The sequence below is a fragment of the Artemia franciscana genome, chromosome 8 (assembly GCF_032884065.1).
Source record: "Artemia franciscana chromosome 8, ASM3288406v1, whole genome shotgun sequence".
Lineage (NCBI taxonomy): Eukaryota > Metazoa > Arthropoda > Branchiopoda > Anostraca > Artemiidae > Artemia > Artemia franciscana.
Genome location: NC_088870.1, coordinates 24,283,582 through 24,355,670, shown reverse-complemented (window position 1 = coordinate 24,355,670; position 72,089 = coordinate 24,283,582). Strand labels below are relative to the sequence as shown.

Sequence of the window (72,089 nt, the reverse complement as noted above, 5' to 3'; positions counted from 1 at the left end):
AATTATTTGCTAACTTCATTTGAATGCGTCTGTTACATTTATCCGAAACTACATTCATATATTCATCGGTAGTATTGTACAGCCTAACATCTAGGGGGGGGGGGGTGTTCAATGTATTTTTTGGTCAGAGGGGGAGGGCAAAAACATTAAAACTACATTTAAGGACCCACATTTGTCCAAAAGTTCTTTACATCCATTTTGAGTAGGGGGAAAATTTACCCCTTAACCTCCCTTTTTTTGGAATACAGGACTTGGATTATATTTTTATATAGGTTTTTGATCATAATTGGTTCTTGAAATGTCAACGAATGTCAAAATATACGAAACTGGAGGGATGAAAAAAAAAATACTTACCAAAAACAGGAATTTAAGATATTTATTTATCAATGTGTACGCATAACCAAGCTAGCGAGATTTATTCAAGCTCTTTCTGGTATTTTCTTTAAATAATTGTTAAGAGTTTAAGGAACACAACTTTTTTTTTAAATTCACGGTATAGATTCCTTAACACATTGTATATTTTCAGTCTCCTTGTGCACTTCAGTTTTTTCTGTTCGTTTGTTTGTTGTTGTTGTTTTTTTTTGGGGGAGGGTCTAAATTTTTTGGCGGCCAAAATTGCAAATAATTTGAAAATAGAAAGGAACCTGTTTTCAGCTATGTAGTAATGCATTAGTTGCACACCAACTTGTAGGGGGGGGGAGGCAATGGATCTTACAAAGGGGGACCTACAGTATCAGATGCATATTCCCAAATACACATTATTGCAAATATGCAGGTTCTTTGTATCAATTAAATAAAAAAAAAAAGTTTTTTAACTGAAAGTAAGGAGCGACATTAAAACTTAAAACGAACAGAAATTACTTCGTATATGAAAGAGGCTGCTTCCTCATCAGCGCCCCTCTCTTTACGCTAAAGTTTGACTCTTTCTTTCAATTCTTCTTTTTAAAACAGTAAAAAACTTTAGCGTAAAGAGCGGGGTGTTGATGAGGAAGCAGCGTCTTTCATATACGAAGTAATTTCTGTTCGTCTTAAGTTTTAATGTCGCTCCTTACTTTCAGTTAAAAAAAACTTGTTTTTTTTTTTTATTTAGTTTCTGAACGTTTTTGAATCAATGCATGTTTTGATTTTGGCTCTCCGCAAAGGAATAATCAACACGAAATTTATATTTTTTTTATTTTTTTTGCTAAATGGCTTTCTCATAATTTTGACTGAATGATTTTGAGAGAAAAAGAGCGGGGGAGGAAGCCTAGTTGCACTCCGATTTTTTGGTTAATTAAAAAGGCAACTAGAACTTTTAATGTTTTACGAATCTTTTTATTAGTAAAAGATTTACGTAACTTATAAATTAGCTAACGTAAAGAACTTCTGTATTCTCATGTTTTTATTACATATATGAGGGGGTTCGCCCCCTCGTCAGTACCTCGCCCTTTACACTAAAGCTTAAATTTTGTCCCAATTTAATAAGAATGACCCCTGAATCACAAAAACCGTAGAATAAATAGTTGAAATTACTAAAAATACTTTAGCGTAAAGAGCGAGGTATTAGCAGTAGGTGAGCCCCTCATATGGGTAATAATTTCTGTTTTAAGTTTTAATGCTGTTCCTTACTTCCAGCTGAAATAACTTTTTCATATTTATTTTTTAATAGTTTTTTTTTAATAATGCTACTAAATCCTGCTCTCCCTTCATGAAAATTTTCTTCTCCCGTGACAAATTCTCGATGGAAAGTTCCCCCAGCATATCCCCCTCTTCTCAGCCCCTCCCCCAACCAAAAAATTCTCCTGAAAACGCCTGTGCACTTCCCAATAACCATTATTATATGTAAGCACTGGTCAAAGTTTGTAACTTGTTGCCCCTCCCACGGGGACTGTGGGGGAGAAAGTCGTCCTCAAAGACATAGTTATAAGGGTTTTCGACTACGCTGAATAAAATGGTTATCTCGGAATTTTGATCCGTTGTCTTTGGGAAAATAATTAGCGTGGGAGGGGGCCTAGGTGCCCTCCAATTTTTTTAGTCACTTAAAAAGGGCACTAGAACTTTTCATATCCGTTAGAATGAGCCCTCTTGCAACATTCTAGGAGAGCTGGGTTTATACGATCACCCCTGGGGAAAAAAAGCAAAAAAAAACAACAAAAAAACAAATAAACACGCATACGTGATCTGCCTTCTGGCACAAAATGCAAAATTCCACATTTTTGTAGATAGGAGCTTGAAACTTTTACAGTAGGGTTCTCTGATACGCTGAATGTAATGGTGTGATTTTCGTTAAGATTCTTGGACTTTTAGGGGGTGTTTTCCCCTATTTTCTAAAATAACGCAATTTTTTTCAGGCTCGTAACTTTCGATAGGTAAAACTAAACTTGATGAAACTTATATATTTAAAATCAGCATTAAAATGCGATTTTTTATGTAGCTATTCGTATCAAAATTCCATTTTTTAGAGTTTTGGTTACTATTGAGCCGGGTCGCTCCTTACTACAGTTCGTTACCACGAACTGTTTGATATGGGGGAGGGGATTTACTCAACAAACTCGCTTTTTTTAAGAATATGGTTGGATTAAGCGGGCAAGAGTGATCCCGAGGGGTGGCAGCTCCTCTTTGATTGTAGAAAATTTGTATAGTAAAATATACAATTGTAATCAAATCTGTGCCAACACAGATGGAGGGGGCAGGAAACCGTCCAAAAAAATATTGTCAGAAACGATCTTAAACAACAATTAGAAATGTAAAAAATTGATTTTTAGAATTTTAGGCTTGTCCCCTAACCCAAATATTTTTTCGCTCAATCTCCTAGATTTAGAAAAACACTTTTTTGGTGTTTTCATTGCAAAAACTGAAAACAACAAAATTATCTCCCGCTTATTCCCACGAAATGACGGCATTCCAAAAAGTTGGTGGGGCAGTAGCCTCCCATTAAATATTAAATAACTTCTGTTCTAGAGTCATTCTATCATTTCTTATATATATTGTTATTACCAACAGAGTATTTGATACGGTGCAATATTGTATCTGCATTATATTCTTTAAGCTATATTCAGTTCCTCCTGTACTTTTTCAAAAGCCATTATTTGATAATAAAAATCCCATAAAATAACTAAGTGAAAAAAATATGTTTATGATCTAATAATTCTTTATATTCACTTTTATACTCCATTTATTACTCAATTAAACTATTTGAATACTTTAATACAATCCTTACTTCATCATTGGATTTCCCAAAAAAATCAACTATAAAATCCTTTTCGTCATTTTCGTCCGTCACCGATAGTTCCTTCGTCAGTTTTTGTCTTGCTTTACACCCTCTTGGAGTAAGATCTCCATAATTTGACAGACCAATACAGCTCGGCTCTCCTATCTGGTCTGCTAGATCCACTAATAGTTCGTTATCTTCAAAACTTTTTACACTTAAACTCCTCAAGACTTTTTTTGTGGGCTCAAGTGTAGTTGAGCTATGATGGGCAACATTACTTTGCCCAATCACGTCTAAACCTTCCAAATCTTGACTGAACCGGTCGTCGCCCCGTGTGCTTAGCAAACATTTTGAATCCGGGGCATTATTAGAGCCTGGATTTACTTCTAAAAATTGCTCACTTTCCTCTTCAATAATCGACTCTTTGTTTTCTTGCACAATACTTTCTGTACTTCTAGCAGAATTAGGAATTAAATCATATTCACATTCCATTTTGTCAAATCCCCTTCAACTTTATTATTTGCTTCTGAACACAATTTTTAAGGATGAAAAATTTCAATTCATACACTTTACTCATAAACAAAATTTGTAGAACAAGAAAAACAAAAATCCACAATTTTCAAGTCAACTCCTACGTAAACTAATAAAAGACGGGAAATTTCTAAAGCGGTTTACAGTGTAATCTGGCCAGAAAAACAATTTAGATATACTGAGCATAATTATGAGCATGTCTGCATAGATAACTGAAAAATGCCCATAATCACGTATCAGTTACAGGAAGTTAGAAAAGACCAGGCCCAGTTTAAATTTTGATTTTGTCGGAGTAGTATCTGGTCGAGAAAAGATCAGATAAATAATGCCTTTAGTGTGAAAGACCAAGTATTTCTGTACAATATTAATGGAAAAAGACAAAATAATTTAGAAATTGAGAAAGGCTGTAGGAAGAACACAAATTAATTATGTGGTATTGGTCGAAAAAGAAGAAAGAGCCGAGATCTGGTATGTATATCCAAAAGATTAGTAGAGAAAAATTAATTTATATTTCTAGAAAGAGTAGTGGAGAAATAAAGATTAATTATATCGTAAAACAAAATTGGCTTATAAATTAATACAGAATTATTCAATTACAAATTAAGAAACTTCAAGGTACGCTCGAATGATTCGACTTGTAAAAGGAGAATTAAATAAAAAAAACAAGTTTTTTCAACTGAAAGTAAGGAGCGAAATTAAAACTTAAAACGAACAGAAATTACTTCGTATATGAAAGGGGCTGCTTCCTCATCGACGCCCCGCTCTTTACGCTAAAGTTTGACTCTTTCTCTCAACTCTTCTTTTTAAAACAGTAAAAAACTTTAGCGCAAAGAGCGGGGCGATGATGAGAAAGCACCCCCTTTCATATACGAAGTAATTTCTGTTCGTTTTAAGTTTTAATGTATAATCCTATCAGAGACGAACAAATTTCGGGCTCATTTAGGGACGTAAAAGACGAATGCAGCCAAAACTAGTTTCAAACCTGTTTCCTCTATAGGGGGTCCAGCTAGCCAAGAAACTCTTTGAGTGTTATTTTCAAGCTGTTTAGAGGGACAAAATAAGAATCCCCATGTTTGTACATCTAAGTCTTTTAGTTTCTTAGTCAAAAATTATCAAAAACATTCGAGGTTAACTAACGGAGCTGAACAACACCATTGAAGTATTAATAGATCAGAAAAAAGTTATGAGCACATTCTCGTGATAAACAGTTGTTGTTGTTTTTCTCAAGTTTTTTTTCTGCGCATAAGGATTGCCTTGACCAGAAAAGCTTACAGATACAAATCTCAAGCTTTCAAGAAGAATTGTCTCTCCTTTTTTGGACTAACCAGAAGGGGACAAAAAGTTTTTGCGTTATTACCTCTTTCAATACGCATAACCTCTTGAGCCCCCTTGTATTCCAGAACACTCCTTAAAATTTTTAACTCGATCTCCAAATTGTTCACAATATATTCAAGATAAAACATGATAGTCTGGGTGAATATGCTGTCTTTTGATTTAACTCGCTATTTCACAATGAATATATTCAAAGTTCCAACTGGGATAATAGTTCGAAACCTTTAAAGGGGATCGGAGGTATACATTATTTACCCCTTCATCTCCTTTCTCTAAACTCACAAGGTGAAGGTTCTTTGCCTCCTCTCTACCCCAAAAATCCAGAAGTTTCAGCTCAATCCCCGCCTGTCGATCCCAAGAAGTTTCAGATACACTGTTGATAACCTGGTTACATATTTCCCTTCCATTCACTCTCCTCCTCACCTAGGTTAAGATTCAAGGTCCACTTGCACCACCAGCACCTCCCAAAAATTTCGACCCAATCCCCAGAGCTGTTTCTGAAATAATGTATATTGACTATCAAACAGTTCGTGGTAACGAACTGTAGTAAGGAGCGACCCGGCTCAATAGTAAACAAAACTCTAAAAAACTAAATTTTGATAATTAAAGGTACATTAAAAGAATTGGATTTTTATGCTGATTTTAACTATATAAGTTTCATCAAATTTAGTCTTACTCATCAAAAGTTACGAGCCTGAGAAAATTTGCCTTATTTTGGAAAATAGGGGGAAACACCCCCTAAAAGTCGTAGAATCTTAACGAAAATCACACCATTGCATTCAGCGTATCAGAGAGCCCGATTATAAAAGTTTCAAGCTCCTATCTACAAAACTGTGGAACTTCATATTTTTTGTCAGAAGACCGATCACGGGTGCGTGTTTTTTTTTTTTTTTTTTTTTTTTCAGGGGTCATTGTATCGACCAAGTGGTTCTAAAATGTTGCGAGAGGGCTCATTCTAACGGGAATGAAAAGCTCTAGTGCCCTTTTTTAGTGACCAAAAAAATTGGAGGGCACCTAGGCCCCCTCCAACACTCATTTTTTCCCAAAGTCACCGGATCAAAATTTTGAGATAGCCATTTGTTCAGCATAGTCGAAAAACATAATAACTATGTCTTTGGGGATGATTTACTCCCCCACAGTCCCCAGGGGAGGGGCTGCGAGTTACAAACTTTGGCCAGTGTTTACATACAGTAATGGTTATTGGGAAGTGTACAGACGTTTTCATGGATATTTTTTTATCTTGGGGGGGGGGTTGAAGAGAGGGGGCTATGTGGGAAGATCTTTCCTTGGAGGAATATGTCATGATGGAAGAGAAATTCGATGAAGGAGGCGCAGGATTTTCTAGCATTATTATAAAAAAAAAACGAAAAAATAAATATGAAAAAGTTCTTTCAACTGAAAGTAAGGAGCAGCATTAAAACTAAAAACGAACAGAGATTATTACGCATATGAGGGGTTCTTCTTCTAAATACCTCGCTCTTTACGCTAAAATATTTTCAGTAATTTCAACTATTTATTCTACGGCCTTTCTGATTCAGGGGTCATTCTTAAAGAACTGGGACAAAAAAACTACGCTCAAACTACGCTCTTTCGCTTTAGCGAAAGAGCGTATTAACAAGTAGTAACGAGGGGAAAAACCCCTCATATACATAATAAAAATATACGAATATAGAAGTTCGTTACGTAAGTTAATTCTTAAGTTACGTATATTTTTTACTAATAAAAACGTTCGTTAAAATTGAAAGTTCTAGTTGCCTTTTTAAGTAACCGAAAAATTGGAGGGCAACTAGGCCTCCTCCTCCACCCCATTTTTATCAAAATCGTCTGATCAAAACTAAGAGAAAGCCATTTAGCCAAAAAAAAAAAAATTAATATGTAAATTTCATTTTAATAATTTATGTGCGGGGAACCAAAATCAAACATGCATTTATTCAAAAACGTTCAGAAATTAAATAAAAATAACTAGTTTTTTAACTGAAAGTAAGGAGCGATGTTAAAACTTAAAACGAATAGAAATTACTCCGTGTATGAAAGGGCCTGTTCCCTTCTCAACGCCCCATTCCTTACGCTACAGATTTACTGTTTAATAAAGTGGAATCGAGAGAAAGAATCAAATTTAGCGTAAAGAGCGGGGCGTTGAGAAGGGAACAGGCACTTTCATACACAGAGGAATTTCTGTTCTTTTTAAGTTTTAATATCGCTCCTTAATTTCTGTCAAAAAACTAGTTTTTATATTTAATTTAGACAACCGGCTATTTATAGTTTCTTTCGTTTTACATCACCGTTTCACAAGAAAGATATCATAGTGCCAAATAGTTCAAACATATTCGAGAACAGAACTTTAGATCAACCTCCACTGCTCCACACTCCCTGAAAGTTCTAGCTTGATCCCAAACCCCCACACTCCATTAGTCCAATGTTTGATGCTCAATTGTCCCCCCACACACCCTGAAAGTCTTAACTTGATCCCAAAAATTATCCCAAGAAACTGCAGCATTTTGACCACCTGGCGACACAAAATGTCTTCGACTTGCCTTGCTACTTAAACGTGAATAAGGTGGACCAGTCATGTTAGTTGACCTCAAGATATTGCCACTGTGTAATTTTGATAACCTGGCAATATAAGCTGTTTTTTATTGTTTTTTTTTTCTTTGTGCCTAATGGCAAAGAAGTTCTAAATCCCATGGTATGTTATTGTGCAAAAACGTTATGGGGAAGCACAGACAAAAATTGTTCAATCCCTTTCCCTCCCCCCGACGCAAAATTTGAAGTCCCCTAGTCCAGCCCTCTCCTCTTATTTCCCAGCAATACATACAAGCTTCAAATTCTTCTTCAAAGTCATTAGTAAATAATTATCCTTCAGATTAAGCCTAAATACAAAAAAAAACATACAAAATATATTATATTATTGTTTTGTGGTCACTTTTTTGGTTTTCTACTTCTTTATTCTTTTGTTTAATTGTAAATAAACCATTTTAATGCCATTAGTTCACCCCATTACTAATTTCACAACCATCATTGTCTTAAGTCAGAGTTCCAAGCATCATTAAAATTAAAAGGTCAAAAAAGCAACTTTCTAGCTCTGGTCAAAGTCAGAGAATGCTTAACAATGTTCACTAAGAAAACTTTCATTTCACCAAAAAGCCCTCTTTTGAAGCAATGTAGGTTCAATAAATTTGAGAACTTGGAAAGAAAGCTGAAAACAAACAATATACCATATAATTTTGACATTCTCAACAGTACAAGTTTCTGGTCAAGCTATCAACCAATATTTTTTGCCAAGTTACTCAGAAAACCTTTGCAAATAATGTGGCTATTGGAATGGTCTCTCGAGTGAGAAAAGAGTTCAACATACCTCTTTGGCAATTTTGTCAAGGGTTTCATCTTCAGCTGTATAAGCACGAGAAGCAGTCCTTCGACGGGTACCAATGGCACCAATGTCACTCATATCTAAAGAAACAAAATTCAATTTTAACAAATAAATCTTCAAGGCAAAAATAAAAGACTAATCAACAAGCCAAAATACATATATACAGGGGACTGGGTGAGGGATATGGACTCAAAATTTTCCAAAGCCCCCCCCCCAACACCACTTAAAAAGGGCTGGACCTGTGGGGCAACTATGACAAATACATGACTTCAGTAGGGCCTACTTACTTAATGCATTCCGAGCATAAAGTAATTCGGATAGGCGTAACTTAAATGTTTTGATAACTCAAAAATTTTCCGAAAAAAAAAGTTACCAGCAGTGAAAAGATTAGTAACAATGAAATTTACATTATGTTTTTAAATGAAGTTTTTAGTTCTTTACATTAATCAACAATCTACATCAGCATTTATGATGAATTCAATAGCCTACCAAAAACAAGGTGGTATCAAATGGTCTGTTTCAATATGTCAACACAAAACAGATAAAATCTGACTTAATATCAGTCACAAAAATAATATTATAGGTTATCCCCTCCCCCTAGTCTAGGGATTCTTACAATAGGTCCTATATTTACTTATATTTTACAGAGAACTTACCTGTTTTTTTTATTTTTCCTTTACTAACTCCCCCCCCCATTGAAAAAAACAGATATATGTACCTTTCACCTACTCAATATAATGAACATGGTGGCCATGGTTTGTTTTATTAATGACTGACTACAAAGCACATACCATAAAGTGTAAACCAAGGTTTTAAAAAAAAAACAAAAAAATCCCAAATGACTCAGACGTAGAAATGGTAACTGATGTTTCGCTTCAACTGAAGAGCAACTTACCCTTTTTTTATTTTTTCTATAATTATTATCTTTTCATCTCTATCCATAATCATGATATGCTGCTAGCAGTAGTAGTTTTCTAATTTCTCTTTATTATCAGCTCTAATATATTCGTTATACCTTTGCTTGAATGATTGAAACAAGACATTTTCAGCGATTAACTCTGCGGAGAGGCTATTACAGGTGGCAACAGATTGTCAGGCAAGGCTCATTTTTGGAATTTCTGACAGGATATACCCTGGTCAAGATAGTCCTGCTGGTGTTTGCTTTGACGAGTCCCCTTTAAGGCTTCGCTCTTTCAAAAAAGAGCTTCGATAACTCCTCTAAAGGAGGAGAATGCACGTATTTGTAAAAAAAAGACATTGCAACCACGTCAAAGCGACCTTGGATCAATTGCAGGGGTTTGGCGTCATGGTTTCCAGAAGTTACTACACAAGCTACTCAATTTTAATCACATTAGAGAGGAGTGATATAGCTTTTTGGAGCACTGGCAATAAGAGGGCTGCCATAATCCATGATTGATCTGATGCAAAACATGAAAAGAGGCAAGATGAAGAGAAAAATATTTTCATCTTAAAATAACTTCTATCTTCCTCGAGAAAGAGGATCTACCCTTCCCCACATGTACAGCTTATGTATGAATTCACTCAAACGTGAAGTAAAATTATTTTTAAAAATATAACACTGAAGTCTTCATTGATGAAAACTTTGTATTGGAGACTTATGGTCCCCCATCTAGAAAAATGAGGGAAATCAGATTATTGCATGGGTAGGACAATGATGTGTATCCTTTTATTTCCTTCATCAACGTATTGCATAGAACGATTAGCTATACAATATCGGAAGAGGGTTCAATTGGCTAGAAGTTAAAAATCCTGGAGCCTTTTTTGAGTCAGTAGAGAAACTATAACCCAGGAAAGTACCATGTACTGCAAAAAAAAAAAAAAAAAAAAAAACTTCTGGTCCAATAGGGGCCAAAATCCCAGCAAGTAAAAATTCTGACGTAATCAATCGATCTATAACTATCACCTTAAATCACACTTGCTAGTGATATAGGCGAATCCAATGTATACCAGTTAGTGATGATGGGTTAATGGGATATCTGCTGCATCCCATTGAGTGAGTCATGGCTTTCTCACCGAATCCTTGTCGGGATTTAATTTGAAACTATTGATTGTTGTAGATCCCATCGTCATCTTGCTTAGGCTGTTCCCCAGACTTATGATTGGATTGTAGAAGAAATTCTTTCTTTTTCTTGACTTGGCATGGTTGTGGAACAGCTTGGTTGAATGAACTCTGGTACTTGACGACCAGGCAGGTTCAAACATATCTTTGTCGTCAGACAGGAGCAACTTACAGGCCATTATCATATTGCCTCTGCATCGACGGTATGTCAGAGTTGCTAGCTTCAGGCTCTGCAGTCGACATCCATACTCTGTATCTTTGAAACCCTTTACACATTTTGCCGCAAATCTTTGAGCAGATTTGAGAGCCATCTGGTCTGTTTTATTAACTGGCATGGCGACGCACATTCCATACTCTAATCTAGGTCTTGTGATTGTGTGCTTGATGATACCAAGAGTCTGGTTAGCCTTGACTACTGCACCAGGGCGTGGCAGTTGAATTTGAGGTCTTCATCCACAACAACCCCCAAACCTCTATCTGAGGTACTCTTGGAAATCGGTTGTCTCTCACCAGATTTGATAACACTGAATATTGCCATCGTGGGTTATTTCTTCCAAAATGGAGAACTTTACACTTTTCAACATTAACCTCGAGTCTCCATATATTGGCCCATTTGCAAAAGCAATCTAGGTGTGACATTATTGAGGCTACACCCTACTGTGTGTCAAAAGGACCAATAAGTATTGAGTTATCAGCATATATACTAAGTTTATTCGTCACGTTTTTGTGAGTATCCTAAATGTAGATATTGAAAAATGTACATCCCAAAACAGTTCCTTGAGGCATCCCACTTAAGACATCTGCTATTTCAGAATAGAAAGCTGTACCACCTTCACCAAAAACTTTGACCTGCTGCTTTCTTTTCTTCAAGAAAGACATAATCCAGTCCACCACACCCTCTTCAATACCAATTGTCATTAGTTTCAACTGGAACCTTTGATAACAGATTTTTATCAAAGGTTCTAGTAAAGTCTAGCGGAACTATATCAATTGGGAAACCGAGGTCAAGGAGCTCAGTTATGTAATTATATGAGTCAATCAGATTTGATTGAACTGCTCGGGGTAATTTCTGCTCGTCAGAATCCATGTTGGTGTTTCGATAGAAGGTTATTTATGGCCAAATGTTTGAGAACGGCAGCATCTAGGATTTTTCCCAGCAGCAGTGGTAATACTGATTGGCTGATAATTGGGAGCTTTGGTCCTCTCACCTCCTTTAACCAGGATTTATTTATTTATTAATATATCAAACAGTAAGAAATGCTTGTAGCTATAAGGGTCTCTCCTAGAACCTGTTTTATTCCTTATACTCATCAATGATCTTTTCACTGCTATTAAATAAAAAAAACTAAGTTTTTTAACTGAAAGTAAGGAGCGACATTAAAACTCAAAATGAGCAGAAATTACCCCGTATATGAAAGGGGCTGTTCCCTCTTCAACGCCCCCCTTTTTACGCTAAAATTTGACTCTTTCTCTCAACTCTACTTTGTAAAACAGTAGAAACTTTAGCGTAAAGAGCAGGGCGTTGAAGAGGGAACAGCCTCTTTCATATATGGGGTAATTTCTGCTCGTTTTAAGTTTTAATGTCGCTCCTTACTTTCAGTTAAAGAACTTGTTTTTTTTATTTAATTTCTGAATGTTTTTTAGTTAATCCATGTTTTGATTTCGGCTCTCCGCAGATGAATAATTAAAGCGAAATTTGCATATTTATTTATTTGGATAAATGGCTTTCCCATAGTTTTGATCGAATGATTTTGACAAAAAAAGAGGGGGGAGGAGGCCCAGTTGCCCTCCAATATTTTGGGTACTTAAAAAGGCAACTAGAAATTTTAATTTTTTACGAACGTTTTCATTAGTAAAAGATATACGTAACTTACGAACTAGCTTACGTAACAAACTTCTATATTCTTATGTTTTTATTACGTATATGAGAGGGTTCGCCCACTCGTCAATACCTCACTCTTTACACCAAAGCTTAAATTTTTTCCCCTGAATCACAAAGGCCGTAGAATAAATAGTTGAAATTACTAAAAATACTTTAGCGTAAAGAGTGAGGTATTAGGAGGAGGTGAACCCCTTATACGCGTAATATTTTCGGTTCGTTTAAAGTTTTGATGCTACTCCTTACTTTCAATTGAAAACTTTTTCGTATTTATTTTTTCAGTATTTTTTTAAATGTTGCTAGAAAATGCTGCGCCCCCTTCATGGAAATCTTCTTCCCCCATGACAAATTCCTCCATAGAAAGTTTCCCCCACATAACCCCCTCTTCCCAACCCCTCCTCCCAACCAAAAAAAAATCCCCCTGAAAACGTCTGTACACTTCCCAATAACCATTACTATATGTAAACACTGGTCAAAGTTTGTAACTTATAGCCCCTCCCATGGGGATTGTGGGGGAGTAAGTCGTCCCCAAAGACATAGTGATAAGGTTTTTCGACTATGGTGAATAAAATGGCTATCTCAGAATTTTGATCCGACGACTTTAGGAAAAAAAGAGCGTGGGAGGGGGCCTAGGTGCGCTCCAATTTTTTTGGTCACTTAAAAAGGGCACTAGAACTTTTCATTTCCGTTCGAATGAGCCCTCTCGAAAAATTCTAGAAGCACTGGGTCGATACGATCACCCCTGGGAAAAAAAACAAACAAACAAATAAACACGCATCCGTGATTTGTCTTCTGGCAAAAAATACGAAGTTCCACACTTTTGTAGATAGGAGCTTGGAACTTGTACAATAGGGTTCTCTGATACGCTGAATCTGATGGTGTGATTTTCGTTAAGATTCTATGACTTTTAGGGGGTGTTTCCCCCTATTTTCTAAAATAGGACAAATTTTCTCAGGCTCGTAACTTTTGATGAGTAGGACTAAACTTGATGAAACTCATATATTTAAAATCAGCATTAAAATGCAATTCTTTTTGTGTAACTATTGGTATCAAAATCCCATTTTTTAGAGTTTTGGTTACTATTGAGGGTCGCTCCTTACTACAGTTTGTTACCACGAACTGTTTGATATCTGAACAAACTAAACAAAGTTACTGTAGTATTTATAATTTCCTCCTCCCCTCCCCCAAATAAAAACCGACTCGGGTTTCTTAGGGTTATAAAAACAATTTAATATAATTATGTTTCAGTAAAAGGTAAAAAGAGACTTTTTTAAAGAGCCAGTTACTTTTTTGTTTAGTTATGTCAATAATAAGTGTATTACTCTCCAAAGTGCATTTTTTCAAAAATGTGAGAGCATTTTCTCCAAAATGGTATACATAGGGATATAAGGAAACAGTTATCATTGGTTTGAAACTGATTTGTCTGAAAGATCTATCAGTATTGACCCTATTCTTCAAGATCAATTCTGTGTAGATTTTGGTGTCCCTCAGGGGTCTCCCCTAGTACCTGTTTTATTCCTTATACTCATCAAGGATCTTTTCATTGCTATATCTAAACAAACTAAACAAAGTTATTGTAGTAATTGTGATCATAATTGTGTCCCACCGAGTGAGGCAGCTCAAGACTTGGTACTATTTGCATTTGCAGATGATAGTACTCTTGGGTGTTCAGATATTAAGGAATCTTCCCTTATCATGAAAATGTATTCCGTCCTAGAAAGAGCCTTTGCTTGGTTTGATACTAATTACCTTGCCCTGAATGTACCGACATCTAGTATATTTATTTTTTTCCAGATCAGTTTCTTCTTGTCCTTTGGTTCAAGCTATTTCTACCAATCATGGTGATATAACTCATTCTCCTGAGACATGTTCAATTCCTGGATATTTTACTGGATGAAAATCTGTCTTTTAAATATCACTGTGCTTTTGTCAGACTTAAGTACTCCAGAGATCTAGGAGTTCTTTGGAAGCTCAATAATAAAGATCTTCTTTCACTCTCTCATATAACCTTATATATACTACTGTCCAACAGCACGGCTATCAACATTACTCCACCTAAGTACTTAAGTACTCCAAAAATCTAGGAGTTCTTTGGAAGCTCAATAATAAAGATCCTCTTTCACTCTCTCGTATAACCTTATATATACTACTGTCCAACAGCACAGCTATCAACATTCTCTTCTTTTACCTCCCTGCTCTCAAGATATATAGCAAAGCAATTAAATTAGTATCTGAGGTGACAGGCCAGGTCAGCATTATTGGATGGTCAATCCACATACATCTTTTTTTCCTCTTGTTTCATTTTAAAGTATTTTCATGGAATCCTCCCAAACTTTTTCAAACAATAAGATCTTTTAAATTCTGAACTATAAAAGAAATCTTGTATTTCTTTTACTCTCGGAAATGACATAGGTATTTTCATTCATAAAACTAAAACCATAAGATCAGATTTTAATTCAGTTTTATGTTGCCTTGATATGGAATTCCCTACCTATTAAAATTTGGATACGTCATTCTTATGGACAATTTGATAAAGAGCTGACCGACCACTTCTTAAGCCCAGAGTTTGTTCTCTCCTCCCTTATCTATTTTGCCTCTATTATTCCTTTTTAATTTGTTTAATCCATTTATTTTGATTTACAAGGTAATTTTTGGGGGGGCTTAGTTTTTTTTTGTCTCTCTGTTTGATTTTAGTTGTATTATTTAATGTAATGTTTAGTCTCCTACTCTCACAGGCCAACGAGCCTTTGTGGGGGTTTAAAGCTTTGTAATTTTTTTCTGTTTTCTTTAAATAAATGTATTGAAAATCTATTTTGGATCAGGTTTCACATGGTTTTGTACCTGTTTTTAAGGCACAGCCTCAGCTTTGACCAAAAAGATGGCATTAAGTCTAAAAATGAGTAGGTCACATAACATAAAAGCTTACTTCTTAATATTTCTCAGCCATTATATTCTTGTTTTGCATTTAGCAATTCCCTGCATTTGTTTATTTTCGGGAAAAGCCACCCAATTCTGAGGCGACTTTGTATCAAAAAAAATGTGGCAATTCATAGTGATTTATGTAGGTCAACAATGCTCTTTGTAATTAGAGATGGCAAAAACTATGCATTTGTAAACATGACTGATGAGCAGCAATTTCAGCACTGACAATGTATTCTGCTCTTAGGTGGCCTAACTCAACAAATGATATGTGAGCTTCTTTTTATTCAGATGTAAGTGAACTTACAATGATTAGTGATTTCAGAAAATAAATTCCTTAAAGATCCCTTTGGATCCCCACAAGCTAACCTTATGATGTGACAAATACAAAATAATGGATATCATTAAATTAGCTACTTTTTAAAGTTTAATACAGCATATGCATTGCAAGGTAGGATGCATCATGGATGTGGCAGCAGCTACACCCTAATGAAGAGCAAACCACACCCCATAGTAACTAACATTGAAAACATGTTTTTCAGGGAAATTGTCTAAAATTTTCCAATTGATCATAACTTGTAAATGATAACTTTTATTCCGATTCAACTGAACATTATTTTATAACAATGAAAATCAATTTTTTGGCATTCCAAAAATGTGCATGAGATCCCTTGAAAATCTGAAAAATTTATATAAAAATAAACCAGTGAAATTGTAAATAAACCAGTGAATTATTTTTATTTAAAAATAAACCAGTGAATTGTCATTTGTAAGCTAAAATAGGGAACATACCAATGACTTCACCTTTACTCTTGCTGACTACTTCAGGCCTTCAAGGGACTCTTGAAGGAACACATTGTACCCAATTTTTGACCTAATAGAATTAAGATAAAAACACACCATTCGATTTAAAATGTAATGCAGGATTTTTCATCATTTCACTGGACAATGTGATATAAGGTAATCTAAAGTAATGCTAAATTCATATTTCACAGTCATCTTTCCACATGCACAAAATTATTACAATCCAATCTAATAAACTTACGGACTTATAATCCTTTTATTTTCACTGTCTTCAACAGTTCACACGTGGTTTCAAAGTGTGATTGAGACAAGTTACAAATTGCTTTCATTTAAAAAAACTGGCCAAAAATGAGTCCAATTGAACGTTGTTAAATAGATCTAAAATCTTCTAAAACCATTTCTTGAATGCTGATAAGCTTTTTGAATGCTGAGCAAAGCACTACCAGTGAGTTGCCCTCTCCTTTCAGATAACAAACTACATAAACAGGAAAGAGAACCAATCAAAGAACCAATATTCATTCCCACATTACTGTTGTTAAATGACTTGATAATTTTTATTTATGAGCGGATCCAGTACGGTTACATCAATCATGTATCTACAACATTTGCTTATTCTACCCACCAAGTTTCTTCTCAAATTCTCCTCTCTAAGCGTTTTCCAAGATTTCCGGTTTCCCTCTCCAACTCCCCCCAATGCCAACAGATCTGGTCAGGATTTGAAATAAGAGCTCTGAGACATGAGTTTCTGCTAAACATCAAATTTCATCAAGATCCAGTCACCGGTTCTCAAGTTAAAAATACCTCAATTTTTTTAATTTTTCCACATTAACACCCCCCAGCTCCCCCAAAGAGAACGAATCTGTTCCAATTATGTCAATCCTGTATCTATAAATTGTGCTTATTCTTCCCATCAAGTTTCATCCTGATCTCTCCACTCTAAACATTTTCCAAGATTTCCAGTTTCCAAGATTTCTGTTTCCCTCCTCCAACCCACCATGTCCCCGGATCCAATTCAAATTGAAAATGGAGCATCTGAGACATAAGATCTTTCTATATATCAAGTTTCATTCAAATCTGATCACCCATTCATAAGATAAAGATACCTCAATTTTCATGCTTTCCAAGAATTCCTGTGTCCCCTTTCAACTCCCCCAAATGTCACCGGATCTGGTCGGGATTTAAAATAAGAGCTCTAAAGCACAAGATCTTTCCAAATATTAAATTTAATTAAGATCTGATTTCCCATTCATAAGATACAAATGCCTCATTTTTTCTCTTTTTTTCTGAATTACCCCCCCCCCCCCCAACTCCACCAAAGACAGTGGATCTGGTCTGGTTATGTCAGTCATGTATTTTGGACTTAGATTTCTAGCCCCCCTCCCCAATGATGCTGGATCCAGTCAGGATTTAAAATGAGAGATCTGAGTTACGAGGTCCTTCTAAATATGAAATTTCATTAAGATCCGAAAACTGCTTTGTAAGTTAAGAATACCTCATTTTTTCTAATTTTTCAGAGTTAAACCCCTCCCCCCCCCCACCAACTCCCCCAAATAGAGCAGATTCGTTCTGGTTATGTCAATCAGGTATCTAGGACTTCTGCTTATTTTTCCCATCAAGTTTCATCCCAATACCTCCACTCTAAGCGCTTTCCAAGATTTTAGGCCCCCCTCACCTCTCCCCAATGTTACCGGATCCGGTCGGGACTTAAAATAAGAGCTATGAGATACGATATCCTTCTAAATACCAAATTTCAATAAGATCCGATCACCTGTTCATAAGTTATAAGTACCTCATTTTTTCTAATTTTTCCGATTTAAGTCTCCTCCCACTCCCTCCCAGATCATCAAATTGGGGAGGCAACAATTTCTAATTAACTTGGTTTGGTTCCTGATACGCCTGCCAAATTTCGTTGTCCTAGCTTACAAGGAAGTGCCTAAACTAGCAAAACCAGGACAGACTGACCAACAGAATTTGTGATCACTATATTTCACTTGGTAGATACGAAGTGCCATAAAAACTATGGTATATAGCTTATAGGCTCTATCTTTATACAGCCTCACTAGGGGGGTGCAGCTGGGATGCACTTGTCATTTTGGCAATAATTATATTTGAAAACAGCAAATTTTTAGTGGTTAGGCCAATTCTGAAGGAAATATACTAAACAAGTAAAAGTAGTACCATTGGATTCCTTATTTTATGCTATGTCCAAATATCATGGTAGCTTTTCTGACAATGCACACCACCCTGGTGATCTCAGATACTACTACTACTTCTACTACTACTAACAACTCACCACAGCACTGAGCCGCCTGATGCCAACACAGCTATACACGCTCCTCCTCCATCCCAATCTATTCATAGCCTCCCTCTTTACAACCTCCCAGGAAGTTTTCATTTCCTTTAAATCTTTCTTTATGACATCAGACAAAGATGAACTGCTTTCCATTTAGTCCTAGACAGTTGGCCAAAAATGACAATCTTTGGCAATCTCTCATCATTCATCTGAACAACATGCTCTTGCCATCTCAACCTTTCTTTCATTATAGCCTTAGAAAGTGGGGTTGAACCACATTTTTGTACAGCCTACTGTTTGAAATATGGTCAGTCAACCAAGTACCCAGAACAATCCATGGGCAATTTTTCTGGAAAACATCTAGTAGATCTTCATCTGCTTTTCAGAGCACCCATGCTTCAGAACCATATCTGACCACTGTCATCACTGTACTTTCCAATATTCTAATCTTGGTTCACAGACTTCTTCCTATTCTTCCAAACTTTTAACTGTGAAAAAACACCCTGAGCTTTGGCTATTCTTCTTTTAACATCTTCATTGCTCCCACTGTCTTTACTAATAATGCTACCAAGGTAAGTGATTCTGTCCACCTGATCAATCTTTTCATTACCCGATGCCACCTTTACATCTTCAATTATTCCTAGCCTTAGTGACTTAATCTTCTTAACATTGATTGTCAAACATATTTAACTCCTGAACTCACAAAACCTCTAAAAGTTCATTCATTTTTCTCACACTTTCATCTAGGAGACTGAAAGCATCAGAATAATCTAATCCCTTCTTCTCTCTATTAAACATAAAGCTTTTTCATTAATATTCCTAGCTGCAGTCTTAACTTTCTTCATAAAGACACCATCAGCAACTTTCCCCAATTGTTTTTCTAAAATTATTCTAACCATCTTCTGCGTTGTCAAATTTTAAACTCTCAAGTTTAGTATTCAATTGTTCCTGGAAAGTTTCTCTCTAATTCTCATCCTGGAGTTTACCAGCATCATAACTTTCCAGGAGGTAGTTCCCATTCCAAAACTTCAGCTTTAAATTAACCCAAGACACTACTACATGGTGATCTTTAGTTTTAGTGTCAATAACAGCACTCCTATATACCCTAGCATCTTGTATTGATCCTACCAGTCTTTGGTTTATTTTAACATAATCAATAAGGTTTGCTGCCATATCATCATGTGAATACCATGTCAACTTATGCAATCTTTTATAAATTTCTTGTTTTTATCTTACTTGTCCTATACCTTTAAATTTACCCTGTATACAACCTATTCATCTATGGAAACATTGGGGGACTAGAATGCAATTTTCATGGTGGTTGGTATTTCCACAAGGAAAAACTATAGAATTCTGAAAATTACTTTTAAGAGTTTCAAAATACTTGGTTAAATCAACACCCCCTGAAGAGGTTGGCCTTTCCAAAAGGATAAAATTCTGAAAACTACTTTAAAAATCCAAAATAGTCATTCCTTCAAATTAATTTAATGGCAAACAAGCAACATCAATGACAAAAAGTAATGGGAAATTCAGAGTATATATAATTTGGGCTATATATTTTAGCTTTGGGGAAAAACAATAAGTAAATTTTCTGATTGACAAACTAATAAGTTTCAAGCTCTTTTAAAAATTCCTACAAAGTTGTTTTCAAAATAGCATTTTACTATCAAGACTAACCTGACTTAAAGCTCTTGCTTGGCAGAATTGATAGCATAGAGGGAACTAGACGTCAATGCCATTAGTCATCTCCAGAGTAACCTGTTTTGGGCATGGGTAAGAGCTTTGCTGGGGTCAATACCCCATGCTGTGAGTCAATCAGGAATGATATCTGCCCATCTCATAGGTGGTCTACCTCTGGGGTGCTTCCAGCAGTTTGCAGTTAGATTGAAGTCAAATCACCTTTGACACCCTTGCTGATATTTCTGCACCTAGATTTGCATTTGAGCAGACAATCAAACCCAGATAGGTGAACTGCTTGACTATCTCCACATCTTGGAAACATACTTCTATAGTTGTCAGGGGGCTGCATGGTGTCTTGTCCACAGGCAAATTTTGGTCTTGGTCCAGTTTACATTTAAACCAAGCTTTATTGCAGCAGATGCTAGCATTTCCAGGCCAGTTTTGATGTCAGCAAGATTTTCATACCAATGCAACCAATTGTAGGCAAAATCAACATCTGACAGAGCTCTTCTAGCAAAATTGATGCACCAGCTGTGTTTTAATGAGAACATGGTCCATGGCATGGTTGAAGAGTTTGGGAGCAACAGCACAGCCTTGCCAAACACCATTTATAATTTGAAAATGTGATGAGAGCTGGCCATTTACCATGGCAGCACTTTTGATCTTATTGTATAGTTCTTAGAATAAATTGACAATCTTCTAAGGTACACCAGCAGATTGAAGGATCAGCCACAGTGGCTGTTGGTTGACAGTGTCAAAAATCAATGAAGGCAATGTATGCCTTCCTTTTATTCTAGAATTTTCTCTATCAGCTGTCTAATTGTATAGATTTGCTCAGTAGTGGACCTACCCAGCTTACTGGTGGTGACAAAGCAGATGGAGGTACTTTGTTGCCTGTTTGAGGAGCAGCATGGCAAAGAGATTGCCAGGTACTGAGAGCACAGTTATACCATATTAGTTGTTACATTCTGCTTTACTTCCTTTCCTCTTATAGACTGGCACATGTAAGCTGGTCTTCCAGTCTAATTGGATCACTTCAGAGCACCACAGAGTATTAAATAGCATTTGTAGCTAGAGAGTTATGGATGGATTGTCATTTTTAAGGAGTTCTGATGTCAGACCACATACTCCTGGCACTTTGTTGGTGTTCAGCTTTAAATAAAGTGCCATCAGGGGCAGGTGTAACATTGTCAGCAGCAGCAGTAATCTGGTTGTTGATGGAAATAATAATTCCTATTTCTGAATCAGCTACAAATGTCAATTTTTTATTGCTAGCCAGTTTTTTTTAGAAACATGTTTTTACACTTTTGGTTACTATGGACGGTTTTATGTTTTGGGGCCTTATTAAGGGCTTGAGATGGCTTTTCCCCAAGAAAAAAATTATTTAACTATGAAAGAGCATAAGAAAAGGCATCATGTGATGTATTCACTTTCATCATAGCTAAATTGAGTTCAAAACATAAATTTACTGCCATTTTTATGCCAAACATTTTTAAACTTTTGGTTAGTATGGGCTGTTTTGAGCCCTTTTAACTCTTTAAGGGCTCAAAATGTTATTTCTCCCCAGAAGTAATTACTGAATCGTAAAAGAGCATAGGCATAAAGAAAGGCATCAAGTGACATATTTTTTTTTTTCATCATAGCTAAATTATGTTAAAAACTGCACTGTTAATAAATATTATATTTGGATTCAAGATGAAATTTTGATTCTAAAGGTATGTCTATTTCTTAGCTATCTTGTTAGTGAATTAATGAAAAAATTTATCAAGTAATGTGGCTTTACCTTCACAGTTGGAAAGATTGGGCATAGGCCTAGAGAAGGGCCTGAAGATAAGGAAACATGAAGCCCTGTTATACTTTACCCCAAGCCTCATAATGTGCAAATATATGGCCCCAATTATATATTTTCAATGTATTCTGCCACCCTTCAGTTGTTTTTTCTGGCCCTTGTTTTGTCACAATTCATTCAACTTACAGATATATGGGTTGAAGCAAAAGGGATGCATTGGGAGAATAGATGGAAAATATATAATCACAGCTAGGCTATATATTTGCACACGGGGGGGGGGGGGGTGTTGGCTATAATTATTCTGCATAGCCTATTAACCTGTGAAGTGTGAATTGTTTTATTCAAATATTGGTAAAATTCTAGTGTACCTACTTTTCAATATCTTTGAAAGGGGTCAGGTTAACAAAACAAAACTTTCAGTAATGAATCCAGGGCCAAAAAAATCCTCTGGGAAGGCATTGCCAAGCTTCTGTACTAACCCTGTTCTGATTTTGGTAATTGTTTAGTTTCATCACAAGCTGTCTAAACTGGAAACTATGCTGCAAAGCTGCATAGTTTCCACACCATGACACAAAGAAATGCTGATTCTAGAAGTGCATCCATTTCTGGTTGACCCTCCTCCTCCATGGGGCAAACTAAAAATGCATAAAGTAGACAGTTTTTTGAAGCTGAGGGAAAAGTTGGGGTTCTAAAATTTTCATGAAATTATATTTTCAATACTAATTCCAGTCATCAATGGTAATTTCTATATAGTTGGAAATTGAAAGACAACTAAAAAACTCATGCTTCCATTAATGTTAATATCCAAAATGGTTCACTTTCACTTTTGAGTTTAAATTAGCCAGCTTTCCATACTATCAATATTAAGTTTCCATACTATAGCATTGAAAAATGCTAATTCTAGAATGCTTATTTAGTTGTGTTCATATAACTGACTTTCCAATAAAGTAAATATACCACTTGATGCTTTTTTTATGCTCTTTACAAATATAAGAATTGCTTCTACTACAAATTCAAATTTAAGCACTTTTTGAGATCTTGAAAATGACAAATTTTCAATTAAAGTATGGGTTATCCATGATTTCTGACAAAATAACACTCTGTCTTCTCTGCACTGTTACCAACAAAATAATACTACATTTTCTCAGTGCTAAAATTATTTATAATAAGGTTAGGTTAAAAAGTGCTTAAATTTGAATTGAAAGTAGAAGCAATTATTATGTTTATAAATAGCATAAAAAAGGCATCAAGTGACATGTTTACTTATTTATTGACAAATGTAAGTTCTTTCATTCATCATGTAATGTATCCAAATGCCTAGTTTGGATGCAGGTGAAATGTCTGCATTATTTTAGTCTTTTCTCTCTACTGGCCATGGTCTTGTTTGAGTTTTTTTTTGTGGAGTTGTATCTCTCTTTGTTGTTTATTGCTTACATGACAGGTCTATACCTATTGAAATTTTGACAAAATAACATTTTACCTTAATTTTCAGTTACCAGTTGCCTTTTCTCTGACTTAAGTTCTAAAAATACAATTCCTGTTATTTGAGTAGAATTCTGAGCCATATCAATGTTTTTTGTTTTTTTTTTTCAAAATTTAGGAAATGTATTAGCATACCTTGAAAACCTCATAATTGGGATTGAGCAAAGTTGTGAAGCTGAAAAAATTTTTGTTGTACTTCATTCAAGCAGAAGATCTATTTTGCAAGGTTTCACTTTTATAACACACATATTTTTAAAGGTCATCAAAGGTCAAGGCCCTCTGGAGGGAGAAGGAGTGGAAGAGGGTACTTCAAAATACCTTCCTAGGACATACTTTAGCCTTTAGACTCATCCCTGAAAGTTTCACTTTCCTAACCTAACTCCTTTCCAAGATAGCCAATAGTCAATCAACTAGAATTTTACCATATGAACTGCTATAATTTTACCTTAAGCTGTACCAATGGTTTTTTTTTTAATTCAGGAAATGCAATTGCAGATCTTTGAAACTTCATCAATCAGGATTGATCAAAATTGTGAGGCTTAAAAGTTTTCTTGTACTTTATTTGGTAAAATTGGTGCAAACAGTATTGCTGGCTTTCATATAAAGTGAATATACCACTTGATGCCTTTTTTTATGCTCTTCACAAATATAATAATCGCTTCTACTGCAAATTCAGATTTAAGCCCTTTTTGACCTCTTGACCTCTTAAAATGACCTATATATGGGGTCATTACAAATCTGTAATAGTTTAGAAACAAATTTGGGCTATATATTTGCACATCAAGGGGGTGGGGGTAAAGCATAGCATATATTAAATATGTAAACTAACCATTGCTGTATTTTTTTTTTCAATGTGTTTGTGCACATCAAATTTTAATGAGAAGAGAAATCACCAGTGCAACAGGACAAACACATAAAAAAAAAGATACAGCAATGGTTAGTTTACATATTTAATATATGCTATGCTTCACCCCCACCCTCCCTGATGTGCAAATATACAACCCAAATTTGTTTCTAAACTATTACAGATTTGTAATGACCCCATATATAAGTCATTTTTGAGAGGTCAAAAAGTGCTTAAATCTGAACTTGCAGTAGAAGTGATTATTATATTTGTAAACAGCATTAAAAAAGGCATCAAGTGGTATATTCACTTTATATGAAAGCCAGTAATACTGTTTGCACAAATTTTACCCTTTATTTAAGCAGAAGATATGTTTTGCAAGGTTTTGCTTTCATAGCTCAAATTTCTTAAATGTCATCCAAGGTCACTGTCCTCTAGAGGGAGGAGTGGACAGAGGTAATTCAAAATACCTTCCCAGGATATGCTTTTGTCTGATGACCCATCCCTCAAAGTTCTGTTTTACTAATCTAAATAGCAAAATGAAGTTAAACTAGAATTTTACCAAAATATTTCCTTCTCTATGCATATATCAAGCATTAAATCGGGAATTAAATGATAAGATTAGGCTAGCCTAGGCCTACTAATTTGTTATTGTAACTAGGCAATATCTAGTAATTTTCCAAGTTCACAAAAGAAAACTTGCAACAAAATTATCAAATATTGCACTATTAGGGTCAAGTTTCCAGTTTATGTAATCTGAATTTATTCAAGTCCTATTTCGGGCTTTAAAATGATTGATGAGGTCTACATAGGCTGAACCAAAAGGGGCAAAACATGTGCTATGACTAGAATTGTCTAAGTTGATTTGTGCAAGTACAAAAATATTATCCTGATCTAGAAGTACCTGCGCTTCTGTTAATAATGAGTATGTTTACTTAAGGAGTGCCTTAAATACTCCAAAAGAATAGTAGGCTACTCCTACAGCATTTTCAGCCGTTTTCTTGAATCAGCTTTAATCCTTGATTCACACACGTCTGTATTATGTTTCTCTCGTGAAAAAGCGACCACACCGGCTCAGTCGCGCGCATCAGTGAAAAGAGGGAAACCGAAAACAGAATTGAACAACATCATTTGCAAGCTTAGCCTTTTCTGTGCTGCTATTCCAACCAAAAGCGTTTTCAATGATCTGGATTTTTACTAGCATATATGATTGGCTTGAATCTTACAATCAAAATTAATTTATCTCTACAATCCACCTTTTATAATGACTATATGCTGCATAGGCTTTAACGGATGAGTTATAACATTTTATTTAATGTGTCGGCCCATCACCACAAAGAATATGGATAACTAATATTAGTTACCCATGCTCTTTGCGTCGTATCACAAGAAAAAATGTCAGATGACAAATGGATCTTGACAGATCACGCCAAAATTGCCGTTTCTTCGTGAAAACACAGTAATATGGACCAATGCTGATTTATTTAAATAGGAATGCCATTATCCCTTATCTTTGTTTAATGCATAGCTCTTTTCTTACGCACAAAAGAGGGCTCATGGATAACGGATGGTGTAAACGCTCAAATTGACCACTCCAAGTCAGTCTCATGTATCTGTTAAAATACAGAAACAAAAATGTTATTGAAAAAAAACATATGCTAGCAGTCTTTTGTAAACTATTAATCAAAATTAAACAAATTTCCACAACAGAAGTTTTTCAAAGAAAAGCTAAGAGCTAAATTAAACCAAAAGTTGCGCAAACAAAAGTCAAAAAATTTTTTAAGCGTAAAACCACCATAAATGGCTAATCAATTTATAAATGAAACCTAAAACAAACAAAATTACAATAAACAAGTGAAACTCAAAACAATCAGAAACTACCACAAAGAGGAGTAAGGCTAACATCCCATGTGCCCTTCTGAAGTAAAAAACAATAGTTGTAGCCGTAGCGGTAGTAGTAATCATATTTATAGGGGTAGTACTTAAATAGTTCCTTTTGGTTAGTTAAACTTCCCCTTAAACACACCTGAATGTTTCAAATTAATAACCTTAGGCAGCCCTGATATATTGGTTATACCCCCTTTTAAAAATCTTCCTGCACGTAGTATGTTTCGATTTAGTTCAACATACTCTTAAATTTTCCCAAAAAACTTCGCCTCAATAGCCTCAGTCTCAGTAGAAGCAATGATCGTAGTAGCAGAAGCAGCATTATAAGAAGTAGTAAGCACATAGCACCTTTTGTTTTTTTTCAACATCCTTCTCAACATACCGTAAAAGTTTCAGCTCAATTCCCTAAGAAGTTCTTGGGACATTATGAAACGTCCTTTTGACAAGCTGCCTGTAAACAGTATGTTTTAATGTCGTTCAATAGTCCCTAAAGTTTTCATTTTAGTGTCCTTGGACTTAGAATAAGCAGAAGTAGTAACAGTAGTAGCAGTAGTGAATTTTTCACCTTAATAACCTTATTTTTCTAAATAGTAGTAGTAGTGGCAGCAATAATACTAAAGGGAATAGCAGTTGCTGCAGTGATAGTAGTTGTAGGATGCAAATATTGTCTTTTGGCTTGTTCAAATCCTCACGACATCCCCTGTAAGTTTCAACTTAGTATTCACAGCTGTCCCTGAGATGTTGCTGATGCGCACTTTTGGAATGCACGTAATTCGTTCTGATTTAGTTCAACAGTCCCTTTCCATGCCCTGAGAGTTTCAATGTAATATTCTAAGCCATTCCTAAGACATTGCTGATGGGCCCTTTTGACTACCTGTATGCACCTGTTTTTGGATCTAGTTCGACTTCCCTCTCAACGTTCCCCAAAATTTTCTCCTTAATACCCTTCACCTTAGTAGTAGATGCAGTTGCAGTGGTATTAGCTGCGTGCACATATTGCCTTTTGGTCAATTGATCATCCCCTGGAAGTTCTAACTTATACTCTAAGTTATTCCTGAATCTATATGTTTTTCACAATCAGCATACACATAGTGTGTTTTGATTCGAGTCAACATTCGTTTCAATATTCCTTGAAAGCTTCACTCTAATACCATTAGCTTTTTTGGACACCAAGGGTCAAACACGCCTCCATTCCCAAAAACAAATACTATATATAAATAACGGGCAAATTTCATGGCTTATATCCCTTGCCACAAAGATTGTGGAGAAGGAGTTTGACATCTCCATAGACATAGTTATTGGACGTTTCAGCTATGCTGAACAAAATGCCTATTTCAAAATTTTCGTCAGATGCCCTGCATTCAGTTTTGACTCTTAAAAGGAACACTAGAACTTTTAGTTTCCAGTCGAATGAGCTCCCTCCAAAATTTCTACGATAACTCCTTTCATACAAAAGGCCTCGGTGAAAACTAAGACAAAAAAAAAAAAAAAAAAAAAAAAAAAAAAAAAAAAAAAAAAAATACACAGAGCCCATTTCGCTCTTTACCTAGACAGCACTATTTTACTGTCCATGATTTTTGTGACCAAACGATGCGTACAATGATCATTTTTTTATCATGCGTGATTGGCTTATGTCTAAGCCGCATCTTAGTAACATATTTAGATAAAATGAAGCTAAATTTTACAAATGACCCAGGGTTTTTCTTAATTTTAGTACTCCCCCCTGTAGGGGGGGAGTACTGAAATTAAGGGGACTCCCCCCTTTCAGACGCAGAAAATTAAATTTACAAGAAACAGGTTTAAAAAGTTTGCAGCCAACACTAATCTGTTACCGATTGTTCTCTACTGCTACTGCGGCTTAATAACGTAGTCATATTTATATTAGAGATAGATATATTGCTGTTCCAAGCTTCTCTTATTTTTAGTTTAAAGAAAATGCAATAATATCCTAGGTATTACATTTTACAGCTAATATTAATTTTAATATTAGCTGTAAAATCATGGGTGAGCTGAAATTCTGTAAAATCCTGGGTGAGGATACACCCAGGTATCCTGGGTGAGTTGAAATTTTCCAACGCCGGCGTCAACCTTTTATAGCACGAATGAAGGTCAGATGATAGATGGTTATTAATGAATCAAGCAAAAACGGCCGTTTTAGCGTAAAAACACAACAATTAAAGCTCAGACAAAAAGCATGTAATACAGACGTCCAACCGAAGAAATTTTATGGTACTACTAAATTTGGTGCTTGTGCTCGTCTATTCTCAGTTTCTTAGGCTTCTAGTGCATGGGAAGACGTCAGGGAGACAGCAAATATGAAGGATGTCTGGTAGATTTTTGTGGATAACCTGAGTGCCTCTGACGGCATAGGAGGAACTTAAGTCTAAAAAGGTTTTTCCCTCTTATCAAACAGTTCGTGGTAGCAAATTGTAAGTAAGAAGCGACGCGGCTCAATACTAACCAAAACTCTAGAAAATGGAATATTATGGTAATAGATATACCAAAAGAATCGCCTTATTATGCTGATTCCAAATATTTAACCTTCATTATCTTTGTGTCACGCATCAAAATCTACCAGCCTGGGAAAAATTGCCTAATTTTCGAAAAATGGGGTGGGGAACACTCACTAAAAGCAAAGAATCTTATGTAAATCACACCATCAGATTCAGCCTATCAGAGCTACTGCTGAGGTTTCAAGTTGCTTTCCGTAGAAATGTGAAATTTTAATTTTTTTTTTGCCAGAAGGAAGATTTCGAAAGCGTGTTTATTTTTTCCCCAGAGGTGACGGTATAGACCCAGCAATCCTAGAATATCGAAAGAGGGCTCATTCGAATGAAAAGTTCTAGTGCTCTTGTTAAGCGACCAAAAAGATAGGAGGACAACTAGGCCCCCTCCCATGCCCCTTTTATTCCCAAAATCTAAATTTTGATATAGCCATTTTGTTCAGTATTGTTGAAAAGCCCATTAACTATACTTATGGAGATAACATAACACCCCACAGCCCCTGAGGAAAAGTCTTTAAATTATAAAATTTGTCCATTTTTCCGTGGAGCTGGAGCCAGATTTCCTGGCATTATTGAAAAAAGATTAGAGATTAAATAAAAAGCAACTTTTTTCAAGTGAAAGTAAGGAGCAGTATCAAAATTAAAAAGAAGATAAATTATTACGTATATGAGCAGGGTCGGCCCCTCCTCAACACCCCACTCTTTGTGCTAAAGTTAAAATTTGTCCAAATTATTTAGGAACGACTCCAGAAACACAAGGGTCGGTTAATTAGAACAGTAAGAAGCATTTTAAAAGTACTAAACAAACTTTAGCATGAATAGCGAGGTGTTGAGGAGAAGGTAACCCTCCTCATACACGTAATAATTTCTGTTCATTTTAAGTTTTAATGTTGCTCCTTACTTTCAGTTGAAAAAACACGTTTTTTTTTCATCTAATACTGAAGAAGGACAGTTGAAGTCCTAAAATACTTCTTGGTGATGTTTTTCATGACATTATTTGTAACCGTATTTTTACTTCATATGACACAGGAATGACGAGCAGTTACAGATAAAAAAATGTTTTAGTTCTTCTAGATTATATACATGGGATTTCAGAATTCAAGTAATCTTTTTTTTAGATGTCTCATTTAAATCCATGCAAAAACGTTCCGAAGAAAGGCTTAAAGCTTTATCAATCTCCAGTAAAATTGCTGAAATATGTAATAAGCCACTGGGTTTTGGGCAGAAGGATATGTAGACACTACTCTTTTCTTTTCTTCCCGGTTGGCGTCAGAAGCAAAGGCCAAATTCATTTAAGTTGAGATTGAATAGAGCTGGCAATCAAGCAAGTCTTCACGTAAATTGAGGAAATCTAGACGATACGGTGGAATTACAGAAGCCACTTATCCGGTTGGATGGCTATTTTTTATAATTACATTGAAAAAAGATAAACCCACATATCACAAGATATGATATTAGAACTTAGTCACAAAATTTTTTTGGAACAAAACAACACGTTGGTATGCCCTATACAGGTGCAAGAATCAATGGACAGGGTTCCATACAGATATAGGTTTGTGCTTGATTTCCTCAGCAACTTCATTCTTTTTAATCCCATTGGCTCCGATCCACGTATATCGATGAATAAAATTTTTTTACACACCAATTTTTTTTTTCATTTCATTCTTTCTAAAGTAATAACAATTCATGAAATTTAATGAAAAACAAAATTGAAAGTAAAGGTTCACTCATGATACAAGACATGAATATGTTACCGTCTATCTGAAATCAGTGAATGTCGACATGCACCGGCGAATGTTTGAAATACTTTTTCTCTCCTTGAATTTATTCAACGTTGCCAATAAACTCTTTAAGTATAATGCAAGGTTTGACGATGACAGGTTAGGTTAGCTTAGGTTTTTAACCCGTTTCTGATATTCATAACCAAATTAAACCTAATTGTGATACCTCGGATGTGAAGGAAGATTTGTTTTGTGACGGAGAATTAGCGACAGTCCTAAAAGGATTAAAAATAATAAGGCTCCAGGTACTAATAGTGTGGTAAATGAGTTTTTTAAATATGGTGGCTCTGACGTTAGAAATAAGTTACTGAAGATTATGAATGAGATTTTTGAAAAAGGGGAAGTACATAACGATTTTCGGAAAACCTTAATTAGACCACTATATAAAAAAAGGTGATAAGAGTGAGTGTGGTAATTATCGAGGCATTAGTCTGGTCTCTGTAGGTAGCAAATTACTTAGTAATATGACAGTTTTTAAACTGAGACACAATGTAGACAAAGTTTTAAAAGAAGAACAGTGCGGTTTCAGAAAATGTAGAGAATGTTTCGACTAAATTTTCAATCTTAGGTTAATAATTGAGAAGTGCCAGAGTTGTAAAACACCTTTGGTCCTCAGTTTTATAGATTACGAGCAAGCGTTATAGCTATTTTTAACTTATTTAAAGGATGCAACAGATTTGTATATCAGACAATGGAACAGATTTTATATCAGACATATATTCGAAAATTATACTAAATTCTCGGCATTAAACAAGCATTAACTACTCCGTCCCATCCTCAGGCAAATAGAGTGAAAGAAAGATTTAGCGGAACCTTAATTAGTATATTTAGACGCTTCGTAAGAGATGATGTGAATCAATAGGACAAAATACTCCCTTATGTCCTTTTGGCACATAGAAAAACTCCACACATAGCAACAGGATTCTCGCCATTTAAATTACTATATGGGACAAACCCTAGGGGGGTATTAGATATTTTAAATGGCGAGAATCATAGGAAAATGGTCAGAAAGACCATGATAACACACTTGCTATCGCTGTGAGAAAAATTGAATAAATACCATGAGCATACCAAGCAGGCACAGGGAAAATACGTCGAAAAAATAAAAATATGGTACGATAAATCGGCCCGCATGCACAAATTCACGAAAAGGGACGAAGCCCTCATATTGCTACCGGACGGCAATAATAGATTGGAAGTAAGATGGAAAGGAAAATTTAAGGTAAAAAAGAAAATAAATGACGTGAATTATATGATAGAATTAGATGGAGCAAGAAAAAAGGAGGAAGTTTACCATGTGAATTTACTGAGGAAACTTAATGAAAAGGGAAGGCACAAAGATCCACAGAAGCACTGCCTCATCATTTCGACGTCAGAAAATGACGAGGAAAGTGTCCTTTTGGATACAATAGACCCAACGGAAACACATACAAATGTCACTGAAAGAATTTCGTCAGAAACACATCTGAGCCAAGCTCAGAAATACCAAACAAATAAGTTATTCGAGGAATTTGCAGACGTATTAACAGATCGAATCGGAAAAACGGAGGATATGGTATATAAAACACAGGTAAAAGAGAACAAACCAATAAAACTATACCCTTATAGAATGCCAGAAGCTAAAAGGCAGGAAATGAAAAAAGAAACAGACCGAATGCTTGATTTAGGGGTTATAAAACCATCAAACTCAGAATATGCAGCGCTAGTCGTATTAGTCACGAAGAAGGATCGCTCCATTCGATATTGCGTAGACTACAGAAAACTGAATAGTATTTCCGAATCAAACACATATCCAATACCAAGAATGGACCAAATTCTTAGTATTTCCGAATCAGACACATGTCCAATACCAAGAATGGACGAAAGGCTCCGCAAAATTTATATCGATTTTAGACTTGAGAAGGGGATATTGGCAAGTAAAAATGCACCCAGAAGATTCAGTAAAAACTGCTTTTATTACCCCTTTTGGGTTATACCAGTTTCGGTATATTCATTTTGGACTAATAGGGGCACCAGCAACGTTCCAAAGACTAGTAGATTGTATCTTAAAATCGTTACCATATACAAGAGCCTACTTGGATGACATTGTAGTTTTCTCAAACTCGTTCAATGAACATATAACCCATATGAAACAAGTGTTGACCAGGCTCAGGAAACCAGGATTAACTCTAAATATGAAAAAATGTAGATTGGTGCAGTAACAAACAGAGTACCATGGACACAAAATAGGGAACGGTATTACAACCTTATTAGGGGAAAAAAAACGAAAAAGTTAGAAGCGTAGTGGTCCCAAATACAAAGAAAAAAGTTCGGTCATTTTCGGGATTGGCGGGATATTATAAAAATTTATACCAAATTTTGCAACAGTCGCTAAAACTTTGAAGAAATTGACAAAAAGGGTGTCTTAGACCCCGTAAAATAGACTGAGATTGAACGAAATGCATTTGATATACTTAAACACGCTCTTTGTAGCGAAAGAATACTGAGAAAGCCATATTTTTCATTGCCATTTGTACTGCAAACTGACAGCTCAGATTATAGATAAGGGGCAGTTTTATCCCAAAAATTTGAGGATGGGGAACATCCAATCATATTTATATCCAGAAAATTGTATCCATTTATATCCAGAAAAAGCAGAAATAAATTATAGTACAATTAAAAATAATGTTTTGCAATAGTATATGCGGTCAAAAACTTAACTATTACGTATACGGACGAAAATCTTAAGTAATGACAGATCACAATCCATTAAGATGGCTAAATATAAAGAAGCTGGATAACTGAGGATTGGCACGATGGGCCCTGTGCTTACAATAAATAATGGGAATGCTGAGGAGATGTCCCGACTGTGAAAAAAAATAATATATATGGAGAATTTAAAAATAGATGGGCCATGCCTAGCTAACATAAATAAATAAATAATAGGGGGGGGGGGAAGGTCTTGGACTCATTGGGGAAAAGTTGGGAGATACTGAATTTCGGGTCAGATTGAAAAAAACTTGGGGAAGAACCTGAGATTAGTCCTATCAACTCTAAGGGAGACCTGGTCTCTTTTTTTTTTTGGGGGGGGGGAGCCCCTTTGGGGAGCCATGAATGATAGACAGTTCACTCAATGGACAACTGATTGGCCAGTTGTAACCATATTACCGGGATTTCGCCACTCTCATCTGGAGTCCTCGGGAGATACTCTTTCCCAGTCACTTCATATTTAATCCAATTCTTTGCCCAGTAACCCAATTCACTATTCTGGATTGAAATCAGCATTTTAACCAAACCTTATTCCTTGAGCTACAGATCCAAGTTTCATGTGCAAATAAAATCGATATGCATTCTTCATTTTACTATCCCGGTCGGAATGGTTCCAATATGTATGGCCTGGGAGGTTGGAACTCACTCTGGTTTGGCCAGAAGATTGCTTGACTAGATTGGCATGATTATTTGCTGCTATTCTTGTGGACTTCAATCTTCAAAACTTCAGGCGGATGGCCTTACGATCAAGACCATGTTGGTTCTGCAGTAGAGAAGTGTAGATGGCGACAAAATCAGAGCCAAGTGGTGGAAGCAGTAGTACAGACGCTGGTGAAGAAATAAGGAAGATGAATTTTGTAAAGTTTAAGTCAGCGTTTAGGTTTGTAAGGCTGGACCAGCGTGGTGCGTGGGTGGCCATTTATCTTACGGGGAGAGGTGTTGGGGTTCAACCCCTGTTTCTTTTCTTTTTCAGATAAATGTCTTGTTTTCGTTTCCGTAATTACATTTGCTTAGATATGCCTATAGTATAATTTTCAACAATAAGTTGAAGTCCCGTTGCTAAACTTAAGTGGTTTTGCAATAAGTAAGTTTTCAAACTAAATTCTATTTTTGTCTTATTTATCTGGGCCATAGAAAGATAATATTATTCAAAAGAAGCCAGGGATTTGAACTTTAATTTAGCGGGTAGGGGGTACGCTCATCCTCCGAAGAGACAACTAGAGATATTAGAGGTGACCCAGGTAGTGGCACCCTTGGCCTAAAATTTGGCCTTTTGATCGTTCTATCACGTTACCATACCCTGGTACAGGGTATACCGCACCGATATTTACGGTACAGTAGTGGTGGCCGCGAGGCTTTCCTCTCCAATAAGTGGTGCAAGCGGCATTCCAGTATATTTTTTGCGAATATGTTATGCAATTGCCGCTCTTGACTCGCAATCAGTCCATCTACAGTAGATATGGCGTTTTCGATATTTCCTCAAAAATGGACCAGATTGTGGATAGGTTCTACAAGCGTCGAGAAAATATTGTCGACTTTCCGCTTAATTGTGTTGCTTAAGTAGCTGAAATGTTGTTTGTTTTTGTGAGTTTTTTCTTGTTTATTGTTTCCATTTTTATTTTATTTTTCTGTATTGTTGTACTCCCCTAAGTGTATTTTATGTATGTAGAGAGGGTTTAAATAAATTATTATTATTATACATGTGTGAGGTGACGTTATAAAATTAGAAAAAATGCAAATATTAGTTAAAAAAAACTAGTAGACACAAAATATTTGTGGTCTCTAACCTTTCTTTTGCGAAATCAAATCTAACTAGCTTCAAAAAGTTAAATATTCACATTTTTAAAGTCAGATTTCGCTTTTACTTTATGATAAGAAAGAAGAAGAGCACAAAAACCTTCGCGATTCAAACTTTATCCCTCATGCCTTAAAAAACTCATCATTTTAATGAAAAGCTTCACTAGCTAATAACATTGCAATCACTTACATATAGATACAAAATATTCACTGTCTTTAGTGTCTCTTTTTGCTTCCTGTTTTATGCCAAAAACTGGAAAAACCAAAACAAAAACAAGAAATCAAATCCTTTCCAATCCTGCGGATATTCTGGTTTCAGCAATATCAATTAATTCTGGGATAATAGTTTCAAACACATTGTAGCTCATCATCTTGACCTGAAATTAAATTCAAGATCCATTTAATGAAAATAGTTATCGTAGTTACGTCTAATGCAACAGCGAATTTGAGCTATTTTTTATAACAAATTTCAGCACTAAAGACAATTAATCCAACTAGCGAAAAAATGAAAAAATAAATTACTGTCCCGACTCGTCCAACAGGGACTACTGTTTATCTGGTGTTATCTTTTAGTGCTTCAGCTTGAGTTTCGAAATCAATGCTAACTTTAAATATGCAAGAAAAAATTAGAAAGGCTGTCCGTTCAATAGTACGGCTGCGTGGTATCTGTCGTCATGATATTTTTGGTTCTCTTTTTAATGCAGTTGCCCTCTCACATCTTCATTATCCTGTCTTTCTTTTTCAAGATTTTAAAATCTGAGGTTTTTCTTCAATTTGGGTTTGTTATTTTAAATATTGAAAATTTTATTTGGTTTTCAAATTTGTTTTTAGCAGGACTTAATTAGTTTTAAAGTGTAAAATCATAGAGCCGTTACGATTATTTAGGATTAAGACATATTTTTTTTCGTAAGTCTGAAATATTTTCTTTATACACAACTTTCTCACCTTTTCCAGAAGTTAAATAATGTTTGATATTTTTTTTTATATGTTTCATTTAAATACGTTATTGTAAATCAATCCTAGCAAATTAGCTACTGTAAATCAGTGTAGAATATTGTAAACTAATAGCTATTGCAATCAACGCTTTGTTTTATTTGTTGAAGCATTGTTTACTTTTATTTGCAATTTCATTTATGTATTTTACAAATACCACGATTTTGTGGAAAATAAATAAATAAATTACTGTAACGATGCGCAGAGCGCACTTCTTCTTGTGCCGTGTGTAATAGTGACTGCAGTGGCGGGGGCAGTAGGAAACGATACTTAGCACTGAAAAGCAGAGGGTGCACAAATTTGCATATAAACTGGTTCCTGCGTTTCAGTCGCTACGGTGGTACTAGGGCAGATACATAAGTGATAAAGTTGTTTCCAAATGCGATTTTTAAGAATCGTTTTTGCAGTGTTTCTAGTTCATCGTCTAGTTCAACGCACATTCAAGCAGAGGGCATGCATAGCTGTATATGCCAGCAGCAATGGCTTTACAAGCATATTTTTCACACCTTTAAAGCATTTTAGAGAAAATTCTTGCAGACATAAATTAGTATTCATTTTTCGCGGGCCACTGGTAACAAAGAAGGGGAAAAAGGTGTTTAGACCCTGATGAACATTGTCGTACAAAGGCTGATTAAGAAGCTTATTTCTATATCCTTCTATGTGACCTTTTCTATATCCTGCTTCCGTATATGTGGAAAGTGCCCAGACTTTGTAATCTCGTTAAAAAGGACAGATAAGGGCTTTGGCAATGAATCACTGAAGGCAATAATAAGAGGAGAAGGGATGCCCAGAGGGCAAATAACTCTTTCTTAATTTGTCAATTCTTTTTTGATTTCCCAAGGGAAAATACATAATAAAGAACGGGGAAGATCATCATTTTGTAACTACTACTACTACTGTTAACAACTTAAAGCAGCACCAAGCCACCTGAGGCCAACACAGCTACGCAAGCTCCTCCTCCATCCCAATCTATTCAAAGCCTCCCTCTTTACACCCTCCCAGGAATTATATCACGATCGAGTAGATTTATGACTTCTTTTTTATATTACATAAAAAAACTAGTTTTTTAACTGAAAGTAAGGAGCGACATTAAAACTTAAAACGAACAGAAATTACTCCGTATATGAAATGGGTTGTCCCCTCTGCAATCCCTCGCTCTTTACGCTAAAGCTTTCAATTGTTTTAAAAATCAGAATTGTGGCAAAGAGTCAAACTTTAGCGTAAAGAGCGAGGGATTGCCGAGGGGACAACCCATTTCATATACGGAGTAATTTCTGTTCGTTTTAAGTTTTAATGTTGCTCCTTACTTTTAGTTAAAAAACTAGTTTTTTTATGTAGTTTCTGAACGTTTTTGAATTAATGCATGTGTGATTTTGGCTCTCCACACATAAATTATTAAAATGAAATTTGCATTTTAATTCATTTTTTGGCTAAATGGCTTTCTCTTAGTTTTGATCAGACGATTTTGAGAAATAAGGGATGGGGAAGGAGGCCTAGTTGCCATGCAATTTTTCGGTTACATAAAAAGGCAACTATAAATTTTAATTTTTCACGAATTTTTTTATTAGTAAAAAATATACGTAACTTAAGAATTAACTTGCGTAACAAACTTTTATATTCTTTAATTTTTATTATGTATATGAGGGGGTTTGTACCCTCGTTAATACCTCGTTCTTTACACTAAATCGTAAGTTTTGTCCCAATTCTTTAAGAATGACCCCTGAATCAGAAAGGCCGTAGAATAAATAGTTGAAATTACTAAAAATACTATAGCATAAAGAGCGAGGTATTTATCTCCTTCTAAATACCTCGCTCTTTATGCTAAAGTATTTTTAGAACCCCTCATATGCGTAATAATCTCTGTTTGTTTTAAGTTTCAATGCTACTCTTTACTTTCAATGGAAAACTTTTCCATGTTTATTTTATAGTAATTTTAGAAAATCCTGCGCCCTTTTCATTGAATTTCTGTTCCCCCATGATATGTTTCTCCAAGGAAAGATCCTCCCGCATAGCCCCCTCCCCTCAACCCCACCCCTAAAACAAAAAAAAAGCCCCTGAAAACGACTGTACACTTCCCAATAACCATTATTATATGTAAACACTTGTCGAAGTTTGTAACTTGCAGCCCCTCCCCCAGGGACTGTGGGGGAGTAAGTCATTCCCAAAGACATAGTTATTATGGTTTTTGAATATGCAGAACAAAATGGCTATCTCAAAATTTTGATCTGTTGATTTTGGAGAAAAAATGAGCGTGGGAGGGGGCCTAGGTGCCCTCCAATTTTTTTGATCACTTAAAAAGGGCACTAGAACTTTTCATTTCCGTTAGAATGAGCCCTCTTGCGACATTCTAGGACCACTTGGTCGATACGATGACCCCTGAAAAAAAACAAAAAAAAACAAAAAAAAAAAACAAATAAACACGCACCCGTGATTTGTCTTCTGGCAAAAAATACGAAATCCCACATTTTTTTAGATTAGACCTTGAAATTTTTTCTATAGGGTTCTCTGATACGCTGAATGTGATTTTCGTTAAGATCCTATGACTTTTAGGGGGTGCTTCCCCCTATTTCCCAAAATAAGGCAAATTCAATAAGGCAAATAAGGCAAGATTCTTTTGATATATCTTTTAGCATCGAAGCTCCGTTTTTTAGAGTTTCGTTTACTATTGAGCCGGGTCGCTCCTTACTACAGTTCGTTACCACGAACTGTTTGATTTTTATAGTTTACTAGCTTTATCCAACCAACCATTTCTGAAAAGCTTTAATTTATTCCTGATTATCGTCTATATGGGTTGATTGATATAGGGCTTTCCGCTGGATCACTTTCTAAATCTGTCTTTCTGGGAAAGAATTAAATATATATCATTTCACTTTTTGTGAAAGGAGCAATTTTTCGTTAAAATTTTGTAAATGATAAATTTCAGGTTTAGTTGGTACCCCTGCTCTTTGAAAGTTTCAATTGGATTTACTACTCAAACATTCTATTTTGTATCCAGGGCAAAAATAGTGCCTTTCGATACCCTACAATTCCAAGTCCCACAGAGGCTCATGGTGCAAAAACTTGCATGTGGACTGAAGCCCCCCCTCCCAAATAAATATTACCTGAAAGTTTCAACAAGACCTCTCGCCAGCCGTTCCCAGTTTGCTGATAATGTATTTCGAAAGCTTGGGCTCATAGTGGAAAATTTTTGTTGTGCTTTAAAATTTCTAACCCCAACTCCTCCCATGTCAATCCACCAATTAAAAATTTGACATTTATTTGAAATCGACCTCCTTAGTCGGTCCTGAGGTATCACACCCACACTAATTTGATAACATTGACACACATAGTGCGTTTCGATTTATTACGGTACTTCACCGTGAAAAGGTGAAAATCTGAAATTTCGTATTATCCCAGAAAGAAGTTTTGGACAGGTTCTCCTTCAACAATAAATGAATCATGTACTAAAAACTTGGACACTTATCTAATGGCTCTTTTTCAAATTTTATTTTGAGGCTCCGTAAGAGTACTAAGAAAATCTTGAAGAGGAGACAAAAAAAGGCCACATTTGTACAAGAGGTTTTATTATTCTAAGGCGGTAATAACCAGGAGTTTAAATAATAAAAGTAATAGATGTTATCACAAGAAATATTAAGTGTTACCTTTCCTTCCTCATCAACACAAAAATCAGAACTTTTGATAGCCTTTACTTGCCAAACTTCAAGGTTTAAATGTAATGTGCACTTAACATGAGCGTAAATTCTTTCATAGAATTCTGATTCCTCGTCAAAATGATCTGTCGACACGGATTTATCAGATATTCTGAAATGAAAAACGACAGAAATTGAAACCTTCTTAATAAGTATAATGAACTGAGACTTACTTTGCGCTGTATTGGAAAATACAGAAGTAGCAACATTTGCTTAGTTCACACACTTGGTTTAGCCTATTTTCAAACAGTCTGAAGCTGACTTGTGGAGAAGATTATAAGAAAATCAGGCTTTTAAAAAGAATTAGCTTAGACTTAGATCTTTCCACGCCAGGTGGTACATAAGGCAAGAAAGATGACTTCCCACAATAGTCTCCAGAGTGCTGCACACCAAAGATTTTTCAAACAAAATCAAAATAGCAAACATCTTCCTCAAGGCATCGTGCGTGTGTTATTTTATGTTCTGCATATCTTTTAATACCGAGAGGAGAACCTATCACTAGGCGTCATGAGATTCATGGGCTTAATTTGTCCAGACATATGAACGAAATAAGGCAATCGACTGCTTGACCGTTTTCGGGCAGGCAGCTTAGTTTTTTCATGAATAGAGGCGTTGGTGAACTCATTAGCCCAGGGGAGACCAAGGATGTACGTAAGGACTTTGTTTTTAAGCCCCTTGATTTATATGCCATTAAGAAGACGTTACAACTGAAGAGTCGAAACTTGAGTTTCTCATAACATTCTGTATTTCCCCATAAGCTCCTTAGTTCATCGAAGTCACTTCCTGCGCATGAAATACGTGTGGCAACTTCACGCCCACATCTACCGTAAGATTTGACAAGAAAATAAACGTACTTGAACCCTTCAAACTCTTCGAGGACATGTACCTCTAATTTTGAATGGCAGTAGAAGCAAGCATGTTAGTATAAATTTTCCCCTCAAAAATCAAGAAACAAAGAACAGAGTAGAAAATAAAAAAAGGAATACAACAACGAAGGACAAATATTGACGTTGTTAAGTTTTTTTTTGTGTGTGTGCGTGATGATTTACACGCTAGCTTTTTTTTCACTGTGTCTGAAACATTACTGATGTTCTGGTGCAGCTCCTCTCTTAAACGTGCATATTGTCATCAAAATAAGAGTCATAAAGACTACAGCTATGTTGGATCTGGATTCCATCCGTAACATTGCACTTTAAAAGACTAGATAGCTTCAGAGGACAGCAAAAAATTGAACCAAATACATCCTTGACGAACCTCAGACACTTACGTGAATTATTTTTAAGACTACAGCCGTCAGACAGCCGCAGAACAATATAGTTCTAGCTCGCCACAATGAAACAGTGAATGTTGTCGAGGAAACAAAATACAACAAATTTGTACTAATATTTCCACCTCTACGCTAAACCAAATGCCCTCAAAAGACATTGAAAACAGTATTAGTCATGTCTGCCACTCACCCTATCTTTCAATGAAAACTACGAAAGTCAATATCAAAGCAGCTCAAGATACACCCTGCCAGAAATCACGCTGCTTTTCTTTTACAACTGAAGAATAAGGTCATTGTTAAGCCTTTAAATTTCTGTCAATCAAAAGATCTAGCAGAAAGAGTTTACCGAATCTCAAAAGACTACAGTCATATTACTAAAGTCACCAGAGACCCAACCACACATGCAACATCTCAGAGCATTCCCTGCTGTCAGGAACAATCTTAGTGGTTTTCCTCAATATTTGAAGTTAGGAGAATATAAAATAAAATTCAACAGCTAAATACACTTTGAATCACCAAAACATAACATTGACCAAAATCCATTCAATGCAATTAAAGATTGGCAGCAAATATAATTCTTTAATACAGGGTTTTCAAACGAGGATGCGTGTATCCATGGAGAAGCGAAGAATAGATCTGTACGAATTATTTTTAAATGAATTTTCAAAGCGTGAATGGTCACTGAATAAAGAAATACTGCTAAAGAACTATATACAGAAGATACAAAATTGAAAGGGATGTGAAATTAGATAAAGATCTGAACTCCTGACTCTGTATCAAATACCATCTGTCAAAACATTTCACACTGGATAGAACGCAAAACGGCTGCAGTATACTATTTCAAATCTGACTTCCAAAGAATACCATTGATATCCTGCTTATGATGATGAAATAGGGGCTTATCATAAAAAAAAACACAGTGCCAGGGCTATTGATGGGGAAAGGGGTCCAACAATTGGGATAGTGGATTGTTTTTTTTTACCACTTCATTGTAAAATAGCACAAAACTTTTAGGTAATTTGTCAAAGTTGGGAGGATTGGGATATCTGCGCTATGACGGTGAAGCACTGTAATTTCCCATTATATTATTTGCACTAGACAAAAATTCTGAAAATTACAAAATGTGGATTTTATGCTTTTCAAATACCGACAAGCTGAAGAGTTAGACACTCAATAAAACTAAGTACTTAAATTTTCACTGAAATATAGTCATTATACATTTTCAAATCCTAAAAAAAAACTTTATTGATACATCTGTTGACTCACTTAACAAAATGGGTTACCCACAAACAAAAAAAAATCTCCATAATGAAGGACTTAACATTACAACTTACTTTCAAGTTGAGTCCAGAGACATATTAGAATGTTTTGAGCGCCCCACTCCCCACCCCCGGAAAAAAAAACAAAAGACATTTCAATATAACACAGAAAAAAAAAATATCTCAGGATCTTGGCTTAGAGACACCCATAAAAACAACTCTACATGCAGTATTTATGCCGTGTTTTTTTTTCTATGGGCACTGTCAGCAACTGACATTGATCGTAATACTCTCAAAATAGCAATTAAAGATCAATCTATCAAAGAGGCAGTTCGTATTCCATAAAGAAGTCACGTATATTGTCCTGGAATAAATTGTTCATGAAAACTTAAAGCTCTGTTTCAGTCGATCAGGACTCCATTTCGAAGTCAATGCTCCTATATCAATATGTAAAACATAAGCTTAAAAAATATATTCGTTTATGAAAACAATCCACCGAAAATCAATTTCTTAAAATTGAACCACTTAAGCAAATGCTCAATTAGGCTACAAAAAGTATGAGCTGTTATTTTTTTCATAGTTTTGAATAAATTGTAAATTTTCCAAGGGCCACAGTTTAGAATATATCAAACCAAAAACAAAACCAATTTAATAGAGGAGGGAATACCCAAAGTAAAAATCCTAATCGTCATGGCCTTAGCCAGCTTCAAGCGGACACACTAGTGAAGATTTCTCCTCCCACCGGGCTGGTCTAAACTGCTGCTCCAGCCATCTCTCTAGAGCCAATGTCTGTTTTATGGAGTTAATCAATCAGTTAGTGGTAACGAACTGGAAGTAAGGAGCGACTCGGCACCAATAGTAACCGAAACTAAAAACAAAGAAAAAAAACAATAACAAAAAACAGAATATTGACATCAATATTGATATTATCAATATCAGATACATCAAAAGAATTTACTTTTTATGTTGATTCCAAATATTTATTATTCACTAAGTTTAGTGTTACCCATCAAAAGCTACGAGCCCCAGAAAAATCACAAGATTTTCAAAAAAGGAGGGAAACACACCCAAAAGTCAAGGCATCTTAACGAAAATTGCATGCTCAAGCTACCATCAGCAAAACTGCAGAATTTTTTTTTTTGCCAGAAGAAATATCCTGGATGCATGTTCATTCTTTTTTCCAGGGTGATCGTGTCGAACCGATGGTCCAAGGACAACGCGAGAGGGCGAATTCGAGCGGAAATTAAAAGTTCCACTGCCCTTTATAAGTGACCAAAAAGATTGGAGGCAAATCTACCTCTCCCACGCCCCTCTTTCCTCAAAGTCGTCCGACCAAAATTCTGAGCCATTTTATTCAGCATAGTTGAAAGATCTGATAACTATGCCTTTGAGGATAACATGACTCCCCCCAGTCCCTAGGCAAAGGTCTGTAAGTTATGAAATTTGCCAATTGTTTACGTACAGTATTTCCAAAGCATAAACATATTTTTCGGAAGGAGGATTTTCCGATGGGCGTGGGTTTTCACAGGGAGAATATTATGTGGAGATGGAAGTTTCTAGGGATAAACTTTCCAGAGAAAATTTTACACTGGGAGGATTTGACAGAATTCCTATACGAAATTGTTTCTATATCTTACTTTCTTTATGCCGACTCAATGTTGCACGTATACATGTTCTGGAGGAATGTACGGGGAAATTTTCAGCATGTTTGGGATTGTCTGAGGAATTTTTCAGTGAAGGGGGATTTTCCACGGGATGGGTTCTCTTTGGGAGAATTTTCTGCAGGCAAAATTCTCCACGGTGGAATTTACCACGGAAGGAAATTCCCACTGAGGGGGGGGTTTCTGGGAAACATTTTTCGCATAAGGGGGCATTTCTGGAGTGATTGGAAAAACGATTAGGAACTGAAGTGTTTTTCAAATGAAAGTATGCCAAGGACAATATTTTAGGAGGAATTGTCCACAAGAAATTTTTCGGGGGAAGGGGGGTGATAACTTCCCACAGAGGATTTTTCCTGAGGGGAGGGACATTTTCATGGAGGGAGAGCCATATTTGCCGGCATTATTTGAAAAACAATCAGAAATCAAATAAATGAAAAACGTTTTTTCAACAGAAAGTACGGAGCAACATAAAAACCCAGAACGGACGGAAATTATTCGATGTATGAGAGGAGGTGCCCTCCTCCTCAATACCTTGCTCTTGACGCCAAAGTTTGACTGTTTGTTCCAATTCTTTAAGAACGGCTCATAAAACACAAAACACAGGCCCTAAAAAATTTCAGCGTAAAGAGCAAGGTTTTTCGACTGAAAAGAGGGGGGGGGGGCAACCCACTTATGCAATAATTTCAATTCGTTTTGAGTTTTAATGTTGCTCCTTAATTTCAGAAAAAAAACTTGTATTTTTATTTAATTTGTAAAAAGAATGACTCACATATGAATACTAGATAAGTGTAAGTATCCAACGAGTACATCAAATGCTAACTACTTAACTATTAGTATAAAATTTTATCTGAGCATCGAAAAATATGATGTAAATACGAACAAATTGCATCCATATAATAATGGCGGTCATAATGCAAAATAGATCTAGGAGAGAAAGATGGCATGAGCTCTAGCAAAATTCTAAGAATCTATAGATTAGTTTAAAAGGAAAATCAGAGGCTTAATGCCAGTCGGGATTTAAATTAAAGCTCTGAGACACGAGGTCCTTCTAAATATCAAAATTCATTAAGATCCGAGCACCCACTCGTAAGTTAAAAACACTTCATTTTTTCTAATTTTTCCTCACCCTTCAGCCCTCCCAGATAGTCGAATCGGGGAAACGACTTTATCAGGTTAATTTGTGCAGTTCCCTGACACGCCTACAAATTTTCATCGTCCTAGAATGTCCAGAAGCACCGAACTCGCCAAATCACTGGACCCCCTAACTCCCCCAAAGGGAGTGGATCCAGTCTGGTTACGTCAATCACGTATCTACGACGTTTGCTTATTCTACCCACCAAGTTTCATCCCGATCTCTCCACTCTAAACGTTTCCAGAGATTTCCGGATTCCCCCTCCAACTCCCCTCCCCCAATGTCACCAGATCTGGTCGAGATTTAAAATAAGAGCTCTGAGACAGGAGTCTCATATCAAAAGTATCTAAATATCGAATTTTAAAATATCTCACGAACGGTCATTCGTTCTTAAGTTAAAAATACCTCAATTTTCCAACTTTTCCGAATCAACACTCCCTCCAACTCCCGCAGAGAGAGTGGATTCAGTCCAGTTATGTCAATCACGTATCTAGGACTTGTGCTTATTCTTCACACCAAGTTTCATCCTGATCTCTCCACTCTAAGCGTTTTCCAAGATCCCCCCCAATTCCCCCCAATGACACTGAATCTGGTAGGGAATTAAAATAAGAGATCTGGGTCAAAAGGGTCCTTCTAAATACGGAATTTCATTAAGATCTGATCACTCCTTCGTAAGTTAAAATACCTCATTTTTTCTAGTTTTTCAGAATATACCCTTCTTTAAACAACTCCAAAGAGAGCGAATCCGTCCCGGTTATGTCAATCACGTATCTAGCACTTGAGCTTATTTTGCCCACCAAGTTTCATCCCGATCCCTCCGCTCTAAGCGTTATCCAAGATTTTAGGTTTCCCACTCATACTACCCCCAATGTCACAGGATCCGGTCGGGATTTAGAATAAGAGCTCTGAGACACGATATCCTTTTAAATATCAAATTTCATTAAGATCCAATGACCCGTTCGTAGCACTAACTGAGACCGCCAGATGGCAGGATGTTTCAATTTGAAAGCTGGTAATGTAGTTCGGATTCCTTATTCATTTTCGTAACCACTTATACCAGGACAGAAAATAATAATAAAAAAAAATGAAATATATCGTTACTAACGCCTCTACAATTCCAGCAAGCGTGTCGCCATTCATGTGAAATACTAGCTGTTGCTTCTCTTTCGCTAGATAGAATACTATGTTTTTGGATGGATTTTTCTTTACGCACATGAAAACCAACGATTTCATATTTGGAGCCATTTGATGAATCGGCGTGGAAAACATACTCTGAAGTAGATTTTTCAAATTTTCCTGAAACAGAGATGAAACTTACTACATACCTATGCTAATTTAAAATTCTACCAAGTATCGTAGAGCTTTGAAAAATTTGTTATCCAAACTGTAATTTGTAATGTTTCTCAATTTTATTTGTCTGGAGCAAACTTAGAGCCAATCAGACCCTTAAGATCAAACATGCACCTATTTTCCCACTATAAAACCAAATGTTAAAATTAGCAAATTTGAATATTTTACTGCCCTTGTCCCAGGGGCTCTAGGGATTATGTCATCCCCAGATAAATGTTTATCAGTCTTTTCACCTATTTTGAAGAAAATGGCAATTTCATTTTTTTCTCCAATATCATGGGATGTTGCAGGGGGACCAGATAACAAAAAAAGGCCACATTCGGGAGGCTTTTTGAACTAGGACTTTCAATTTTCGATTGAATGAGCCCCCCCTGAAGTTTCTAAGATCGACCTCTTCCATACGAGCTGGCCAAGAAAAAAGTAACTCATGGAAGCCATGTAAATGTTTCTGATATTCTGTGTCTACTCCTAACTAAAACTGTTCTTCAGTTGGATTGGTATGTATTGATTCATTCACTTCCAGCAAAACAGCTTCGAGGTAAAGGGCATCTGTCAGGTGGCAGTGTCACATTTTCTTCGCTCAAGTATTTAAGTCTAAGATCTAATATTTCTGAGAAAATTTTAAGTTTTTTAGCAGTTGGAGGGTTGTGTTTATCTTTAAATAAATGTTCATTCTACAACTATCTATCATTATACGTTTCCAGAGTGTACTTTTGCTTTTTCCAGTGATAAGTGGAGGAAGTGTCATTGCCGTAGTAATTCTTGACTTCAGTGTATCCCAGTTGGTGACTTTAATTATAATTTGACTGAATATTCTCTGTCTAGGTCTTTACATTTTCGCTGTTATTTGGTATTTTTTAGAATTAGTTAGGTCTCATAAGAAAATAAGAGGAATGTAAAGAAAGGGGAGAAAGCATTCAAATATGAATTAAGGAGGTGTGAACTGGAGGCCAGACCCGTATCCAGGATTTTTATTCAGGGGAGGGGGAAGGTTACAAAAATAATTAAAAAAAAAACATAAAAAATGTGTTTTCATGCATTTGTATTATATGTTTACAAGTCGGACAAACATTTAGTGGGGGGGAGGAACAAATACCCTAGCCGCTCCCTTGAATACGGTCTAGGTTTAAGACATGGATAAAACTGTTGAAAATCTGGAAGATGCAGCCAGGCGGCATAATAGTTAAATATTGTGCTGACTTGTAATAAATTGAGAGGTAGTAGTAAATCTGGACTTGTCCCAGTAAAAGATAATGGTTTCTGTACGAAGTAAATTACTTAGTATTACTGAAACATTTTGCACTTAGAGATGATATAAATAAAGTTTTAATAGAAGAATAGTGTGGTTTCAGAAAGGGTAGATGATTCGTAGGCCGAATTTTCACTCTTAGATTAATAGCTGGAAGTGCCAGATTCATCAAACGCTTATCTAGTCCGGTCCGTTTTCTTTCAGTTCGCTAAATATTTGCTTCGGTTACCACCTTGCCCTCAGAATTCTTCATTTGATCAGAAAATTTAAACTCGCTGACCCTGATCTTGCAATTTCTAAATTAATTTCCAAGCATAAACCAAAAACTCAAATCTTCACAGAATTATTGGTATCATGCTCCAATTCAATAGTGTTTAGTTTTTTTTTTATGTCTGTGTCATGACCATATTTAGTGCAATAATACGTCAATTTGTTTCGAATTCATGTTTGTTCTTATAATTAGTTGTCATTGTTATGACAAGAATTAAAGCAGTAATTGGTTCCTTGTTCTGCTTTTTTTTTTCGTTTTTTTCTTCTTCTCCGTCTTATCAAGTTATGTGAATGATGAGTGTTCAATAAATAAATAAATAAATATAATCCTCAGTTTTATGCAATACGAGCAAGCATCTGATTCAGCTGACAGAAGAGCTTCAACAAAGGTCCTATTCCTGTATAGTATGCAAAATAAACACATTGCAGTGATTAGTGCCATGTACGAGAATAACGTTGCTGCGGTTAAGATAAGAAATGATGTTAGTAGCTGGTTTCGTATTGCATCAGGAGTTAAGCAGGGTTGCGTTCTATTCCAATTTACACGGATATATTGATGGACTTTGTCTAAGGAACACAACAAAGGCAATGGGAGAGTACGAAAACAAATGGGGAGGAAAAATCTCCTGTACTAAGATTTACTAACAATTTAAGGATCCACGATGAAAGTGTTAGCCAAATCAATGAGCGTTTAGGGATTTTTCGAATTCAGGATACAAGAATGTCACAAAAATAGGAAAAAATTTAAGGTGAAAAGATGATGTTGGGTAACGAGAAGATCGATTAAGCGGACAACATTACGTACCTGGGTAATATTATTAGTTAAGACGGTGGATGCAGTGAAGATCTTAGAAGTATAATAGCCAAGATCCAGGGTGTATTTCCACAGTTGCACAAAAAGTATGGAAATCTTAAGTCTGCGAACCAAGATTAGAATATTGGAAGTTTCAGTGTGAATAGCAGTCAAGCAAGAATCTGAAGCGCGGCTGCTCGAGATAACGGAGAAGGATTTGCTAGATGTTTTCCAGAGAGACTGCCTAAGGATTACTTTGGGACCCGACTGACTGACCGTATCTCAAAAAGTAAGTAGTACGAAAAATGTGGCTAAATCCTGCTTTCTAGGACTTTTTCGAGTGAAAGATTGAAACGGCTAGGGACCGTTTTGCGAATGAAGGACGACAGATTTCCGAATATTGTTCTTGTCGGTCAACCAACTTGGGTCAAACCAAAGGCAGGTCGTCCCCGGATGGTTTGGGAGGATGTCGTAACGAAAGATTTAAGGCAAATGTGAACTTCCTGGGAGAGTGTAAAGAAGGAGGCTTTGAATATATTAAGATGGAAGAGGATCGTACGTAGCTGTGTTAGACCCAGGCAGCTTTATGCTGCGGTGAGTTGATAGTAATAGTAGTAGTTAGATCTCGGATGCAAACAACTTAATATTCTTACATGTATACACTTCAATGTTCAATTCAGATGCTGACCATGTTGCAGCATCTATTAATATCTCCACTTAGCCAGTTAAGATAGCGATGAACTTTCCGATCTAGCTGGATGTCTTATTATTTAATAAAACAGCCTTCTATCGAGCTTCCCAGGTTAGTAGTGATTCTGACACGCAAAACACTTTCAGTCCAGCGGGTAGATTTGACCCTCATAGATTCAGAATTGTATTCTTTATTAATCGATTCTAATGAAAATTATTCATGATTATTCATCTAAGGGTACGCTCTGACCAGTTTCTAGACTGTTGATTTTATACCAGTTCCTAAATAAAGAAAAGCTGGCCTGCGTTACTCCTCTTTTCGTCCAGTCACAATTACTACTTCACTCGACAAGTTATTTGCACAGTTTCTTGTAGATGAACTTCAGTAACTGCACGACAGATTTTATAGATAATTCGGTTCCCAGCATGGTATCAGTTGCATTGAAGCTCTCCACGTGATAGCACCATTAATCCTAAACATACATAAATCAAGCCAATGCCTAGTAATTGGTGAATTAGACATGCATCTGATTAAGCGATTCATACATAGATGTTTTTAAGATCAGCCAAAAGGGAATGCGTTATTCAGACTTTCCGTAATCTGTACCCCCGTCTTTCTGTGCAACTTCAGCTCCCTACCAATAACCCAATGTCAATGCCAATGGCTAATGCCAATGCCAATGGCTACCCATCAACCTTAATGTCAACTCTAATTTTAGTCCGTAGCGGTGCCCACAGAGAGGCAGCTTCGTCTCTAATGTTTTCAACAACAACATTATGAAAAAACAAGACAGCTGTCCCTCATCAAGCTTTCTCAACGCTGTTGAAACTTCACGATCGTTTTGTGGACAATGCAGTGGCTCTCAGCCAGACTCTTGTCCGACTTTCTGAAACATTCTCGTGTTTGCAGTCTAATTACGACAAAGCTGGTCTGAGATTTAACTCCCAAAAGTTGGAAGTTTTACTTTTCAATTGCAAGAATGACAATCCTTCCAGTATCAGACAAGGTAATTGCAAGTTCAAGCCAGCTGACAAAATATATATCCGAGAATGCCAATATGTAAATATACAACATATCAGCTCCCTCTTGACTTCGCATCTTGAACGTCAAATTTCCATCTCCTATGCTCTAACTATCAAAGACACTATACGATTCAACCAAATATCCCTGCAAAATATCTACAAGTTTATGTTTTTGCCGCATGTGCTATACACAACCCTATTCTAAAAACTTCTGACAAGCCGGGACAGGTCTTAAATCCGTTCTTTAATCTTACAATTTGCTGATAATGTACTAAAATTGTCATCACAGACACGAAATAGTTTCACAATTCGGCACAACACCTTAGTAGCGCTGTTGCTGACTTTAATTACTGATTAGCTTATTATCCAACAAGAAACCAAACACAAAGTTATTGCGCAAGAACCAGCGTATCTGTCGGTACATATTTTTTTTTACCTTTTCCTTTGGTTTCCTCTTACTGTTTCTTTTACCCTGTCACTGTACACTTGCTGCATTCGAGACTCTTCATATATAGTATTATCATTATTACACCCTCTAAAATTATAAATACACATTTAGTTTTTTTTTGGCACAACGACTTCAACTTCGGAAACAAACAAAAAAAAGTGTTCCTCCAATAAAATTATTTCTGTCTTGTATTTTCTCTGAATTCAAAAAACGAAAATGAAATTCCTTACTATGTAAAAGCTGACTACACAGTAAAAACATAGCGTCAGTGGGGTGCAATAATAAAAGAAAGAACAACTTACGAAAATATTTTTCTGTCCACGCATCAGCAGTAAGGGAGCATTGACTTCATTTTCATGTAGTTTATCTTCAATACTTGAACTTAGTCCAAATAGCCAGCATTCACATATTATTTTTTCATCAATGAAGGTTTTCAGAACTGAAATTCTTATACATGGAGTCCCTTGGTTTTCTCCTTAAAAATTTAAAATCAGTAGAAGTTAAAGAGGCTACAGACTAAAAAACTGGGACAATAATAAATTTGATCAACGGCTATCCCTCCATGCATTTTTTTTTTCAATAAATTGGTTAGCCCAAAAACAAAGGGTGCACCTAAAAGAATTTCCAAAAACGAGTTGCTGCAGTTCAAACAGTCCACAAAAAGACCCTCAATCATTGGGTACGTTCTAAAGCCATTTTCTTTTTAAGAAGAGGTTGGAAGGACTTGCCATAATTTAGACAAAAGAACTATATATGATCTATCTCATGTATATCATATATATCTGAGTATATGAGGTATCTGACACTATTTCCACTAATTGAACAACGAAATAACGACAAACACTTTTTAACAATAGTTTTTTCTTTGGAACCATCTTCAACCAATCCGTCTCAATCCTGGAAAAAACTATTCCCGCAAAAGTTTCAAAAGCAGGAGAAAGTTCTCCTGTAGAATTATTACAACGTAATCGAGATATATCGTACACACACACATACACACACACACACACATATATATATATATATATATATATATATATATATATATATATATATATATATATATATATATATATATATATATATATATATATAAAACATAGAAAATTATTAATACATTTTCAGAAGACAGTGAAGGAACTACAATATACGACCTTAGCAAAAATCAAATTTTCACAAGGGACCAAAAAGATATTAGAAATTGGAAATGACGAAAAATGGTTGCTACCAGTGCGATTTGTATTGCAATAAGTAGGTTTGATGGCAATAACTTTAAGGACTTCAACAGTGCTAAAAGATATTATTATCCTCACAAAGTGTTTAGATGTGGGGTGAGTTTGGTGTTAGGGAGGGGGAGGAGGGATTAAGAACCATTTTTAAGAACCTAAAGACTTAATATTTTATTTATTTATTATTACGAATAGCGGTAAGCATCAATGCGTGTCGCAAAATCACAAAATCATAATACTTATCTAAAGTAAATTGGCAAAGACAAACTAAACAGCAAAAACTTCTAAATAACACGAAACTACACAACAAAAGCGTCTAAATAAAAGGCTTATTTACTAATGCACTCTTTAAAATTCGAACACTCTCTGCCTCGACAACCTCTAAAAGACAAACCATTCCATGGTCCGGCAACTCTACTAATGAAAGAAAATTGACCAATTTTCTCCAGTGGTTTTGGGGGATATAATTTATAATCATGCTGACGAGTAGAGTCCACTCCTTTAATTATACGAAACACATTTACAAGGTCATTACGACGTCTACGAAACTCCAACGACGGGAGTTGAAGCCTAGAAAGTCTCTGCGGATAGGAAAGGCTCTGAAGGTATGGGACCAATCTAGTGGCCCTTCTCTGAACCTTTTCTATCCTATGCTCATCCATTAGATTTAACGGAAACCAAACAGAAGTATTATACTCAAGAAGAGGGCGGACCATTGATTTGAGAAATTACGAAGGTTAAACCTGCTAAAGCTTCTCCTTATAGACGATAAACGATAATTTGCATTCTTTACAATTTCCAAAACATGCTTATCAAATTTCAATTGGGTATCAAAGTAAACGCCAAGGTCACGTACTATTTCTTTAGAAGGGATTCGTATGCCAGACAGCTGGTAATTATGCACAGGTGGGAGTTTACGAGCGTAGTGTAGAACAACACACTTAGAAGGGTTTACGAACATGGAATTAGATTCGCACCAATAAGTTAGAGAGTCAAGATCCTCTTGTAAAAGTTGCACATCGTTTTGGCCTTTTACTCGTAGATAAAGTTTTACATCATCCGCAAACATTTTGACAGTAGAATGCTGAACAGAGGAACGCATCAATTGAGGATGAAATAGCTTCACCAACAACAACCTGCTGAGTTCCTCCATTTAGATAATCAGTAATAAATGCAATTGTTTTTTTTTACCCAATTTATAAGCTGCACATTTTTTAAGAAGGATGGGTATGGAGACTTTGTCGAATGCCTTCGAGAAATCGATGTAAATGCAGTCAAAAGGTATAGCTAAATCGGCAAAACGTTGAAAATCCAAAATAACCTCAAGAAGCTGAGTATTACAAGACCTATTTTTCGAAAACCATGCTGAGCAGGATTCCAAAGATGATTTCCGTTAAAATACATTTGAACGCGTGAAACAATCAACTTTTCCATCACTCGGCAAAAAATAAACGTAATTGAAATCGGCCGATAGTTTTTAAAATCCGACTTGGAGCCACTTTTGTGAAGTGGCTTTACCAAGGCCTTCTTCCACCCGACGGACACAGTCCATGCGCCAAAGATAAGTTAAATATATATGTAAGTGGTTCTGCAATTTCATGAGTAATTTGTCTTATCATTATTTTCGGGAAACCATCTATATCCGGCGCCTTAGACGTATCCAATTTTACAAGAATAGTATAAACTTCAGTCAATGGGAAATCCGAATCATCAAATGGAACAAGAATGTCCGACGACGCAATCGACTCTACTTGAGATGCCAAATTAGCTTCATTTGAATGAATTGGCTGTGTTTTAACAAAAACTGAAGGAAAAATTTGGTTAAAAATAAGAGCCTTCTCAGAATCACTATCAATCTTTTGGTGTGTATCCTGATGTGTGAACATAGATGTGCAAGGTTAGGCTTATTCCTATTTACATATTTCCAAAATATGTATTTATACAATATATCATATCAATAAATGATATAAGTTTGGCACCAATTGAAAAAATTATTATTCACATTGACATCCAATTAAGAGGGTAGGCACAGGCTATCAAGAGTTAGTTTAGGGCTAACACTGTAACATGTTGGACACAGTCGATACAGCATTTTTTCTTATTAATTCACAAAGTTCCACATGGGTTAAGAATTCAAATTTTTTGGCGGAACGTAGAAATATATTTAATAGCTCTATATCCCTTCTGCTAAGCGTGAAAGATATTTCCATAGCCATTCCTCGCCCTCAAATATACTCCAAAAGTTCCAGATAAATTCTTACAAGCTATTCAGATAATGCGGACGCAAAATTTTGATAGCCTGGGTGAACATGGTTACTTTCGGTATGTATCACTGCTTACCAGGAATAGGTCCTAGTAAACAGTAGTTCACAGTGCCAAAAATTTCAAACAGAATAGAGACCAAAGGGTTTAAACACTTCCCCCTCCCCCAATTCAAAGCTCGAGGTTCACTTCTCAAAACACACCATAAAGCTTTCAAATTGATCCCTAAAGCTGTTTCAACTTCACTGCGATAGTTTACTGTGAATATACTACAGGTCTCACAGGGGTCCAAAGTGTAAACAATTTTAAGTGGATTAAAAAAACACGTCCCCCCATGTCAAAAGTGGGGATTTAATAGCCATCCCCTTCTACACTCCCTAAATTCTAACCTGATACCCCTAACCATGACACCAGCCCTTACAAAGGACTCTATAGATTTCATTTTCCTATCAATCAAGTCCCCGACCAGGTTTCTACAAACATCCCTTCCAAAAGAAATAGCCCGGAAATGTTTTTCGCCCATGTCTCGCTCCATTTTTGGTAAACCAACACCTTTTCTTTTTATTTTTACTTCTGCATAGAGTGTCTGTTAGTCTAAAGACTTAATGATGTAAGTTTGGCACCAATTGAAAAAGTTTCTGGCCCTTTTTACGTTGGGAGGGGGAGGGCTTGTCCTAGGAGAATTTCTTGTACATTAGATTCTACTTAGCTCAAGTTTTAAAGTGAGTTTCGTACTGATCAGGGATCACAGGTTTCTTAGTCATTCATGGGCCCAGAACAACCCCCCCTCCAAACAACAAGCTATTTGTTACCTCGAGCCCAGTGGATAATCCCTTGAAATTTTGAGGCAATCACACACCCAATACCAAACAAGGCCCCCAATCCGATTTCCATCATAAAGTCTGTGTATAAACTATGGGCAATGTTGACTATTTAAGACCCTTGCCCCAGGGGCTGTGGGGGTTATGCCAGTCCCGAAGGCATCTTTGGTAGATTGTCGATTATTTTGAACAAAATACGAATCTTAAAATCTTGATCTATAGTCTCGGGGTGTAGAGGAGACTGGCAGCAAAAAAGGGCAAGGAAGGGGGGCTGCTTGTTCCATAATCACTCTCGAGTCTTTACAAGGGCACAGGAACTATCAATTTTCAGTCGAATGAAACCCTCCGAAGTTCCTTCGACTTCTATACGAAGTGACCTGGAAAATCAAATATATACTTAGGCAGCACTAGACATTACACATTAGGACCTTACACCGACACAGTCTCAGTTTGTACTTACAATTCAAAACTTATAATAACCATTTTGCTGAGCTTATGGAATTCAAAGGAGTTTCTCACAAATCAGTGGCTGAATAAGACTTCAAATCTCGTGCATGGAAATCACGAAACAACCAGAATCCCATATTATTCGAAATATTAGCATTTCACGATTTTTACTATATCTTATTTGTCTTTTCCAATTAATTTACATTTTTTTTTATTATTTTGAATCCCCCCTAAAAAAACAACAAGATAATCCTACGTATGCATATGATCGTAACTGACCGAAAGAAATAATTGCATATTACTTCTTACCTCCAAGAGAATAAATACTCTCAATATTCACTTTCACGTCTGGTAATCCAATTTTCGCATTAATATATCGACGATATCTTTTTAGAAAAGATGGAGAAAAATCAAAGTTTGTCAATATTCCAACTCTAAACGGTGTCCATGCATACTTCCTCAAACCTGAAAAAAAAAGAATCAAAGTTAAAAGTAAATCATTGCTGTTGGGTACTTAGTTTTATAATAAGTTTTATGTATAAGTGTTGTTAATGCTTGAAATTGTTGTAAAAGAGATTAGCGTGACCTCACTAGTAGACATTGTTTCATTTTAATATTGATAAGATCAATTTTATAAGAACATGTTACCCATTATTTATTACAAGTCAGCTCTCCAGCGACAAAAATACTGATGAGCACTATGTATTTTGCCTGAGCTATGCCCAAGTCAGACCTAATGAAAAAAAAAAAAAAAAAAAGCAAAAGTACACAAATGATACTGGCTTTTCCTTGATGTAATGTCATATTTGTAAAACAAAAGCGAAAATTAAAATGACTTGAAATTGGTTGGGAACACATAAGAGACAGTTTTATTCTTAGCACAAGTAAAGTCGAATAATATTTCAAACGTAAAACGACCCTAAATCTTTAACACTAAGCACTGAGTGCTTACCGTGTCGGGCAAAAATAAATAAATAAATACATAAGTTAATGAAACCCAAAACAAACAAAAATTACATAACTCAGCCATTCAGCTGATATACCTTTTTGATTACCTGGACACACGCCAAGCCTTTCAAATTGGTTTAGACCAACTTAAGCTCTCCTTGAGGTTTATACTTAATACCCTATTCAGTTCAAGAGATGTTGCACATATGCCATTTTGACAACCTAGATGCACTTAAAATCTTTTGATTTAGTTCAATAGTAGTAGTAGGAGTAACAGTAGTAGCAGAAGCAGTAGTAATAGCAGTAGCCCTGAGAGTTTTTACTTAATACCCTCAGCCGTTCCTAGAATATTTCAAATACGCCCATTAAACAACCAATGTTACTGCTGATCAATGTTTTTCACTGGATATTCAAGTTCGGTCAAAATTTGAAATACAATCCAAAATAACAATATTCTTTATTGGTAACGTTTAATTTACTAACCTTTCGTTTTTTCTTTAATCTTTTTTTTTCAATTTGCTTTTGCCTAATGCACATAGTTTTTTTTTAATTACTTCAAAATATCTCTTTAGGACCAACCAGTTCGGGAAATTCTTTCATTTCCCAGTGCTAAATGCTGTACGTAAACAACCGGAATACTGCATAATTTATAAATTGTCAAAGAATTTGCGAAAAATAAGTGTATTCTTTATTATCCTGCCTGCATGAATACCACGTTTTGATTTTATACTGGCAATGTAAAATGTACCTCTTTCATAACAGGACAATTCTCCCCCTTGAACTTAAATCCCTTATATATTCAGACATTAGCAAAAGAAAAACAAATTTTATACTGTCCAGCTTTCAAATTAGACCTCTTTTTTTATTTTCCTATTTAACTAAATAAAATGAACAGACTCAAAAAAAAAATTTGTTACAAGAGAACCTTATCAAATAGTTTGTGATAAAAAACTGGAAGTAAAATGTGACTTGGGCCAATATTCACCAAACTAAAAATAGAATTCTTATGAAAATCACTACACTGGCAGTATTGGCTTTTTATGCTGATTCTAAATATAAAAAATTCTTTCAATTTTTTGTAACCCACCCAAAACCAAAAATTTGAGACAATTTGCCTGATTTTTGAAAAAAGGGGAAGCATGCCCAAAAAAGCAAGCAATCTCATATAAAATTCCTCTATTAGATACATCATATCAGAGAACCCTACTGTAGAGGTTTCAAGCTCCAATGTTCAACATGTGGATTTTCACATTTTTTTTTTTTAGAGGACGCATTATTGATGCATGTTTATTTGTTTTGTTTTTTCCCAGGGGGATTGTATCAAATATAATGTGCAAGATAATTGGGAGGGAGCTCATTCAAATGTAAATTTAAAGCTCTTTTTGAAGCGACAATACAGGCGGAGCAAAGGGAGAGTCTTGTTTTCTGCCATTGTTGGGCACCAAACTATAACTTTACCCCAAAGAAGACAAATTTGCAATCAATTTGAATTCTGAGAATCTAATTGATTTAAAAGTATCAATAACTATACTTTAGGCCTTCCACTTACAAAAGAAGAAATGCCAGATGGTGGCAGTACTGAATTCAACCAAGTTGATTTGCTTTATTTGTAATGAAGTTAGGGTAATCTGTAATTGCGTATCAGCTTTAATGAGGGGGGTTGAGACATTGTTCAGGTGGGGGTAAGGTAGATTCCTAAAACAGTAGGGGTAAGTGGTATATGCAGGGACAGGGTAAAAGGTGGGACATGGTACTTATTTGCCATCTAGCATTCTTTGAAAAATCTAATAAAGCCGCCTAGTATAGTTCATTCAATGGCCGACAAGACAGTTCTATCATTTTGGTAAGTTGCTATCTTCGTTTTTGAGAAAATCAACTTCAAAGTTTTGGCTATAACCCCCAAAAAATATTTGGGCAGTAGTTTTTGTGTTTTATCTTGTAATGGTTTGCAGAAATTGTGTGTGTAAGATGGCAAACGAAAGCTAAAACATCAGACCATGTTGAGTGGCCATCTTGTGGAAAAATATGCAACAGTAAAAAAAATCGGACACAATTTGCAAGTAGAGGTCGCATGGTATATACTGGGACAAGGACAGGTGGTATGTAGTGGGACATGTCCCAGTATACACCATGCGACCTCTACTTGCCTAAAACTCATTGCAGAATGGCCCAATTTTGACTTTAGATGCTTGTTTGCCCGTCATTCCATGCAAATTAACGGTCCTGTGTCAATTCTAAATTCTTGGTTCAACCTGCCTGAGAGTCTAGGCAGGCATGACTTGCTAAAAGATAGCATACAAATATTGGTCCAATAAGAGAGGCCCACTTAACCATGCCGTTTATCCATGCCATTTAACCAAACACTAGGACAAATATAGATTCTGTGACTATCTTAGCTCGATGAATATCTACCTTAGTTCTACTGCCCTAGGAATGACGCATGGACGAATAAAAGATACACATATCTATTAACAAATGAATTAACATCATTTTTATACAATTCTAATTAAGAAGGAATTAATGCCGAAATCGCCTATCACTCAATTGGACTATCTGTTTTGGCTTTGGTGTAGGAAAGGGTAGGAAAATAGTGGGTAAAGTAGCTTCAGCTGAGCATGGCGTGCTTGTGACTATGGTTGGAACCATCTGTCCCAGCAGGCAATACCTTCCCCCTACCTTACATTCCCACAAAGAAATCTTAGCCTCACATGCTGACTGATACTCCTGCTAACTCTGCTGGAGGAGCCTTGCCTTCCAAATGGGTAAACCAAGAACTGTTTCTAAAATATATCAAGCATTTCAAGACTTACTCGCATGCTTCCACTGAAAGCTCAAAACTTCTGATAATGGACAACGACTAGTCCCACATCTGTTCTGCAGTTGTGCAGTTTGCGAAAGAGTCTGGTATCACTTTACTAACAATACCACCTCACTGCAGCCACAGGTTGCAGCACAGTTGCATTGGACATTAGCGTGTAGTTTCCCTTCAAGTGCCAATACAACAAGGCAGACCAATGCAGCCCACGGAAGACTGTGACGATATACGAGATTGCATCTCTTGTTGGTGAAAGCTTCCCCGTATCTTTCACGCCAAACAACATAATGAGGGGCTTTGAGAAGACAGGGATATGGCCTTACAAGCCAGACATCTTTTACAGAAAATGATCTTCTAAACTCTGCTGTAATTGACAGACCTGCACCTGATGCTTTGGATCCAGTTGGACCTAAAAACAGCCTGGCCGAAACCCCAAGTACAAGTGGGCCTGAACAATCCTCTACAACCATTTCATTTCCTCTGACGCCGGAACAAGTTCGGCCATACCCTAAAGCCAAGCCACATGTACTGAGTGGCAGAGGCAGCAAGAAAGGCTCTACAAAGATTCTTACTGACACTCCTGTGAAAAGACAGATTGAAGAACATGAAGCCAAAAGAAAAGATAAGAAAGCACAGTGGTCTTTATTCAACTGAACAGAAATGTTTGGCAGAGTCGAAAAAATTGTGGTGCTTCATGCCACAATTTACTGACGAATTTTTTTTTACCGAGTGCCCGAAAGCATTGGGGAGCCCCCCACACACATGACAGCCCCAATGGTAATACTAATGTCAAATGATGTCACTGAAGTGGTAACCAAATGAACACTTCTATAGTAGCCCTGTAGTAAACAGTTCTTTAATCAACCATCATAGTAAATACTAATAAGAACAAAACAGAGCATTAAAAAGGTAGCCATCACTTCAAAGAAAATAAATTACTGCATCAACTATTAATATCTATAAATCACTGGACTTTAACTGGGCCTATTTTGTGACTGCGATTTATTTATTGTAAACTTTTTCATAACCTGAGAGAGAGCAAGTAAAGGGTTTGCAATTTTTTAACTGCAATATTTTATTTCTGTATCAAACCAGTAGATATAGTAAAAATATCTTATTGTAACTATGTAGATATAGTACAAAATATAGTAAAAAAGGAAGACATTTTGAAAAGTTGTTGCCTCCTACCCCAGCACCTGGTACAGCTTCCAGAGCAGCGTCATACTTCGTGTTTGCTGACTGGTCGTCTTATGCTGAAGATATTGTTACTTTTAAAGTTGAATTTTTATTGTAGTTTTTATACAAAGAATAGTCACGGTTTTCTACCAATACATGAATCTTTTTACTATGTCCCAGAGTATACCACCTCATGTCCCAAGTTATACCACCCCTGGTACTTAGTGGGACAAATGGTATAAGCGGAGACAACCCCTCTTTTTTCCTTCTACCTATACAAGAAAAATCTGGAAAAATCACAGTTTATGCAGCAGTTCTGGGGCTTTCATTTGAGCCATGAACCATTTTCCTACTCCTATGATAACCGTACGTTTTGGAGGTCTTCCACAATCCGTCTCTACATATACCAGTATCCCCTACATTTTAATGGACAAACTGCTTGCTCTTCATGAGGCTTCAGATAAGTGTTGAAAGAGGTAGGGGGGATAGGAATAAACTAAATTGTTTCTCTACACAGCAAAAATGTTACATTCCCATATCTTCCAGCACAGAGGTGGAAAAGACAAAAAAGGCCATCATCAGTCCCATCAGGAAATTTCTTTTGGGTGGCAGATACTTCTAGGAACTTAGTTTTCAGTAATTTTAAATCGTAGTATTTTTCTTTTTCTATTTATATGAAGCACTTCATTGTATGTAAACAAACATATGCAATTACCAATAAAAAATCCTACTATAAAGGTTGTGATAGCTTCAGTTATGTAGAAGATCCAAAGTCTCACAGAATTTCTATCCCTACATACAGTTGGCCCTAACACTGCTGTTCATATATCCGAAATTCTTTAGTAGTAACATTAACAAGGACTTTTTACCAAAAGCACTATTCATTGGCAATTTTTTGATTATATTCAGGTTATATCAAAAATTATAATTGAAAATTTAAACATACGATAGTGTTAATCAACATATAATTATTGATATACACATTTTAAAAGCAATTAACCAGAAATTTAAGGGACCAGTACCTCAAATTATATTTTGGTTGGGCCTGGATATGATATGGAAAACAATCAGAAGTAAAATAAAAAAAGGGCTTTAAAAAAAATAATCTTAGTGAAATCACACCATCAGATTCAGTATATCAGGGAACCCTACTGTAGAGATTTCAAGCTCATTTCTGCAAAAATGTAGAATTTTCGAATTTTTAGCCAGAAGAAAGATCACAAATGGATGTTTATTTGCCCCAGTGGGCGAAATAATTATGATCATATTGACTGAGTGGGCCTAGAATGTCGAGAGAGGGCTCATTATAACGCAAATGAAGAGTGACCAAAAATTGGAGGGTAGCTAGGCTCCCTCTCATGCCATTTTTCCCAAAATTGTCCAAAAAACTTTGAGACAGCTGTTTTGTTCAGCATAGTTGAAAGGCCAAATGACTATCTCTTTGTAGATAAAATGACCCCTTACAGTCCCTGGGGAAGGTCTTAAAACTATAAAATATTCCCATTATTTACATAGGCCTATAGTATTTGTTATTGGGAAATATGCATGCATTTTTGGATGGGGAAGGGGAGGACAAATTTTCTGCTGGGAGGTTTTGCACAGGAAGAATTTTCCTTGGAATGGGAAGTTTTCAGGGGGGGGGGAGCTTTTCAAAAGAAATTTTACGTTGGGTGATTTTGTCAGGATTCTTATAAGATATTTCTTCATATGTCTTCCTTTCTTTTACTATGTCAATTTTACACATGGAGATGTCAAGGGTAATTGTCTGGGGCGTTGTCCAGAGGATATTTCTGTAAAGAGGGGCATTTTTCTGTTGGGCTGAACCCAGGTATCCTTGCATTATTTAAAAACCATCAGAAATGAAAAAAAAACGAGTTTTTGCAACTGAATGACTCCTGAACACAAGGGCTACTTAACTAGAACAATAAGTAACTTTTTATAAGGTGTTTCTTTTAACTGTAGCATGAAGAGTAAGGTGTTGAGGAGGGGAAACCCCCCTCATATACATGACCACTGTTTGTTTTAATGTTACTCCTTATTTTTGGTTGAAAAAACTTGTTTTTTATTTTATTGAAGCTTAGAGACAAACATTTTATCTTAGAGACAAACAAAACAATGGCCTCTTTACAAAAACTAAGATATAAACTTTTAGCATTCAGTTCTGTTGAGCAATGCTGAAGCATTGGACAGATATTTTTAAATAATATCAACAGTTTTGAACACGGTTATCAAACACCAAAATATTTAATCCCTTTAGACTCATGAAAGTAGTTTGTTCAAAGTAAAAGATTGAAACTATAATGAAGAAAATCAAATAAAAATTTCTAATTCAATATTTTTAATTTCATTTTGAATACCAAAAACCAATAAATTTGACATCTTTATACTTCATAACTGTAAAAAATTAAATCTTTTTCAAAGTGACAACTAGATGAATACACATGACTCCAGGAAAAAAAAAAGATAATTAAACCAAAAAAAAATATCTATTCAGGGGGAAAATACAGAAATTCCCAGCATTCTATTCAGGAGAAACATTTCTGATTATAGTGGCTTCATACATCAGCCCAAGGGTACTCTTGCAATGTAAGCAAAAGTTGACAGCACATTTTGCTAAATTTACTCCTTACTAAGTTGTTCTCCTTGTGTTTTCTATGATTATAAAAACTTTCTTGTGTACTAATAACAAAAGTTGATCTTTTTATTGAATTTTATCAATAGTTAGGCTCATATACTTTCATTATTGTCAGAGACTGTTATTTACTTATCATTCATTACAATAAAGAATTTGATGCATAAAATATATATTTAGGTGTGTTTTAAATATATGGCCAACAAATTATAAGAGAAGTTGGTAAAATGTTTGGTAAAAGACTGGCAGGGGGGGGGGGGGGCTTCTGCTCAGGACAAACATAAGAAATAATTGACAAAATTAGACATTGAACAAACAACAAAAAAAGGAGGACCTCTGGTAATTTAGTTGCAGTTAGTCAAAGTATTTATACTAAAAAGTATTAAACATTAGATCATGCATCACATTTTTCAACTTCTTAAAATTTAGCTTCAGCAACAAACCAACTCCAAATCTACAGGGACGTTTTGAAAAAAAAACAAAAACGGAATTTGAACAGAAATATGATAGCACACAAAACTGATATATTTTAAACATCAGAAATCACAAATAACTGCAAAAGCCACTATAGTATTTTATCAAAGAAACAACAAGGATACTGCTACAAGTTTAAAGGAAGTTACTTTTTCCACTAGAAAGTGGAATTAAAGAATTGATACTCTCAATATTTCAATCATAATGCCCAAACCCTGACATTAGAAAAATATGTTAATTAAAGATTGAAAATACCACAACATGGAACTCTGAACATCAGTTCAAAAAAGATCAATTTGGATAAAATTATAATATGTAGAAACTGTTTAAACATAAACAAAACTTATTCTTTGTTTTTCTTCTTTAGTTCCCAATTTTACTATTGGGAGGGCTAACCCAATCTAACTGATTATTTTTGCTATTTATTAGGTTAAAATAAAATCATTACAAGAAGAGCTGTTTCTGCTGTAATAGATAAGAACTTTGCTTTACCAATCAAAATGTTCAAAACCAGATTGTAAAAAAAAACACATTTCACTCTTTTTTTTACAGGATAATTAGTCCTTTACAAGAGTTTTGCAGACTCAAATCCACAGAATGACAGGAAACCAAGCAAACACACACACAAAAAAAAACTGTCCAGCCCTTCCCAGCAAATTCCTAATGCTAAGTTTAAAGCCAAAATAAAATTATTCTATGTATTCTATTTCTTTTTTTGTTAATTTGATAAAAAACCTACTTTTGCACTTATATCACTTTCCATCGCTATTTTTATTTTTACTGCACTTTTGTATGCTTTTGCTGTTCTACCTTTATCTTCATTACCTTAAATTGCACCTTGGAGCAATCTAAGGATTTCCTCCTTGTAGGCTCCATGAAGAATTAAAGACAAGTTGAAGACTCATGGGCTGCCCAATCATACTTCCACTCTACACCACTCCATTCAGCATCCACTCTTGATTTGAAAGTTTCAAGACAAGTTACAGAGACAGCATATTCTGACAGTCTATTCCAAAGGCTTTCAACTCTGTTTGAAAAGAACTGATTTCTCTGGTGGAGTCTGCATGACTTCTTAGACAGTTTCTTCAAGTAACATCTGGTAGAAGAGGTGGTGCAAATGAGAATAAATCAGGGGCAATGTTTGTTGAGATAAGTTTGAAGGCAGTTATGACATCACTGCGTTTGCGCCTGTATGTTAGGCTTGGTAGATTGAGGCAACAAAGATGCTCATAATAGGGAACTGTTTGGAATTTGCTCATCAATTTTGTTGCTTGTCTTTGGACTGCTTCTAGGATGAATCAGTCTTTTTTGTAAAAAGGGGATGCAAGTGTCACACCAACTTCAAACAAGTGCTTTATATAGGGTTGTCATGACTACTGAAGAGTGGCTGCTGATGGTTCTCTTTATTGTTCCTAAGGTCTGGTTAGCTGACAAAGCAGCAATAGCAGCATGAGAATCAAATTTAAGTTTCTCATCAACCAACACACCCAGATCTCTATCCTCGGGAACAGCCTCAAGTGGTAGGTCATTGAGAGTGTACCCAAAATGTAAGTTTTTTTCTCCAAAATGAAGGACATGGCTTTTAGATGTGTTGAAGCTCAATAACCAGGCATTTGCCTGATTATTAAGCTAATCTATATCACATTGAAAAACATCTGCATAAAGTTGGTTTCTGATACCACCAATGAGTTTGGATCATCTGTATACAAAGTTTAATAATTGTGTACTATACTAGGGGCATCATTAATAAACATATTGAAGAGGAAAGGGCCAAGGATAGTACCTTGCAGCATACCACTCTTGACTGGCAATGAATTTGAATAAATCTGCATTCCATAATCCAGCCAACAACTTGGTTGTTTATTCATGCAGCATTTAACTTGACAATCAGTCTCCTGTGGCAGACCTTATCAAAGGCTTTGGCTGGGTCAAAGAGGGCAAAATAAACAGGAATTTCCTTGTCTATTAGATCTGTAACAAGATTGTAAGACAGCAGCAAATTTGTGTCAACAGATCTACCACTTTGTAAACCATGTTCAGAATGGTAGAGGATGCCACTCTTCTGAAGATGTTTAATAACAGCATCATTAACTATTCCTTCAATCACTTGGACAACAGAAGAGGTACTATGGATTGTCCTGTTATTTGCAGCAGAATTTCTTTTCCCCTTTTTGAATACAGGAGTTATGTTTGCTTTTTCCCAATCTACCAGAAGTTGTGTAGTTTTCCAATCTACCAGAAGTTCTTGATTGATTTTTGGGAGATTACAGCTAATGGGGCAGCTAGGAAATCTTTAGAGAGTGCAGTGGGCAAGAAATCCTGACCATCAAAAAATACTGAGGAAAATTGTTTATTCAGGACTTCTGCTTTACTTTCAGGTGTGGACTTATACTCTTTTTTTCTGTAGCTCGAATTTTGACTTATGACTGAATTAAATTTGAGCAACGTGAGTTTTGATTAAATTTATTTTTCTAAAGTTAAAATTTTAAATTTAATTAAAACTTTTTTTGAATTTTTCTTATCTGTAATTGATCATTCTTACATCAATATCATTAAAGTGTTAAAGCATTACCTTAAATCACAGATTGGAGCAATATAAGGATTTACTATCCTTGTGATGCTCTAGTGATGAAAAAAATTGTTTGGTGTTTGTGGAAAGCTGGAAAGGCTACCCAGTCACAAATTAGAGCTGATAGTTTCCTTATTGAGGATCAAAATCTACATGCAGGGGGCTAAACAGGGGTAGAATTAAAACTTTGATGCTTCTAGGCCCAGAGTTTTTGCTGCCCCTGTCAGGGCATTTTTTGGGTGAAACACAGAGATTTTCTGGGAAATCCCCCAACAATCAGGGATAGTGGAAGAACTCTGAAAGAAAGAGATGATACTGAAGTTTCAGCTGCCATTTGACATTTTATAGGTGGCCACAGAGTTCCTGTGTTCTCAAAATTTAAAAAGTCTACATTTAGACCTGTCATCTATTTATCCTTCTAAGCCCTGGTAATAAGGTAAGGTTATAGACCATAGCACATTAGCACCTTTTCAGGGAATATTGGTAAATTTTCTAATTAACTCACTAATAAGATAGCTTAGAAATAGCTGTACCTTTAGAATCAGGAACTGACTAGAATCAAGAACACTTGTTAGCAATATGGACAGATCTAGTGTATACCAGTCAGTGATGATAGGGCCACAGGACATTTTCTGAATCCTATTGTGTACCCCTAATGTTGAGATATAAACCCTGAGAGATATAGCCTATGTATTGAATTCTCTATGAATCACTCTTTTCTTCAAAGTAACTTAACAGTTTGTCAAAATAATGTAAAATTTGCTGTATACATATAACTCAGGGAATATGTTTTAGTAGCCTACTGGGGGGACAGTGGTGTTGTTTCAGGGGGAGGGTGGGAGGGCAGTCCCTAACCAAAAAAATGGAGAAAATCAGTATATAGCCCATGTCCCTTGATTCTTTGGATTTTAAGCCCTCTTGTCCCCCCTCAACAAAAATGCTGAACTTATGCCCCTGTACTGGGAAGGGGTAGAGTTTATTACCTTAAAAATGAATGCTAGGCTATATTTGGATTCATGATGATATTATGATTCTAAAGGTATTTCTATTTCTTAGCCATATAATTAGTGAGTTAATCAGAAAATCTATTATGTATTTAGGCCCCTTGGTTCATTCATGAAACTTTTATAGCCTACACCTGACTGAACTAGTTTTCTCATCTAAAACTTAGCTACACACCAATTAAGGTATACCCCAATTTAACTGTCTGGCTCATCCTAATAAAAGCAACATATAGTCCTAGGCTAGTTTAGGTTACTTATAGACTACCCTACCCTTGAAGTGCAATATTTAATAGAAAAACAAACAAGAATTACGAACTAATATGAATATCTCTGGCAACTGAAGAATCAATATTTTTCCTCTGAATGACAGTCATATTGAATTCTGAAAGTCTGCTTGAATTTTTTGACTTCTTCATACTTCACGTTTTTGAATAAGCTAATTCAAAATTTTAGGAGTTGTCAATTTTAGATTGCAACTGGCCCTGTGTTCTTTTACTTGTCCGGATTACCTATCTGACTAATCCAAGCGTTTTATGAGACACACATGACGTCAGAGGTTACTCGAATTATCCCCTCGAACGCTCAGGATTACTTGTCCGTGGGTTCGCACTTTTCAACCCTGAAAAAAAAGATTATTGAGGACAAGTGACGTCAATGTTACATTTTTTTTAAATGGATAAACTAACCAATCATTAAGTCTAGAGAAAAGACAAGGAAACCGTAAATAGTGGAAATAACCTTAGCTTTTCAGTGACCAGTAAGTAATCTTATGCATATTCTTTAGGATCTAGAGGGTTTTTGGTGTTCTAGGCCTGTCTTGCATAGGCTAAGCTTCTTAAGGAGTCAGAAGAAAAGTTTTTTGGTTAGGTCCTATTAAAAATGCTGGTTCTTAAGAAGGCAGCTATCACATTAGTGAGTTAGTCAAATATTACAATATCAAACAGGCCTAGTTTCTAAACCATCCTATAGTTTTTAGTTGAAAAAAATTGAGAATGATTAGGCCAATACCTATAGCCTTTTATATAATTTATATTTGTTGAGATTGCTATTTAAACTGGATTTTAAGGTAAAGTAGGGGTAAAATTTTACTTTAGCTACTTTTGGCTATCTTTGAAAGAGGTTAGGCTAGGAAAATGAAACTTTCAGGGATGTGTTTACAGGCTAAAGTATGTCCCAGGAAGGTATTTTGAAGTACCTACCTCTACTTCTTTTCCCTCTAGAGGGTCCTAACATTTTTGGGTGCCTTATTTTTTGGTTATCAGTTTCTTTTTCTCTGGCCTTAGTTCTGAAAAGACAATTCCTGTTGATTGAGCAGAACTTTAAGCCATAACACTGTTTTTTTTCTAATTTTAGAAATAATCTTTTATGCCACCTCATTATAGGTTAAATATATGACTGATATTATTTATTCTCCATGAATTTTTGTTTTATTTGATTTTATTGATGTCAGTTGCTTTGTGTTAAAAATACATTTATTTTTTTTCATTCAAGCTTCTTCTTTTGTGAAAAAATTTGAACTGTTTTTCTTTTTACATGTTGTATAAAATGTAAAGGAATACCTGGCCCTTCATTTCATAGATTCAACTAAAAGTCTTTGAGACTTCTTATATCAACATACATCTGACACATTTTAATGGTTTTTTTTTTAGATGACATAAGACACCATTAAAGTTTTGCATTTGCTTAGCTAAAAATTGTCTTAAAAAGTGCCAAGCTTAGAGAGTTATGTTAATATTCTTCTTGCTGATCAGTATAATTGTTTTAAAAATTCCTTCTGTTTAAAGCATTTTAGAGAGATTCTGAGCCAATCATGGGTATATTGTTGTCACAAAGGATTTTTCTCAAATGGGCTGGTGGAAAACAAATAGAATATATAATTTCTCTTTTTTTTTATTATTTCAAGACTACAATATCACAAAACTAAGCATTCATATTGCTGATTATATCTTAATCCCTGATGGAGTTTTGTTGATACCTGTCTTAAAATTTATTTGTCTCAATAAAATACATATTGTTTATGGGACAGCAGTGAAACATGGGAGAAACTATTACTTGAGTTGTTTTTTTTTTCCAATATTTTCTGTTTCCAAATAATTTTGTTCTCTGGTGACATTTGTGTTCCTTCCTAAGTGGCTGGCACTCTAGGTTGAGAATCCTTTATCCAAAGGGTACAGGTTTAATTCCTGGTTTTAGCAGTTTATTTGGTTTGGGACAAAGGTCAGTGATGCAACTCTGTAAGTTCAGCCAGAATTAGCCAAAAGCTTTCTTTTAAACCCATGAAATTTAAGTACAAAGGAAGAAATGCCAGTAAGGTGGTCCTTCCTTTTCAATGAATTGTTGATGCACAGACAAGAGTGTAGGTCATAAGAGGTGGCTGGTGAGTGTTTTGCAAGGTTTGAAAATTTAGGGCAATTGCTCAGGTTGGCAACTGAGCACAAAAGTAAAATTTTGTGCATGGTTTTTCTTTGTGAATGTTATATTCATGCAATGCCAAGCATTTTACAGTTAATCTTCATTGCTTTGTTTTAATTGTCATAGGACTTAGTGTATTAAAACCTACTTATGTCCATCCATTTTCTTTTAAACAGGGAGGAGTTCTATGTTTCCTAGCTTCAATAAATTTATATGCAATTTCTAGACCAGGGTTACAAAGTAGGTCAAAACTTGCAAATGGAACTGTGGTATGACTAATGAATTTGTAAGAATTTTATATCAATTTTAAGATTAAAAAAATCATGTAGAAAAAAAACAAGACAAATAAATAAAAGTATCCCTTTACAACCATTTAATGAAGTGTCACAAATGTAGATCATCCCTAAGATTGAAATGAACAAAGCTGACATAAAAAGGTCAATCATCAACCACTCCCATGAGCTCCACGAGGATATACAATTTCGTGGTGATGCATCCAAGACAGAGAGAAACAGGAGAAAGGCTTTAGTTGAGGAGTTGAAAAGAAGAATAAGCTCAGGTGAGCCCAACCTCATGATCTTCAAGGGCCAAATCATTCCAAAAAACGAGGCTGCTCATCGCAGTTGGGAAGCGCTACTCTGGCCCCCTTCAAAGCAATCCATGATGGAAACCTAGTTATATCATCACATCTTCATGTAAATAGTTTTGTTTCCCCAGTGCTTTGTTTTGATAAATCGGCAGTTGATATTTCTTGTGAAGCTTCATCCAATCCTTCTCCAAATGTTTCCCATGTCGATTTAAGTGCTATTTCTGCTAATGTTAATTCAAATGTTATATCTAATAATTTGCTCATGTCATGTCAGAATTCGGCAGATTCAAGTTTTTCAAGTACTATATCTGATGTTACTTCTGAGTCTCAACAGCCAAATTTCCCGAGTCAGAAGCCCCTTTCTGGAAATACTTTCCATGTTCTTTCAAGCAATGTTGACTGTCTGACAAATAAGCTCCTAGAATCTGGAGTGCTTCTTAGAGAGGAAGCAGCAGATATTGCGAGTCTTGTTGAATTGTTACCGAAACATAGTTTTTTGGCAGTTACTGAAACATCCCTACAGATCTCGGGATATCAACTATTTAGCAACTTGGAGCACTCAAATTGTCAAAGAGGAGTTGGTGTTTATGTAAGAGATAATATCCAGGTTAGTGTTGTAAATCCTACTATGCTTGATATATCTTTGATAGAAAGTGTATGGCTTGATATCTCCATTGCTAATAAAAATTTGCGTCTTGGGTGCGTTTATCGAAGTCTAAGTGCTCCTTCCCTTGAAGGTAGTGAATTGGCGCTCAAAACTATCATTGATGAAATGACATCTTCAATATCCCTTCCTAGCTCATTTGAGTTAATAATCACTGGAGACTTTAATTTTCCTGCAATTGAGTGGGTTGAAGGAACTGGACATATTTCATCTAATAGTAGAGACTCGCCTTTTTTATCTTGCCTATCAAACAATTTTCTTCATCAGACTATTGATAAGCCTACACGCTATAGAGCTGATCAGAATCCCTCGCTGTTAGACCTTGTCATTTTGCATGATACTGATTCCCTCATTCATAATGATTATTTACCGCCAATTGCTAGTAGTGACCACCTAGTTATTCTGTCTGTGTTGTCCCCAAATAGTCGTCCTCAACCTAAATTTCGTCCTCAGACTTTCACCAACTATGAGGCAATACAGCAGGAACTTTCATCTGCAAGCTGGTCAATGCTTATCACCAGTGACATCAATGAGTCGTGGTTAAATTTCAATAAAACTCTACTTGCTCTTGAAAAGAAACATTCCAGGGTTATTTTTAGGAAACAGCCCAAAACACTTCCCTTCCTCACTAAGGAAGTTAAGAAGCTGATTAACCAGAAATCTAGAGCTTGGAAACGGTATATGAAGAAGAGGAACCAGGAGACCCTGTCATTTTATAAGGCAGTACGGAATCGTGTAACAGATTCTGTAAAAAAACTGAAATCTGCCTACAAGGAAAAATTAGCTTCTGAGATCAAGTTAAACCCAAAATCTTTTTGGAGACATGTCTCTTCTAAAAACCCAAATCATCATACTATTCCTGACCTTGTTGACCACAGTGTACTACACTCATCTCCAATAGATAAGGCTGACATTCTAAATGCACAATTTGCTTCTGCCTTTACCCAAAATTCAGGCACCTCCTCACCAGATCCTCCATCGTATGAAGTGCTTTTCCCTATGCCTGATTTGTCACTAAGTGAAGTAATGGTTTTCAATAGCCTTGAGAAGCTTGATGTAAATAAGTCAAAGGGACCAGATGGTGTTCATCCACGTCTTCTTAGGGAGTGTCGAAAAGCTCTCAGCTACCCCCTGTGCATGCTGTTCTGGTTATCTCTTCAAAATGGGGAACTACCGCATGATTGGAAAACATCTTATATAACCCCGATCCATAAAAAGGGACGAAGAGACTCAGCAGAAAATTACCGTCCTATAAGCATCACCTCTGCAGTTGTTAAGGTGCTTGAGAGATTTGTTAATAAAACTCTAATTGA

General features: G+C 35.8%; 2 protein-coding genes and 1 long non-coding RNA gene across 6 annotated transcripts in view; 1 reads left to right on the top strand and 2 right to left on the bottom strand.

The window, feature by feature from the left end:
• LOC136030176 (leucine-rich repeat flightless-interacting protein 2-like) overlaps positions 1–25,230 on the bottom strand; it is a 70,857-nt gene extending 45,627 nt beyond the window's left edge. The window contains exons 1-2 of one of the 4 annotated variants that reach the window (XM_065708916.1): positions 25,129–25,230; positions 8,409–8,503 (exon numbers count right to left, since the gene is read on the bottom strand). In XM_065708916.1, the coding sequence (XP_065564988.1) occupies positions 8,409–8,501 (93 nt within the window). In that variant the 5' untranslated portion in view covers positions 8,502–8,503; positions 25,129–25,230. Of the gene's footprint in view, positions 1–3,199; positions 3,829–8,408; positions 8,504–25,097 lie in introns of those variants that run through there. The other 3 variants (XM_065708915.1, XM_065708914.1, XM_065708913.1) reach the window with 3 other exon arrangements.
• On the top strand, positions 3,887–14,376 carry LOC136030180 (uncharacterized). The gene is made up of 2 exons (XR_010618208.1): positions 3,887–4,189; positions 14,177–14,376. It is a non-coding gene; the product is annotated as an uncharacterized LOC136030180 (long non-coding RNA).
• Positions 25,231–35,040: 9,810 nt separating the features above from the next.
• LOC136030178 (uncharacterized) lies at positions 35,041–67,643 on the bottom strand. The gene is made up of 6 exons (XM_065708922.1): positions 67,428–67,643; positions 55,803–55,958; positions 51,037–51,209; positions 46,017–46,207; positions 39,545–39,704; positions 35,041–35,287 (listed from the first exon to the last, which is right to left on the bottom strand). Exons 1-6 carry the CDS (start codon positions 67,525–67,527, stop codon positions 35,192–35,194), a joined length of 876 nt encoding a protein of 291 aa, XP_065564994.1. The 5' UTR covers positions 67,528–67,643; the 3' UTR covers positions 35,041–35,191.
• Between the last annotated feature and the right edge of the window lie 4,446 nt (positions 67,644–72,089).

Coding starts and splice junctions, on each gene's coding strand:
- LOC136030178 (XM_065708922.1), bottom strand. CDS start 67,527: ATGAAGAAGTCAAAAAATTCAAGCAGACTTTCAGAATTCAATATGACT. Junction 46,208..51,036: donor GTGGACAGAAAAATATTTTC/GTAAGTTGTTCT, acceptor TCTCTGTTTCAG/GAAAATTTGAAAAATCTACT. Junction 35,288..39,544: donor GTGTTGATGAGGAAGGAAAG/GTAACACTTAAT, acceptor ATTTAATTTCAG/GTCAAGATGATGAGCTACAA.